The sequence below is a fragment of the Gadus morhua genome, chromosome 11 (assembly GCF_902167405.1).
Source record: "Gadus morhua chromosome 11, gadMor3.0, whole genome shotgun sequence".
Classification (NCBI taxonomy): Eukaryota; Metazoa; Chordata; class Actinopteri; order Gadiformes; family Gadidae; genus Gadus; species Gadus morhua.
Window position 1 is genome coordinate 12,756,483 of NC_044058.1, and position 71,743 is coordinate 12,828,225.

The 71,743-nt window shown below is 41.9% G+C and overlaps 6 protein-coding genes across 9 annotated transcripts in view; 4 read left to right on the plus strand and 2 right to left on the minus strand.

Annotated features, from left to right (window-relative positions):
• Positions 1-10,052: 10,052 nt before the first annotated feature.
• Positions 10,053-15,479, plus strand: spaca6 (sperm acrosome associated 6). The gene is made up of 9 exons (XM_030369459.1): positions 10,053-10,461; positions 10,627-10,713; positions 10,984-11,055; positions 11,312-11,335; positions 11,909-11,986; positions 12,665-12,768; positions 13,120-13,276; positions 13,729-13,909; positions 14,908-15,479. Exons 1-9 carry the CDS (start codon positions 10,218-10,220, stop codon positions 14,960-14,962), a joined length of 1,002 nt encoding a protein of 333 aa, XP_030225319.1. The 5' UTR covers positions 10,053-10,217; the 3' UTR covers positions 14,963-15,479.
• A 3,752-nt stretch (positions 15,480-19,231) lies between these two features.
• has1 (hyaluronan synthase 1) lies at positions 19,232-23,442 on the minus strand. The gene is made up of 5 exons (XM_030371091.1): positions 23,356-23,442; positions 22,326-22,997; positions 21,444-21,669; positions 21,191-21,323; positions 19,232-20,750 (listed from the first exon to the last, which is right to left on the minus strand). The coding sequence occupies exons 2-5, from the start codon at positions 22,983-22,985 to the stop codon at positions 20,075-20,077; spliced, it is 1,695 nt and encodes a 564-aa protein (XP_030226951.1). The 5' UTR covers positions 22,986-22,997; positions 23,356-23,442; the 3' UTR covers positions 19,232-20,074.
• A 2,262-nt stretch (positions 23,443-25,704) lies between these two features.
• Positions 25,705-27,509, minus strand: LOC115554380 (trypsin-3). 2 transcript variants are annotated; one of them, XM_030371087.1, is made up of 5 exons: positions 27,394-27,509; positions 27,042-27,195; positions 26,616-26,878; positions 26,119-26,255; positions 25,705-25,995 (listed from the first exon to the last, which is right to left on the minus strand). In XM_030371087.1, exons 1-5 carry the CDS (start codon positions 27,446-27,448, stop codon positions 25,846-25,848), a joined length of 759 nt encoding a protein of 252 aa, XP_030226947.1. In that variant the 5' UTR covers positions 27,449-27,509; the 3' UTR covers positions 25,705-25,845. The 2 variants fall into 2 exon arrangements, with proteins under 2 accessions (XP_030226947.1, XP_030226948.1); XM_030371088.1 differs by having other exon boundaries at positions 27,409-27,500.
• A 6,686-nt stretch (positions 27,510-34,195) lies between these two features.
• fpr1 (formyl peptide receptor 1) lies at positions 34,196-36,259 on the plus strand. The gene is made up of 2 exons (XM_030371084.1): positions 34,196-34,284; positions 35,015-36,259. The coding sequence occupies exon 2, from the start codon at positions 35,026-35,028 to the stop codon at positions 36,154-36,156; it is 1,131 nt and encodes a 376-aa protein (XP_030226944.1). The 5' UTR covers positions 34,196-34,284; positions 35,015-35,025; the 3' UTR covers positions 36,157-36,259.
• A 5,437-nt stretch (positions 36,260-41,696) lies between these two features.
• si:dkeyp-84f3.5 (C2H2-type zinc finger protein) lies at positions 41,697-51,801 on the plus strand. 2 transcript variants are annotated; one of them, XM_030371074.1, is made up of 3 exons: positions 41,697-42,003; positions 49,484-50,297; positions 50,457-51,801. In XM_030371074.1, the coding sequence occupies exons 2-3, from the start codon at positions 49,673-49,675 to the stop codon at positions 51,395-51,397; spliced, it is 1,566 nt and encodes a 521-aa protein (XP_030226934.1). In that variant the 5' UTR covers positions 41,697-42,003; positions 49,484-49,672; the 3' UTR covers positions 51,398-51,801. The 2 variants fall into 2 exon arrangements, with proteins under 2 accessions (XP_030226934.1, XP_030226933.1); XM_030371073.1 differs by having other exon boundaries at positions 49,484-51,801.
• Positions 51,802-57,122: 5,321 nt separating this feature from the next.
• The window catches only part of znf1035 (zinc finger protein 1035), a 20,455-nt gene continuing 5,834 nt past the window's right edge, over positions 57,123-71,743 (plus strand). Inside the window, exons 1-4 of one of the 2 annotated variants that reach the window (XM_030371041.1) lie at positions 57,123-57,433; positions 66,360-66,444; positions 67,762-67,834; positions 69,067-71,743. The exon at positions 69,067-71,743 is cut by the window's right edge and continues 5,834 nt beyond it. In XM_030371041.1, the coding sequence (XP_030226901.1) occupies positions 69,108-71,743 (2,636 nt within the window). In that variant the 5' untranslated portion in view covers positions 57,123-57,433; positions 66,360-66,444; positions 67,762-67,834; positions 69,067-69,107. The remainder of the gene's footprint in view (positions 57,434-66,359; positions 66,445-67,761; positions 67,835-69,066) is intronic. The other variant, XM_030371042.1, reaches the window with a different exon arrangement.

Below are 71,743 nucleotides of genomic sequence, written 5' to 3' on the forward strand. Positions count from 1 at the left end.
CCTGGCTCTCCTCCCTCCTCCCTCCCTCCCCCCTGGCTCTCCTCCCTCCCCCCTGGCTCTCCTCCCTCCCCCCTGACTCCCCTCCCTCCTCCCTCCCCCCTCCCTCCCCCCTGGCTCTCCTCCCTCCCCCCTGGCTCTCCTCCCTCCCCCTCCCCCCTCCCTCCCCCCTGGCTCTCCTCCCTCCTCCCTCCCTCCCCCCTGGCTCTCCTCCCTCCCCCCTGGCTCTCCTCCCTCCCCCCTGGCTCTCCTCCCTCCCCCTCCCCCCTCCCTCCCCCCTGGTTGCCCTATTGGTCCACAACAAGGCCCCATCATAAATGTGTTTCAGTCCTTAAGGTTTACCAGTCTTTATTTGAAAGCTTTGCGCCTTTGATAGGAGAGATCACGTCAATTATGCCCTTATTCCTCTTGAAGCTATAGAGGGAGAATAGTAATGAGAATAGTGCTGTTTTGATAACAAACAAAGCATGAAACCTTTCAGGCTGATGGGGAGCAAGCAACAGAGAGCTGTATGAAACCAGTAGGACGGGGAAGAAATATCTTTCCCAGTCGCCAGTAGAGGGCAACCATTGTTCGAAAATAGAAATTATTTAAGACTGTCTCTCTCTCTTGATGTCGCTGCCATGCGTCCCATACCGGCCCGCTAGACAGACTTAGACGTGTGTTCTTTGTAGCACTGAGGACGTGTGAAGAGTACGTTTTGAGATGACCTGTGTTATTTTTAACCCTAATTGAGATCTATAGCGTTGTTGTGAAGCAGAGTCTATTCTGCTTTTCCTTTAATGTTTTCTCATCTTGTACACTGCCGTCCCCCTTTGTATGTCCTTCCCCGGCTTAGTTTACCCACTGGATCAAAGTGAATCCCTGTAAACAATTTAATTATAGGTTGCAGTCTCACCCAGCTCGTCAGGGTGCAGATCACAACACAAGCAACGCTGTCTGAACCAAGTGAGCAGAACTCAGCTAAATGAACTGAAATGACAGTGACTGTGAGGCCGAGTGTGGCTTCTTTTCTACTACGCCATATTTTTTAGTCACAGTATACCATAGCCTGTCTATATATATTTATACAGACACATTTCCATCCATGAATTCCTCCATCAAGGTCAGACTAATGGTTTTGCTAGCATGAAATATTAAGCATGCTAAAATGTCTTACTGCTCCCCCTTCAAACGGTAACTCCTTCTCAGTGTTGCCAAGTACTTAAAACATCATATTTCCCCAGTTCATGAGCAATTTTAATTTCAAGGGAAAAACCTTCACCTTGCTGTTCAAAGCAATATTATATAATATCACAAAACACATTTTCTCCTCGTTAGTGAAATCATACCAGCATACAGATTATAATTAGAACAACATGATTTGATTCTCCAGTCTTGAGACCTAGTTAGGAGGCAGAAAATAGTTTACAGTGTTCATGTGTGGGCAATCCCAGATGAGTTATACATCACACAAGTGCAACAACTGTCACACAGAAGTCATACTTCAGAAAAACAATAAAGTAGTGCGGCTCAAAGCTTTGGGATCAGGCGTTCAACCAAGACATTAAGAGACGGACAGGTCTCCCTCAGGAACCTTACAGCAGATGTGCGGTCAGAGAGTCTGACTGGCAGACTGTCTGACCACCAGACTGGCTGTCAGACTGTCAGTCTGGTGGTCAGACAGTAATAGAGCCTCCCCTGCTGGGAGAAGACCCCCCCCCCTTACTGGGAGAAGACCACCAGACAGTCTGTGTGTGGTACGATAGCGAACCCCCCTCGCTGTGAGAAGACCCCCCCCTTGCTGGGAGAAGACCCCCCCTACTGGAGCGCAGCCGGTCCTCTGTGCTCTGCAGAGTGAGGTAGTTGGTTGTATGGTTTGGCGTAATAATCAGCCGGGAGATAACTGTACAGCTCTCTAGCTTCCCCTGCGGAGTCACCTCACGCCACCCCGGCCCCTGCTACCAGGTGAGTATCTCTCGGAGCCTGCTGGAGCAACGCATCGTCGCTAGCAACACGACCTAGCAACCCCTCCCCATTGAGATACCGCCGTTTACCAGTCCTGCACTGAGATCACCTTCACGTTCTGTGAATGCACCGTTTGAACCGGCCAATTTGGTTTGGATGTGTGGGGGACAGTGTGCTTACCAGTTCCTCACTATAACCAGAGGAGATCCTTCACATCTCTATTAGTGTCACGTGACCAACTCAAAGGAGAAGAGCAACATCAATCGGCCATCTGGCGGTCACCCCCTCTCCAACGTCGAGGAGTGCTTTACCTTAGTGGGCCCTTTGCTTCCTGTCATACCTGCTATTACGTTATCTAAACACAGCTCTGGGAAATCTGATTGTGTCCCTTGAAACTATTGACCTCCCTGCCCTGTATGTGCAGCTCCCAGACATGACAGCTGATGCTCTTTATAGTCTCTCACTCACACACACACTCCTCCGGTTCACACACACATGCACGTCCACCTCAGAAACACGCACACACACACACACACACACACATACACACACACACACACACACACACACACACACACACACACACACACACACACACACACACACACACACATTCACACACACACACACACACACACACACACACACACACACACACACACACACACACACACACACACACACACACACACACACACACACACACACACACACACACACAGCCATCATGCAACGTCATTTATCTACCCTCCTATGCCCCGTCCTGCTCCCTCCACCCATCTGCAGTCTACAGCCTCTCTCCTCCCCATCTCTCCCTTTCCCCCTCCCTGCCCCCCCCCCTGCCCAGGGAGAAGGAGCTCTAGATCAGACGTGTGCTGAATCGACACTGTCAGCCGTGCCGTTCTTTATGCCCCAGACACCCCCAGTCCACCGTCAGCACAGACGGCCCACATCTGCCGGGAGGGCAGGGGGCTCTTGCCAAGTCATTTTATCAAAGCCTGGGAAATGACAAAGAGATGCAGCACACACACACACACACACACACACACACACACACACACACACACACACACACACACACACACACACACAGTCACTGACTCACTCAGTCACAATTCACTCAGTCACTCTTACTTACCGACACAGGCCGGTATCAAGGGCATGGTTGCGACGCCCTTTTCTAACTTTGGCTTGTGTGTGTGTGTGTGTGTGTGTGTGTGTGTGTGCGTTTACGTGTGTGTGCGCGCGCCAGCAGCAGTAAGCTAGCAGCAGTAAGCTAGCAGCAGTAAGCTAGCAGCAGCAGCAGCCACCATCCCAGACTGATGATGTCACCCCTGTGGAACACTCCCCGTGCTTTGTCTCATAGTGGCACTGCAGAGTGGAGCTGCAGACACACTCACACACACACACACACACACACACACACACACACACACACACACACACACACACACACACACACACAAACACAGACGCACACACACACAAAGACACAGAAACACACACACACACACACACATACACACACACACTCACAGACGCACACACACACAACGACACACAAACACACACACACACACACACACACACGCACACACACACACACACACACACACACACACACACACACACACACATACAGGGACACACACACACACACACACACACAGACACACACACACACACATAGACACACCCACACACAAACACTCACACATACAGGGACACACAGACACACACACACACACACACACACATATATTAAATTACACAGGGGCACACACACAACACATACACACACCCACACAACAAACCACTAGTCCATGGTTGTGATATCAGAGTGTAGGCCGTAATGATGTCCATCCGAAGTGTGTATTATTATTTTTCTTTTAACTTCGAAGTACCCGCTAGTGATGCAGGGCTATAATGTACTCCAGCTAACCAGGTTTTTCACCCGACGACAGGACACACAATGTGTAAAGCTGCTGCAGTACTGCTTTGATGTATTACCGAACGTCACGTTTAGCGCCAGGGATTAAGGGGCTGCAACATTAAATCCCAAACACTGGCCGTGCTGTGACACAGCGGCTGACATGTACAGTTTGAGGTTGGCAGCGTGGTAGAACAAGGTGTTAACGGACAGAAATCGGTTTCCATTTGCCAGAGCCAAATATTTATCTGTTACTTTAAACATGATGTTATACATAATGTTACATTATGCGTGATGTTACATAATGTTACATTATACATTAGGCTGTTGCATAATGTTACATTATATATTAAACGTAATTTTGGATATAATGTACATTATACATTATGTAATAATGATTCATTATAGATCCATAGGATGTTGCATAACATAAAACATGGGAACATGAACATTAAATATTAGATGAACATATCATCTTTTGATCGCATCGTGATCACAGAGCTGACCAATCAGCTGTCGTCGTTAAACTCAACCCAGAACAGATCCTGATGACTGCGTTAGCATCAGACGTTGTGTTTACACTCAACCCAGAGCAGCCAGCCGGTGGGAGTAGATCCACTATGGTGTCCCACTGGGTCTGGGGTTGTGCCGCTGTGCTGACCTGCCGCACGTTAGAACACATCTCCCAGCTTGGCTCCAGCATCAATTCAACACAAACACAAGCCTTGTTCAGCTAAATCCATAAAAACAAGTGAAGTGGTGTGGCACATAACTGCTCACATGCTTCATAGCCAACCCAAGCCCTTCTTCCATAGCAGACTGAAATGTGTACATTGTTGTTAAAGAAGGATACCTCTTAAAGTGCTCTAAACAACGATGGCCTCTACAGTTCTGCGGGGTCATTCCCCAGGTGTGTTGGAAATAATTAAAGATGATGTTTCCCATCCATCTACTGCATAGGATGCCGGCGCCTGATCCATTGAGCGCTCTTTAGCGGGCGGTGTGAAGGCTGTAAACACCAAGAGAGCCGCTCATCTACTGCTCTCGCTCTCAGGTTCACGAGACTCCCGGGCTTCGCATTTTCTCTCAATTTTCATCCTATTAGTGATGCTGCTGACCCTCCCCCCTCTCCCCGCCAACCCTCCCCCCTCCCCCCTGCGTCTCTGCTTCTCTGCCTCTCTGACTCCCCTACTGGCTCACACACACTTCCTCTGCTTGCCAGACACAAGCATGCACACGTACACGTACACACTCACACGCCAAAAACACGTGCACACACATGTGCCCGCACAGACATATGTGCACTTGCACACACACACTGAAAATCAACCAACACACACCAACAGTCATCGATAAACACACACCTCGGAGAACTGCATTCTTTTTCACAGTTTGTCCCTCTTTTTCTCTCTCTCTCTCTCTCTCTCTCTCTCTCTCTCTCTCTCTCTCTCTCTCTCTCTCTCTCTCTCTCTCTCACACACACATTGTGCACACACACATTGTGTAAACACATGTGCATACGCACAAGAGCGTACGCACGTACCGCCCAGACTGCATGGGGGAGGGGGGCTGGATGGCGGGGACTGGGGGGCGGGGGGGGGAAGCAGAGACGCAACGCTCCGAAAACGTGAGACGAAGAAGAGGGAGATGAAAGGGTGAAGGCAAGAGAGAGGGAGAGGTAGGGGAAGGGGGAGAGAGAGGGACAGAGGGGAGAAGAGTTAGGGAGAAAGGAGGAGACTTTGAGGTACAATGCATGCTTGGAAAAGACGTTCATTACCAAAGAAATAGGCACAGAGAGAGATAGAGAGAGAGAGACTGGGACAGAGAGAGAGAGACAGAGACAGAGAGGGAGCGAGCGGAGGAGGAGCGGAGCAGAAGACGGGGGTAACTGAGGCTGTCAGGTAGGGGGGAGGCATGTGCACCTGCAGGTAAGCGTTTCGCTTTACTCGTCTTTGTGTTTTTACGACCGGCCGCCCCTGCAGGATAAATGGCGGGCTGCGGTGTCGCTGTGAGTGGCAGCTTGCCAGAGAGTAGAACAATGTAATCAATACTATTGTCTGTAATGGATCTGACGCTTTGTGTCTGGCCCTGGCATAGCCCGCCATCTGACAGACAGACACACAGACAGACCGAGAGGGAGAAAGACTGATAGAAAGAGAGAGACCGACAGAGGAAGGAAGCTGGAAGAACACTATAAGCTGGAGGCTCAATTCCTTTCAAATAAAAGATGGGTCGATGAGACGCCATTAATTCTCTCTTTTTATTTAACCGTCCAAAAAGAGTTTTTATTCAATAACGTCTGTGCTTCTTCTTCCTATGATCGTTTTTAACACAAACTTTAGTGTCAAAATGGTTGTAATGGTTCTGTCGTCCAGGTTGATCTATTGATGGGTTCTTACGGAGACGAGGTGCAGTTGTAAATGTTCTGGTTCAACTGTGTTGGAGACATCTGATCTGATTCTTCCAGATAAGATACTTTCCATCCTCTTTTTATTTGTATAATTTTTCTTTATTATTTCTGAATTTTATGTTTGATTTATTAAGATTTGCTAATCTCTTTCTACTAAACACAATGAGTATTTTATACTAATGTTGTGACAGATTGCACAGGCGTCATACAATAATGCTGTATTTCCTCGAGTCGCCCCGAGCTTGTGTTTCTTCAAGAGCAGACATTTGTTTTCATATTATTAACAAATGTTTCTGTTCACTTGTACAGCTTAAATTGATTTACTTTCAAGCACAAATTCTAAACGGATTACGATGGGAAATATTATAATTCCTCTTAATCGCTGTCCAGACACACGACTGGTCAGTGCTGACCAATGATTTAGCCTGATTTGTATTATGTCAATTGGATATTTATTAAGTTTATCAGTTATTTATTAACTGAATGTCATAAAAAAAACATAATTGACCAACAGCCTTATGCAGGTAAATATTAAAACAATATACCCCATGTAAATTGAATGCAGAGATTACAGTGAAAATTGTCTTTCAGAAGTTATTTGAATGGTGTGCAATAGAATAGATTCCCTTCAAGATTTGCCATGCAATGTGTCTACCAGAAGGTGGCAGTAATCTACAAAATGGACCTGCTCCAAGATGCACTTAGATTTACATTACATTCAAGGTTCAACCAAAAAGCCAATTTCGATATTAAGTATTCGTTTTTAGCTGCATTCCTGAACTGGACAAGGTATTTCATGTCTCATGTAGCCATAGTGCTCCAGGTTTTATTAGGCCTGGAGATTAAATGGGGCCGACATTAAAGATTAGCTCCTCTGTTCTTTATTTCGTCTGATCTTTTCCTCTTATCTCCTCCTTCATGTATGCATCCAACTCATATCATCTAGGTCAGTTAAATACTGAGTCATATGATATGACTTAAGTTTCAGCTTAATTTGAAAGTCATATTGTAGGTACGTAGTAAAGCTGCGTCAAATTGCAACAAGGTTTTTGTCTCTTCTTGATCAGTGAATATATGTTAATAAATAACCTTTTTGCCTCATATACACAGCATATATATATATATATATTTATATGTATATATATATATATATATCTACACAGCGTATGTGAGGCAAAACAAAATGCACGTCTGCGTCTGTCACGTCATTGCACACAAATTGTACAAATACGAATGAATGCTGTGAAACACATAATGGTCAGAACATTTAGTCTTAAAACATTAATTATAGCTGCTCTTTATGCCGTATTTGATGCCCCAATAAGTGCTGGTAATGCCGCTCTGTGTTTTTCCCCAGGAACCAGTGAGGAGCTCCTGTGGTGCAGCAGAACCTGGCATTAGGTCATGTCTTTGTCTTGCCGCGGCATCGTAGCGCATCATTGGAAACATTTTCCAACATGTCAGGTTCTTTTATTGTGTTTCTCCAGTATGCCCCTCTGTCCCTGAGACCCTTAACCTGTGAGGTTAAAGGTCACAGGTTAGGTCCTCGGGAACAGAGCTGCATTCAGTTTCAACGCTTAAGGAAGGAAGAAAGAGATGGTGTGGTGGAGTGGAGTGGAGTGTGGTCTCGAGCGTCCTGTTCAGCCTTTTGAATCTAGCTGATCTTAGACTATGATGAAGTCTCATATTATATCCTAGAATGTCCTATAATATAGGATCAACCATAAGATATACTATGAGATATGCTATGAGACTAATAGCATATCTTATAGTAAATCTTATGGTTTATCCTATAGTATATATCTTATTCTGTACATGATAGCAAATCTTATAGCATATATTCCATTTTATACTGTATATAATAGAATATCTTTAAGTATATCTTAAAGATAACCCACATCTTATTGTATAGCTTATAGCTTATCTTATTCCATATATCACGTCTTATAGTGTATCTTATAATATGCAATATATATACATAATATATATATACTATCTCATAGCATATCTTATAGCACGTCGCATGGGGGTTTGGATCTGCAGGGAGAGCGTTGGTGACCCAGACACAGTGCAGGGTTTATCCAGGGCAGCACCCACCCTCAGACCTGTTCCGATCGCCCGGCGATGTCTGGGAACCCCGGTGAAAGCAAGCTGTTCAGAGGTCAGCCAGCCTGTCACTCAGGGGACCGGCCTGGCGGTGTGGCTTCCTGATATAAAGTCCTCAATGAGGACCTGTAGGAAGACAGCCCAGGGTTGTGGCCCCGTCAATTCCGTCATCTCTTCAATCCAATGGATTCACATTTTGTACCTGTCGAGCTGCCTGCCTGCATTGAAAGTGTTTTTTATAGTTTTATATAGCAATGTATGTTACGCATCAGTCATTATGATACTATTAAGAAGACAACCACTGTTAAACCTCATCTTTTGCCATTCAATTATCGTATCTCAAACGGGGAAGATCCAAATACGACTCGAGCAGTGCATATTGAAAATGCGTCTAAAAAATAGACTCCTCTTTGAGACTGTGATGTGTAACCTTGCCGGAGGAATAAAGGACATTGAATAAAGTGGACACACTTTTGTAAAGACCAGGCATGTTGTTTATGTCGGGTTGACACCGTTCGCCTTGCATCACACCATGCATGCTCAAATGCGGCCACATAAAGGGGCCGATGACTGGGACCTCCTTCACTGGCTGGGACTGGTAGCACCGTGGCAGCGCTGAGACTGCGGCCTCGTATTGATCGTCTTGTCTGTGCGGACACAGATGACTGCATTAGTATCCAGCTCACCCCGACACTGGAAATATATTAAGTTCATGTATTAGGCACCCTGTCTGGTTACCATGGAGACCAACAGACTGGGGACTGGGGGGATGGGGGTGAGGGGGGGAGGACAGACCAGTAGACTGGTTCTGCAGTCCCACCACTTTTCTCTCTCTCTCATTTGTCTATGTCGCTCTCTGTCTTGCTCTCTCGTCTATCTCTCTCTGTTCATCTCTCTCTCTCGCTCTCTCTGTCTGTCTGTCTCCCTCTGTCTCTCCCTCCCTCCCCCTTCCTCCCCCCTTCCCCCTCTCTCTCTCTCTCTCTGTCATTCCCATGTCTTCTTCTTGGCTGCCTGGTTACTTTTGTGTCCTACTCCTCCTCTATTCCCCTCCTGGTTCTGTTTGCATTTTATTGTCCAAAACTTTTGATACCACCCTCCCTTTTATATCCTTTCATATTTTTCATCATCATACATATAATAAAATTAATAATATTAATGATAAATAATGATAATAATAATTATTATCATTATTATTATTTATTGAGGCTTTGCACACCAATTTTCCTGATGCCATTGATTGCAGCATCCCTCCCCCTTTTCTCTTGCGCTCCATGTCATCCTCGTCTCCCGCCCCTCTCCCCCCTAGAGGAGAGGAGAGGCTGGCTTCAGCCTCTACATCGCTCAGACTTCCCACTTGATCCCTACACACCAGCATTTAACTCTCTCCTCTACGGCTTTGACTCCCCCCCAACCTCCCCCCCCCCCCCCCCCCCCCCCCCCCATCCCAGCCCTCTATCCCCCCCCCCACCCCATCCCAGCCTCCCCCCCCCCCCCCCCCCCCCTCTCTGAGCGCTGCAGTAAAACTGGTGCAGGGAGGCTCAGGAAACAGGGAGACAATGGGAGCAAATGGGGGGGGGGGGGGGGGGGGGAGCCTTGTCAAAATTCTAGTGTTGTGATGCACGGATGTTGTCCCTAACAAACACAAATCTGATCTATCAAGCTAGGAATGTTCCACTACATTCGGAATATCGGTGACATCATTCATCTGTGACATCACATATATGTGACTGCCCGCGTGCCAATCCGTACGGGTCAGTGGGTGCGAATTAAACCCTCAGTCGAGTCGAGTTCCTGCCCCCGTTTTCACACGTCGCTCGAGTGTCTGCGATGCGGCCGGGCCTGGTTCACGTGTGTGCGATGTGGGTCCGTGTCCTGGTGGTCCTGCACGTCGGCCTACTGGGGGCCCCCGCGCTGGGCTGCTACCAGTGCCTGGTGGAAGTGAGCACCAGCCTGCGGCTCTGCTGGGGCCACTGGCTCACTCAGCACAAAATCAGGAACTTGGACTCCTGCTTTAGGACCCTCGATCGTGTGTTCAATTACAACCAGAAAGTCATCGAGGCCGGCAGAGTGGGTGAGGACGGAAATTAGTGGGTTTTAAAACTTTTCTTCAATACTGTTTTATGCCTTGTGTCTTACCATGACTAACTGTGATTAGGTGTGTGCCTATGTGCGTGTACATGCACTTTGTGTACAACCACATGCTAGAGTTAGCACGGTGTGTGTGTGTCTCACGTAGGGGAAGGCTACAGCGCACAGCTGAAGACTATTCTGGAAGAACAGATCCTGCCCATGGTGGAGGAATTTGACCGCAAGCTGAATGATGGTTGGTCTCTCCCTGCAGTCAAACAAGGCAAACAGTCCAGGAATTAAAACATCCCTAAAACTGAATGTCTCTCTCTCTCTCTCTCTCTCTCTCTCTCTCTCTCTCTCTCTCTCTCTCTCTCTCTCTCTCTCTCTCTCTCTCTCTCTCTCTCTCTCTCTCTCCCTCTCTCTCTCTCTCTCTCTCTCTTTCTCTCTCTCTCTCTCTCTCTCTCTCTCTCTCTCTCTCTCTCTCTCTCTCTCTCTCTCTCTCTCTCTCTCTCTCTCTCTCCAGACACTGTGTATGAGGAACGGTTGCAGAGAGCAGCAGACAGGTTTATTGCGGATGCCTCCAAACTGCCGAGGGGTGAGCTTCCCCCCCATCCCCCTTCCTCTTCGATGACGTAATGCATAAAGCACAGATGTTAACTAGTTAGCCGCTACATACTGTTGGCTCTGCACTGCCACAGTGAATGAACACCTGATCACATTACGACCACTACTGTTGTTAACTCACAGGAGCGGAACATCCCTCTCATCTTCGTCGTCTAATCCAACATGAAATATTTAATACCCTGATGCCCTGACACTTCAGCTAATGTCTTGTTTTCTCTGTTTTGCAGTGTCTGGATGCTTCCCCCCATGTGGTTCGTAGATGTTTTGTTCCTAACAGAGTTTTGATGTTATTTTCACATTGCTGGCATGTTACCATACGACATATACATACATATTTATATAACATGTTAAATATATACATATATGTAGGCAAGGCAAGGCAAGGCAACTTTATTTATATAGCACTTTTCATACAGAAGGCAGACTCAAAGTGCTTCACATATAAACATTGTCATGCAATAAATTAAAATAATAGATAAGTAAAAGAAATGTAGGACATGTTATCTGTCATTCCTCCTGGTTCAGTATTGACCCGTGTAGCACACAGTTGATCCATTTTGGTCTTGATGATTTAAACATGAGTTAGAAAGACTCTGAGGCTCTGGTCAGCACCAACCCTCCATCCCAGGAACAGGACGTCCTGCCTCCTGAAACACCTCACTTGTGTTTTGCGACAGTGGGCACCGGAGAGTAAATAGAATAAATAAATTCAAGGATACATTCTGCTCTAGATTCCTTTGGAAAAAAATAATAAATACTGGTCATTGTAATATGCCATTCAAGACCCATTCATTCATGGAGATTTGAATTCATTTGACTAATAGGTTTTCAAGCATCGGGTGCGGTTTACAACTGTGTCACCTGTCAGTACGATTCGTGTGACCTCCCCCTGGACTGTCCAGGTGAGCAGGGGGTAATGGCAACTGTAGCAGAAGCAAGTCTCGCACATACTCATCTACAGCGGTGTTGTATAATAACATGTTCACAAACGCGAGACAAGAATCATCTGTGCTTTGTTATAGCAGCAAGTTAGGATTTCTAAACGACTCCAAGGATAAGGGGTGTTGCTGTACATCATACACTGAGCTTCCAAGGATCGCTACTGCTCTTTTAATCCTTGCCTGCTGTGTGTAGGCGTAAGGTGACAGTTCACTCCCACACTCTGTGCCCTGTATGCCCCATAAACACAGTTTAACTCAGAAAGCACAACACAGTCTACAGATCCACAATTTAACTCAGGAGCTTAAAACAACTTTAGAGCTCAACACGGTTTCACTCTAAGGCTCAAAACTGTTTAACTCTGGAACTCGACAGAACTGTAGAGAGCCAAGCACATGAACTTCAGAGCTCGACACAGTTCAACTGTCGAGCAAAACACTGCAGAGCGCAACACAGTTCCCTCCACTCCTAAGAGACTGAGCTTAATTTGTATTAAGTGTTTGTGTGTTTGTGTGTGTGTGTGTGTGTGTGTGTGTGTGTGTGTGTGTGTGTGTGTGTGTGTGTGTGTGTGTGTGTGTGTGTGTGTGTGTGTGTGTGTGTCTGTGTCTGTGTCTGTGTCTGTGTGTGTGTTTAATTTCAAGTGGAAACGCTGAACGTCATGGAGTTCAGTGGCACGCGTATGTTGTGCAATGTGCCGTTTCCATTGCCTGACAACACTGAGGTGATCTGGAGGTATGCATCACAGGTAAGCCTGGAACACCTGACCCTAACCTTGACCTCAACCCCAACCTTGACTATAACCCTGAACGTAACACTGACCTCGACCTCAACCCTTACCGTAACCCTAACCTGACCCTAACCCTAACCCTGATCCTAACCCTTACCCTAACACTAACCCTAACACTAACCCTGACCCTAACACTAACACTAAACCTGACCCTAATATTAACCCTAACCCAGACCCTATTACTAATATTACCCTAACGCTGACCCTAACCGTAACCTTGCCCCTGACACGTTTCCACCACTCTAACACTACCGGGAATATAGACGCATTGTAGCAACTCAAGGCCTGCTCTGCCCCCCTACTGTGCAGGTGGAGACCCGGAAGGTGGATCAGTTTGAGGAGGTGACGGCGGGCGAGGACAGGCTCTACTCCATCCCCATGGCCCGGCGGTGGCACCAGGGCACGTACCAGTGTGAGCTGTACGCCGCGCAGCGCTCCGTGGTCAGGCTCTACTACTACCTGACAGGTCAGCACCACCAGCGCTCAACACACACCAGAGGGTCGGCCCAAAGCCACCACACACACACGCAAGCACGCACGCACGCACGCACGCACGCACGCACGCACGCACGCACGCACGCACGCACACACACACACGCATGCACACACACATACACATAAAGTCATAAACACACGGATGCAAACCCACCAACAGAAGCACACTTAACAGGCTCTGTTTCTGCTAATCCCACCCACACACACAAACGCCCTTTTACTTTGCAAGATCATCTATCTTGTCCTTCAGTTGTTCCCAACACTTTTCACCTTATCTCTCTCTCTCTCTCTCTCTCTCTCTCTCTCTCTCTCTCTCTCTCTCTCTCTCTCTCTCTCTCTCTCTCTCTCTCTCTCTCTCTCTCTCTCTCTCTCTCTCTCTCTCTCTCCCTCTCTCTCTCTCTCACACCCCCGTCCCCCCTCCAGTGACCCCCCAGCTTGAGGTGGGCCACACAGAGCTGCAGGAGATCTTTGACCTGTCGGTGCTCCCAGGAGGGCGGATGACCCCGGGGCCTGATGGATCACCCCACTCCCTCCTCCTGCCACCTCCTGCCCTCCTCACCACCTGTCTGGCAGCCATTCTGCTCCTGCTGTTCCTGTCCCTGGGGTAACACTACCTTATCCCTAATGCTACTGCTTCTATATCCCTGACGCCATAGCTACTATATCCCAAATGCTACAGCTGCTATATAACTAACACTGAAGCTTCTATATCCTAGGTAACACTACAGCAACTATATCCTAGGTAACGCTACAGCAACTATATCCTAGGTAGCACTACAGCAACTATATCCTAGGTAGCACTACAGCAACTATATCCTAGGTAACACTACAGCAACTATATCCTCGGTAACACTACAGCTACAATATCCCTAATGCTACAGCTACTATATCCCTAATGCTACTGCTACTATATCCTAGGTAACACTACAGCTACTATATCCCTAATGCTACTGCTACTATATCCTAGGTAACACTACAGCTACTATATCCCTAATGCTACAACTACTATATCCTAGGTAACGCTACAGCTACTATATCCCTAATGCTACAACTACTATATCCTAGGTAACACTACAGCTACTATATCCCTAATGCTACAACTACTATATCCTAGGTAACGCTACAGCTACTATATCCCTAATGCTACAGCTACTATATCCCTAATGCTACTGCTTCTATATCCTAGGTAACACTACAGCAACTATATCCCTAATGCTACAACTACTATATCCCTAACGCTACAGCTACTATATCCCTAATGCTACAACTACTATATCCCTAATGCCACAACTACTATATCATAGGTTACGGTAGGTACTAACCTAAGGTACTATAGCTTGGGTATCGCTGCTACAATAGCCTTGGTAACACTACAGCTACTACAGCTCTGCAAATCCGGAAATGCAAGACTTTGTCTGCCTTTTGAGTTCAAAAGCTATTATCGATGTGTAAAAAATGTTGCAATCTCAACTATATCCTCTCATCTCGAATGAATTTAACACATGACGACTAATTTTTTAATATTCTTAAAATAAATAGAGAAAGGATGCATGGGATTATGAAACTGTACATATCTCTCTGCACTCTTTGTGGTTAACGCAGGCTTTTGTACTGGTGCACAGCTCCATTAAGCATGCATGAGGGAGACGAAGCCTGAGGAAACAGAAGTCCAAGATGCCATGGCAGAGAGTTTTATGTGTGCAATAAATCTGTTATGCCCTCTGTGACGTCATCCATTTCAAACAGCCTGTAATTGTCGCTTTCTGCCACTAGATGGCATGGCGAACAAAGTTCCTCTCAACCATTCAGTGTTGTACTTTCTGTCAGTCCCATCCAAGGTTATTCACTCATTCAACAATATGATGACAAATCGATCACAATGTAGGCCCTCTCTGTTGTTTCTAATGTTTGTGTTAGTGACCTCACTAGCCAATAAACCCTTCGGGCTATACAAACTCTAGTCTCTCACTTTGACCACTTGCAATATAATAGATCTAGATCTAAATATTTTACAAAATCTTTACCAAATATGTAGGCTATTGTAATGTGTGCACTCAGATTGTGTGCACCTAGACACATATTTCTACATTATTGTTCAGTGTGTTTAAATATAAACGTTACTTTATTACTCAATGCAATCAATGGTTGTAAATAGATTTATTTCTGATATTGTGTCAACGGATATTATCTTTCTAAAAATAACGTCCAGCCTGAATGTTAGAAAGCGGTAATAAAAGGGCGAACTCATGTACATGCTCTCCATGATCCCCTGGATCTGTGAGGGAATGTCTTGAACGTACATTCTCAGTTGTTGCCCACAGTGAACTCTAGACACTCTAACCTAGAAGGAGTAATGCCATCTGCACCGGGTGATAAAGACTTGTGAGGGTGAAAGGGTGTTGCATGTCTTATAAAGCCCTCGTACATCATCTAAATATAAACTGGCATGAGTCACCACATTTAAAAGCTTGAAAACGTTTTTCTCTCTCAGTGGTTTGTTTGGTTGCCTAGGAAACAGATGATGCAGGAGAGGAAGCCCGAACCAGAAGCGACATTTGTGCGCCGAACTGCGTGTGTTGGTAGGCGGGAGCCATGCCAGGCTACAGCAGAGACACAGTGATTCATAATAAATACTCCAGCTTCCCCAGGGTCATAGTGCATACCTTTTTTCAAGTAAAGAACATGCGTCAAAGGAATACCGTTTTTAGTGTGAAAAGGTTTTAGTTAGTTTGTTGGTTAATCAGGAGGTTGGTTGGTTAGTCAGTTAGTTACAGTAGTTTAATTGTTGGTTAACCAGTAGGTTCATTGGTTTGTCAGTTAGTTAGTTCGTTTTTGGTTTTCCAGTAGGTTTGTTGGTTAGTCAGTTGGATAGTTTGATTGTTGGTTAATCAGTAGGTAAATGGGCTAGTCAGTTAATCAATCAGTTAGTTAGTGTGTGAGTTTGATGGTGAGACAGTTAGTTAGTTACTTTGTTTGGAAGGAATCATGTTCAACAGTGATCCATGTTTAAGACCATCTCAGCCGACTTCATAGTTTCATCAAACACTTCAGGTGACGAAGTGTCATCACACACACAAGCAGAACCACAGATAAATAAACCTCATCTTGATGGGACAGCCATGCTGTGAGCCTTCTCCCTGACCGGCAACACAGGTTAAACAGCTATTGTCACACGGAGCGTTCACCATATCACATAACAGTGATAATATATATGTATGTATATATACATATATATATATACATATACCTATCTATATATATATAATCTATCTATATATACAAATTTATATGTGTGTGTATGTTAAACCGCTATGGTCATGCATAGCATTCACCATATCACAGAGATCTAGTCCAAACCAGACCACAGTGATCCTTTCCATTGTATTTGTATTTGATTGTTATTGGACATTGTGCCTAAAACAACTCCATTAGTGTAATCCCCCCCCAAAAAAAACACCTATAAAAACTAATAATGAAATGCACCACATCAATTTCCATATCTTTGGTCTTTGATATTTTGGTTCCTGGTCTTGTTTTTGTTTGCTTGTGTCTAAGTGACCAGAGTGAGACGTTTGAATATTGAATGAGATTGTGTCTCAAAGGGAGATGACGATAAAGATTAGAAGATAGAGCAGGCTGGTTGGCTGATTTGTGTCATCATTATATGGCACTATTTGAATCTAAAATGTGATAAAGTTGGAGTTACTGGGATTTTATCTTAGTCATATCTTATCCAGTAAAATGCTAATTATTTGTAAATTAGAGACAGCTGTGACTGAAGAAATGCAGTCATTACTCCTGCGGCGGTCTACTTTCCATATTCAACATTCTCCAGGGTTGCTCTTACTTTCAACAAAAGTTAAAGGAGACATTGAATATGGAATATCCTCTCTAGGATCTGGCCGTGAATAACCAGCCAAGGGCGAAGCATAGGAGGTGCAACATGTGTGCCCTGAAGGCTGATCCTCGGGTGTGTGGAACTGGAACCAGACAGGGTGGGGAGCGCGAGACAATCTCAACCAGATGTAGAGTAGGGGAAGTGATTCTTGGCTTTGTCACTCTAGTTACCAAACTAACATTTGTTCCATCACATCACAAACGTTTCACTATTCATTCAAACAAACTTTCCAGAAAAGCAAAAAGAAAAGGGTTGGCGCAAAGGACAATTTCCATTTCTTATCAATGAGACGTGACTAGGTGGAAAACAATTACATTTGAACAGCGAAACACAGAGTTGAAAGTAGCTGCATGGTGGAAAGTGTCTTGTACACTTTTATCTTGCAGGTGATATGCATAGCTAAATTATTATCTATGGGGATCTATAGATAGTTAGGGTTATCCATTCTTTTAATATCTATAACGATTGATAGTTATGTATCAAATATACACATAAGATAAAAGCATGTTATCAGTCTGACAAATCGGGTGAGTAACGTTGATGCTGCTCTTTACACTAACCAGACATGTGAAATAGTCTGCTTACGTACCGCAGAGTAGGTCAGACCGGATTGAGAAAGATCTTACTCATTCCCATTGTGCGTTTCAGTCATTCCTGAGGTCAGTCTTTTGGCTTGTGGCTCCGGGACCCCATGTTGTTGGGAAACCGGGGATGGGATGGGTTTGACTGAAGACAATGTGCTGTTTTCCTCTTTTGCTATTCTTTTGCTATTCATGTTGTACTACTCATTAATATTAACTATAATTAAATTGAATTGTTTTTATATAGCCCTTAATCACAGGTACAGTCTCAAAGGGCATTCCAGGGATAATCAGGAGTACAATCTGTGCCATAATTAACATACATACATCTACCTTCAACATGTTTAGAGTTCTGTTAGAGTTGGTTGAACTATCATCATTAAGTTCTCACCAAAACACAAATAGAATCTGAATCAAAATAATAAGTAATATGAATATATAATAAATAAATACGTTTTTAACACATAATCTAACGTAACAGGCCCTTTATGTTTCATATTTCAATCAACGAATGCATTCTTTGTGAGAAATTAATAGGAAGAATATATTTATTTGGCATATTTCATAACAATAGACAAATAGATAGAAAAAGGTATATTTTTCTATGCTTATAATTGCTTGATAATCTAAATGAACCTCCAAGAAAAATTCCATACATAATTGGAACTGTAGATTAGTAGAATCTGGAAACCCCTTTAAAAATATCCCTACAAATTTCCAATGTTTCTAAAAAGTTGGTAGTCAAACAGCTCTCTGGAAACCATATGCTGTTTTCTCACATTGAAATAAAACAATGTTAGCTAATCATTCTCAAGCAACCACTTTTCTGTCCACCGAGTTCCCTGAAAACAAAACAAAGTGACATCAAGAAGTTGTCAACAAGTTCAAAGATTTCCTTAATTTGTATTTTTGGAGTTGTAGTCTTGAATTATTTTGTTTTATTTTATGTTCATCAAAACCCTGCTTATAATAATCCATCTGTTCGTTAGGTTCCATCAGAACAGTAATAACTAATTATCCCTCTGCTCGTTAGGTTCCATCAGTACACCATTAACGAAGAACACATCTGATAGACCACTAAAGGCTTCATCAGTACACTCAGTACACAAGTAATTAAAAAATTTTATTCCTCAGTACTTCTCCCTCTGAGGATCTCTTGCTGAGGTTATAACATCCAGACCCTCCCAGCAGATAAAAAAACCCCACCTCCAAGTAGATAAAGCACAGGACCCACCCACCATTACTGTATTTACTTGCTTACAATCAAAAGTACAAATCACACTATCAAGATGCCATCTTAGATTATTCAGATTATTATCAATCTTTAAGATATAAGTTAACTGCTCTTTTTCATCTCAATGTCAGATGTGCTGCACCCATCCCAATGCATGTCCAGGCGTGTCAAGGTTGTTTTATATGACCATTGGGTTTGAGTGATCCTTTAAGCAGAGCACGTATATGGACATGAACATGGATCTCGCTGATTGGGCAAAAATGTATGAAAAATACAGGTCTGTTTATTTAAGAAAATGTATCTGTTTAATTTAAATATCTTTCTGTCCAGAACACATTCACATTGTAATACAATCCCAAGATAACATGATGTGTACTTCATAGAAAACAAATAAACATTTTGACAATTCATGTTTTTTCAGTAACTATATACAATTATTTAAGATGCCTCTTCAGGGGTTAAAGTGTTCTTTATTAACTTGTTTTTGCGATAGCTACAGGCTATTTCTCTATGTGCCTTTTGTAGTATCGTAAAAGTCATTTGACCTGCATGCCTTCAAGTGCATATCTATTGCTTTCCAAAGTGCCGTCGCTCTGCATAGGGATAGTTGTACAGCAAAGTCCAATTCTTCATTGTAGCATCCTTAAAAATCAATCCCAATTTCAACTAAAAATCCTGAACACATCCTAACATCCCACTTCTTTCCAAATAACTCCCCTTCCAATAACATGAAACACAGCACAATAAATAAATAAATGCATCGAAACCCAGAGGATATGTCATCTGTAATCCTGAGGTACATGGGCTACAAAGCCCTAAATACAGTGTAATTCATTTGCAACCCCATCCCCTTGTCAGGCAGTAACCATTTAGTTACATGACATTCAACATCTAGCATTCTATTCTACAGATGTCTTTCAGTAGAATTAATAACAATTTCAATACATTTTACTGGCGAACAAATGAATGAACATAAAGGAAATATATTAGGCATATTTGTTATTGTGATAATAATACGTTAAAAACATTCTCTGTTTTTTCCTTATCTTTAGTGGTTTAAACGTCTATCTTGTAAGACTTGCTGCGTCTCCTGCAAGCCCTGCGAAACCAAACCCAATAGAGAACCACCATGATGATCCAGTAGCATGTGTATGCTGCACAACCAAAGATAAGGAAGCCAGTTTCCATCTTCTTAGCAGGGGTCTGCCAGCTCATCTGGCTCTCCTTGTAGATGGTGTAAAACAGCCCACCTAACAAGATGGCCGCCCACACTGATAATGGGAGGAGGGGGATGTAGTTGCCCACCATCTTACGCCGGCCGGACGTTCCCCAGCTGCTTTTGTTCATAGTTAGAATGGCAAAGTACTTTGCGGGCAGCAGGCTGGTCATGTACAGGGCAGAGTAGAGAGACATGAAGACCATGGCCATGTCCCCACGAAGGATGCAGGCGTAGGACGCCTTCACCAGCCCAATCAGCTGGATACAGCAAAGGACCCAGAGGATGTCCCACAGGCTGCCTGTCCAGAACAGCTGGATGATGGTGGCGGTCACGAAGAAGGGGAAGACCCCGGAGACGATGGACTCGTAGGTCATCCAGAGGTGGTGCTTGTGCCACCACATGGCGTTAAAGAGCCACTCTCGGAAGTAGGACTTGGTCCAGCGAGTTTGTTGGTTGAGCCAGCGTAGGAACTGGGCTGGTGTTTCCGTGTAACACTTTGAGCGAGCCGTGTATCTGAAAGGAGTTAATGGATTGAACATGAGCTCTTTGGATATTTGTAAAAGGTTGAAGTAGTCGTTTTTATGTTTTGTTTTGCTTTACTATTACGCTATATTGTCTTCAGTGAAAATCAAATATATACAAAGAAATGCAATGTGCCGCTGCATGAAGCCTAGTTAGTAAAAATACTTATTATTTGCATAGTTAAACACTCACTTTGAAGCATAGTTATACACTCACTTAGAATACTGTAGTTACACACTCACTTAGTAGCATAGTTACACAATCAATTAGAATACTGTAGTTACACACTCAATTAGTAGCATAGTTACACACTCACTTGGTAGAATACTGTAGTTACAAACTAATTTAGTAGCATAGTTACACACTGATTTAGTAGTATAGTTACACACTCACTTAGTAGCACTGATTTAGTAGTATAGTTACACACTCACTTAGTAGCATAGCCCATGCTTAGCATGCGATTGGTCAAGTGTCTGTCATCCCCAAATGTGCAGTGAGTTCCGAGGAATGTCTGATTATACCAGGACTCCAGAAACTGTTGAAGGAGGTCATTCCGATACAGGCCTATAGAGAGAAAGGTTTCAGTAAAACATCAAACTTCAGAACACGTATTACGGCCTAGGGACAATATGTTTGCATGGCTAGGTATTTTTTAACACAAAACATTTGATAGTGTTTGCTTACCCAGCGGCCCACTGATGCAAGACACACAGTTGAAGAAGGACTGGCAGGACCTCTCGATGTTGAAAGCCATCCAGTAGCGAAGACTGCTCATGAAGCTGATGTAGGAGTCTTTGAGGTTGAGGATCATCACATCCCCCCCCACGGCACCATACTTGTGGTTGCTCTCCAGAACCTTGCATAGCTCCACCGTAGCCAACGAGTCCAGCTTAGTGTCTGAGTCACAAACCTATTTAGAAGTCGACATCAAACAGTTTGGGTGTCACATGGTTTCCTGAATTTTACCTTGTAGTTTAACTGTAGTCTATGTAATATTATAGTTAAAAATATATGTAGAAAACATGATTAACATTGTTATAACATACAGTTATACCTGTCCTTTAAAACAGGCTAATTATTAACACACAGTTATACCTGTACTATATAACATGATTATATTATTGTAACAAAGTAGTACCTATACTATATAACATGATTATTAATGTAATAAAGTTGGATTTATAACTATATTATATGATAACATCATTGTCACACAGTTATACCTGTACTATATAACAGAATTATATGAGAATATTTAACGCAGATTATAGTATTGTAACAGAGTTACACCTTTATTTTATAATATGATAATATAATTGTAATAAATGTTTTATATACATGATTATATTATAGCACAGATATACCTGTACTATGCAACATGACCATCTGATTCTTATGTTTGTAATACACCCGACTATGTTTAATAGTATCAAACCTGTATGTACCTGTATATTAAACACATGATTATATCATTAATACTAATATAACACACCTGTCCTGTATGTACCTGAATATGTAACACCTGACTCTATTCTTCTCATCATTAACAGCATTATTACAACTCACCTGTATGTAGTCCACAGAGTCTCCCAGGGCCTTGAAGGCGGTGTACATGACCTCCCTCTTGCCGCCCCAGCGCTGCATAATGCACACACACCTCCTGCTGCTGATCAACTCCTCCACCTGCTTCCTCCCGGGGTCCTCGTAGCACACCTGGTCCCCCGCGCCCCCCGCCGCCGTGGGGTCCCGGCTGTGGTAGTTGTTCTCCCACACGAAGCAGCCGGGGTCCTGGTCGGAGAACACCTCCCGGAACATGTCCATCATGTAGCGGTCGTCCTCCGAGTTGCCGTCCACCACCATGATGACCCGCAGCAGCTCGGGGGGGTACTGGAGCGCCCGGATGGACTGGAGGCACTCCCGGAGGTAGGCGGGGTCCTCCTGGTAGGCGGACACGGTGAAGCCGATGGTCTTGGTGTAGCTGCAGGGCTGGGTGCGCGCCTTCATCCTCCGGTGCTCGATGAAGGCGAAGAGGCTCTGGACCAGGACGTGGAGGCCGAGCAGCAGGCCGTAGAAGCCGAAGGAGATGATGCCGTAGGGAGAGGTGACGAGCTGGAACCCCTGCACGTAGGCCCAGATCATCACCCCCAGCACGGCCAGGGCGAAGAGGAAGGTGAGGCAGGCCCGCACCAGGGAGCCCAGTCCTCGGAGCAACGGCTTCAGTTCCATGGTCTTCTTCACCTTGAGGACGAGGAGATGTTAGGCTGCTCTGAGACTCTGAGCCTCACCGCACGGGTCGGGGTTTATTACAGTTTTACTGTCTCTCAGTCACTTAATGTGTTATCGAACCACAGCTCTGGAACAGATTCCTGTCATCCAGAATACCCAAGAGATGTGTATAAATTCATAAATAAGCATTTCTGCTTTATTTATAAGAATAAAAATGATAAACTTCTCTAGAAGTTTAACAAAACTCAAGCAAGACGTTAAAACAGTAAGAAATACAGGGGGAAATGTTTAGAAAATTTCTTTACCCTTTGTGTGGAAAAAATAAAGAAACAAAATATAAACAATTGGTTATTATGAATGTTGGGCATACCTGGCTTCAGTCAGTGTTGCATCCACTCGGTGTTTCTGTCGGCTCATGTGTGTGAGGATGTCTTGGCTTTATAGTAGCTGGAATACTCTCATGTGGGGCCCATTTAGTTTTTTCCTTTTTCCAAGCAGTCAATTACGCGCGCGCCCATTGACTCAGTTGTGCGTCAGGACAAAAGGCGGTGGTTTTAGTGATTGTAGACAAATCCGTGTTTCCCAGCCATATGTGCTGTTTTTCTTTTAAACTGTTGTACTACTTGCCAAAATGAAGGGCTGTGAACAAATAAATCGTTTGTTGTGGTTTGGCTGCTTTCAAGGATTCCGTTATTTCAAGCAAAGAGAATTTCCTACTGGGACATAAACTGATTTCCTACCTTTGCCTACTTTTATAATATTCATAATAAAAATAATAACAACAACATTAATGATGATAGCCTACAAAACATATGCAGGCATTGGGGAGACTAACATAATCTGACGCCTCAGAGATCCCCTGCGGTCAATTTATCGATCTTTTAGTCTTTTAGCGTTTTTAGGCTCTTTTGCTGCGCGTTTATGTGCATAAATTCGGTAAACTCTGCCCTCACAGTAGCGCTCCCTCCATATCTGTGTGACAACATTTGTTCATGTACTTATCACACAATTAACTTATTTGGTGACCATTGACTTTATGAAGACATTTCTTAAATGTTACGCTAAACTGCTTAATGTGTATGCATCTGAAGGCCAACGTCTTATTTGCTTGACCAAGGAATTACAATTTATAATACACCTTCGGCCTAATACTTTCATTTCTTTGAAGGTTTGCTTCGTAAACCATCCGTGATTTATTTTAGGATTCCGTCAAAAATCTAACACCTTATTCCTTTTTAGACTGGAAAAAGTGTAGGTAGGCCTACTCATTCTCAACAGACCAACACAATTTGTATGAACCATGATTATGTTTCTTGAAAAATATTATGATGATTACAATGACTTTATTGATGATTCGGCCGTGATTATTAGAAGTTCATATGCTACTTGTCTAATTGTTTATAGGCTAAGTGCTAATCAGTAAACGTCAACATTATGACAAATATGATAAGTAGCCTATAAAGCCTAGTAAAGCCTACGATTAATAATTTAGTAATCGGGATTTGTTTTTTGAACTCTTGTTAATAGCCCACTATTCACAAAACATACAATGCAATTATGTCTGATTTGTCATTGGTGTTATCCTATTCTGATTAATCATTAACAATTTGTTAATGCCTTGTAAATTAAAGTAATTATGAAGCCATCCTGAAACTGTATCTATTGGTTTGAGCAGGCTTTTGTGTCATATAATCAAGTTGACTAATCACAAACAAATAGGCTCAGACTTATCCAAAGTTGCAGCGGAAGAATAAACGAGACTAATAGGCTATATACTGTAGATTGTCGCCCTCTGCTGGTGGTTCTGGTTGTGCTGCCGAAAACTCGACTGTAGGATGTTATCATTTGAGTGACATTTCAAGCAAAATCCGCATGGCTTTCCTTTAAATGTCTAGTCTGAAATAATACTGTGTAGACCCATGTGCACTTAAAATGAATGTCACCGCGGCACACATTGTATTTATTGACCCACCTTCCACCAAAAAAATTAAGAACTCTACAGATAATTTGGATTAATATCACAGTTTTCATTTTGCATTAATGACGACAACGAAACGGGGGACTATTCGTGATTTCGCGCCGCACCCTTCAGCCACAAGACGAGCTGCCAGGGCTGACCAGCGTGCACCGCGTCAGGGACTCAAATAGAGGTCCCCGACTGACCGCTCGGCCTGCATCGTTCTGCATGGGTAGAATGATGTCATAGCCTGTGGTATATATAATAGATAAATAAGTGGAGACTGAAGGTCATGGATAACTACTATGTTCTAAGTACATTAGTACACGTGACCGGGTCAGGCTTTTTGATAGTCCGGTATTAGGCCTACTGCGGTAGGCCTATTCAGTAAACTAACTAAGTTGTTACCAGTTTAGGGATCGCAGTCGCAGTCAACGGCAGGTCAAACTGTTTCTTACCGCGATAATTATGGTAAATAAAAACATCACTTGTTTTTATGCCATTATACACTTTTTGTTAAAATGATGCTTTACGTAGGATAAAAAACGAATAAAAGAAATTCTCCGACGCTATTGGTAAACCAGAGGAGGGAGCCATTCTTCACTTTTATCAACATGGATCACATTGTTTTGCCGCTCTAGGGGCAGTGGTGGCCTACTGAGATGCGGTAATGAATTTCGCATTTTTGCTGTCAAATATTTACGGAAAAAGTAAAAAAGCATTTATGAATGAAATATTATGGAAAATAAATGTAATCAACACTTTCTTTCAAAGTTGAACCTAGATTTTAATTTAGATTCAGGAATGAAGTACAGTGATTTAATGAGAGCACCAAGCGGTTTGAATGCCCAGTTTTCTCCATGGACGTTGCCCATTCATGCGTCCACCACTGGGTCTTGCTGCTCAGCCCGACGCCATGGTCTCCTCAATCCAGGAGACGTAGTTGCAGACCTTGGTGTAAACTCCAGGCTTCTTCCTGAGAGCACAGCCATGCCCCCAAGACACCACGCCCTGGAGCTCTCCGTCACACACCATGGGACCCCCAGAGTCACCCTTGGGGAGGGGGGGGGGGGGGGGGAATCGAAATACGTCCTTATAGGAGACTGAGCCACTTGTTTTCAGTAGTAAAATATCAACTCAATAATGCTGTGTGTCTGTGTTTGGTTGATTTATTACCTGACAGGAGTCTTTGCCTCCTTCCAGGAAACCAGCACAGATCATGTTTTCTGTGATCTGAAAAGGATAGGCGTTGAAGCAGGCATCGTCACTCAGAAGAGGGGCTTCCAAGCACTGCAACTCGTGAGGATACCTTGCTGAACAGAAAAAATATGCTTTTATATTGAGAAAACAGAATATTGTGGTAATATGGTGATACATTGCAATGTATCACCATATTACCAGATTAAATTAGCAGACCCTTTGATTCAATGTGACTCAGTGAATTTGACAGTTATTACATAAAGAGAAGATAGGGTTTAGGTAGCATGATCAAGGGTTCCAGACATTGGGGTTTGAGCCCGGAACATATCTTTGGGCTGGAAGGCATGCCCCCTTACCACACAGACAGACATTCCTCATTCAGATGTTATTACTCAGATCTTTCTCACAGCCTGCCATCCTGTTAGACCCATGCATCAACACCACACAGAAACACATTGCAGGACATAACTCACAGCCCTCATTGCTGGGGCGAAGACTGCCCCACCCAGAGATGTGACACACCGTCCCATCAACGCCACAGGTCTTGGGGAGTGCGGCCGGGTGTACATAGCTGTTGAGGGTAGCCGGCTGGCTCAGCTTGATCAGCATGATATCGCTGTCCTGTGTGCGGGAGCTGTAGTCTGGGTGGCGGATGAACTGGGAAGACATGATGTACTGTTCCGTTCCTTCAGACTCCCAAATGTTGTGCTCTCCCAGGCGGATCTCAACATTCGACCTGAGTGGAGTTGAATAAACAACGTGTATTCATTTTGGAAACGTGAATACACGTTTCCAAAGGCCTTAATTTAGTTAATTGCAGTTATTCACAAGTGATGGATAGCAAACTATGGTAGCATGCAAACGTATTAGTGTTTAATATGCAAGGAGAAACATCCCACTTTGGTTTGCAGTGCGCAGCCGACAGCACCCACTCGCTGGACAACAGCGTCCCGCCGCACGAGTTGTAGCCGGACCAGAGAGACACTTGATAGGGCACAGAGTTCCTTGGGCACTCATATCCTCCGACTATCTTGTCATCATACTCAGAGGCAACTGTGTATGAAAAGGTAACACTGAGGTACGAAAAATTGCATCGTATTCAAGATTTTTTGAAGTTTAGATTCAGTCATTAAGTAGAAGTTAAGGCAAATGAGAGAATGCAATCAATATCAAATCAATCCAAATAATACATCAAAATGATTAAACAAGGCACCATTTCTGAACCAATATTTGATGTGTTTTAGTTCATACCAGTCGTTAGAATACCTGCCCCTCCGAACACCGCCATAAGAAGGAAAAGACTCATGTTTCCTGTCCGTCAGCAGTGTTAGTACTAGAATGCACTGTACTACTGTGTGTTAGGTCTGTATTTCTGATCCCCTTATCTACCCTCTCTCAAGGTCCTTTATCAAAAACATGTGTGGCCTTCCCCAGGACTCAATGTATTCAATGTAAACAAGGTACAACGATCTATTTAGGTTTCTAGGCTGCATAGGTTGTAAAGACAAACCCTTTCATAAATTATTTAGGTAGGTTAGGTTAGAGTCAACTTTATTGTCCCTGTTGGGAAATTTGTCTTGGGCACAGTGCATCATTGCTTTCATAGAAACATACTTCACAGAGGGTACAACAGAACAAAAACAAACAGACAAACCAACATTTTAACATCAAGCTTGATAGGCTGCAAGTTAAATTGCACTTTGCTGTATTGCATAGAAATGTAAACCATAGGGATAAAGTGCAAGTGTTTATATTGTATTTATATTGCAAATTGCCCTATTGCACTAGAACTTGTGGATAAAGTGCTAATTGCTAAAGTGCTTAGTGCTAAAGTGCTATGTGCTAAAGCACTTTCTCCCCAAAAAATATAGCCTCTACTGCAGTCTATTGCACAGGTTGTCGATATGTGTCTTCCAGCAGAGAAGATAATCTATATTATGGACCCCTAAATACCCCTAAATATGAGGATACCTAGGTGATTTCCTGATTTTTGATGACCACTGGCTCATTGTCAGTCACTTGCCTCGGGTCAAAAACCATCTCCTGGATTTTGGTGTCATTTAGAATAAGATAGTTGGTGTCACACCACTTTATAAATAGGTCTAACTCAACCTGGGGTCCATATCTTTGTGTAGAAGGCTCAGGAGCACAGTATCATCCTCAAATGTCATCATTTAATTGTTAGGGGACACAGTCCCTCAATCATTGGTGTACAATGTAAACAGTGTTGGTGATACAACAGAACCCTGTGGCACTCCTGTGTTGCAGTGTTTGCCTTCTGACAGTGTTCTGTTGACCTTCACTTACTGTTTTTCCATTAGTTAAAAATGAATAAAACCATCTGATCACGGTGCTGTTTACACACATGTCTTTAAGCTCTTGCATTATTGTTCAAGTATTATTGTCCAGGAAACTCCCATACTTCCGTATTTTTTAGGTTCACACCTAGTTCACTTGCGTTTGAGATGTTGCCGAAGCATAAGTCGTGTGGTGAAAGATTCTCTCTAATAAACTTTAAAATAAAAAAACTGAAACGCCTGAATTTCACAACGGCAATCTTGCAACAACAAAAAATCCCATGTACTACACAATTACCCTCATAGTTATAATAACCAACGATCTGTCAGGAAATATATATACGTATAGAAATATATATGCAATATAGATATATATATTTCCTGAAGAAGCAAAGTGCTGAAATACATTGTTACAAAAGCTGGAAGCTAAACTGTAATACTGTCAAAGCTGGAAGACAGTAGTAGTGGTACTAGCTGTAGTAGTAGTAGTAGTAGTAGTAGTAGTAGTACTGGACTGGTAGTAGTAGCTGAGGCAGTAGTAGTAGTTGCTGAAGTAGTAGTAGTAGTAGCCGCTGAAGTAGAAGTAGTTGTAGTCGCTGAAGTAATAGCACTAGCTGAGTGTGGTGCTAACTGCACAAATGATATTCCTTATGAATGGTATGGTATTGATTGATGTTTGTAGAGTTTGAGGGTATACACTATTTGAGAAATGTATACAGCCAGGTGTGTGTATGTATACATGACCTAGTTACCTGAGGTTGAAAAAAAATTATGATGCTCATATTCTTCCACTGAAATCCATCAGTTTCTTATTTGCTCTTTCATGATAAAATCAGAGAATTTGAATTGTATCGAGGTCTTTAGAAGGTTTAATAATTTTCTGCCAACACATTGTTTTTCAGGGACAATGTGTGTGTAGCTGAAAACTGTCATGCTGTGTCATGGTTACAAGCACTCAGATGTTCTGAGAGGCTTCCGACGTGAGCCAAGGTGTTTATCAGCACCAGACAGGCAAACATTTAAATAGAAGGTTAAGTTTAACCGAACCCTATGATTATGCACTTAGGGTTAAAATATAACGCATTCCCATCGCGCACAGGCAGGTCCTCAACTGCGTGTTAATGCATTACACATCCCTGGAAAACACTACACCAGAAAACATATCATGCATCACAAAATATGTGATGCTTCTTCTCTCTGTTTTATATCACAACACCAACAGATTAAATATTACATCGGCAACAGATTTGTTCCCTGTTCTCCATTTTACTTTCAGATGAATACGTTTGTTGTTCACATTTGGTACAGAGGAAACATATATCTGATAAGAGATACATAACATATACATAAGAGATGCATAAGAGATACATGAGAGATACATTAGATAAATATGAGATACATAAGAGATACATAAGATATACATGAGAGACACATAAAATACATAAGAGATGCATAAGATATGCATATGAGATACATAAGAGATACGTACGATACATAAGAAATGCATAAGAGATACATAAGAGATACATAAGATACATAATAATTGCATAAGAGACACATTAGATACATTAGATAGATAAGAGATGCATAAGATACGTAAGAGATGCATAAGACATACATATGAGATACATAAGATACATAAGCGATGCAAAATATAGAGATGAAATACATGTGAGATACATTAGAGATATGTAAGAGATACATAAGAGATACATAATATACATAAGAGATACATAAGATACATAAGAGATGCATAAGAGGTACATAAGATACATAAGAGATACTTAAGATACGTAAGAGATACACAAGAGCAACTTAAGGTAAATAAGAGATACAAAACACTTGACACAACTCAAGTTAACGAAGGCAGAAGAGCCCCTGAATGTTGAACTGGGTTAGTGGAGGGCCGTTACGGCGATTATGATTGGGATAATCTCTTTTTGTTTGATTGATGGTTGGAAGATAACATATGATGCATTTATTAATCCCAAACATTGAAACAATATGGGTGAGGTAGCAAAGGTATTCAAAACGGATCAAATGTAAGATATGAATATGCAAATACTTATTAGTCAAACACGTATTTGACGTTTAATACATATAAAACGTCATGTTAGGGTTAGGGTTAACCCTAGCATACGTATGCTAAAGCTTCCAAAAGAGATTTAAAAAATAAACAACATATTTCAGGGCAGCTGGAAGTGAGATCCAGTGGTCATTTCTTCAAGACCACGAGACAACCAGATGTTGTCGGTCTATGACATCAATGTATAAAATGAACATCTTTGATTATACTGACGCAGTCGAGGATTTTTCATCCACAGTACACAGCGAAGACAGTATAGATTACATACAATATCAATTCCTCGTTTATTTTACCAGCTGTGCCCCCTTCCCACCCGCTTCCTGTTCTCCACATCCATTTCCAGCACTTCTCAAAATATACAGGGGGATAGACAGAGAGGGCACTGTGTCATTGTGTGTGTGTGTGTGTGTGTGTGTGTGTGTGTGTGTGTGTGTGTGTGTGTGTGTGTGTGTGTGTGTGTGTGTGTGTGTGTGTGTGTGTGTGTGTGTGTGTGTGTGTGTGTGTGTGTGTGTGTGTGTGCATGAGCATTAGCATCTGGTGTGTGTGTGAGTGTGTGTGTGTGTGTGAAGGTTTGTGTGTGTGCGCGTGCATACAATGGTGAAGTGGTTGGAAGTAGGGACAAATATAAGGAAGTGGTTTGAGGTGAATGAGTGTATAGCATTTCCTTCGCGTGTGGTGTAATCCAGAGGAAACAAGAAAAGCCCCAGAGCGCTGGGGCAGAAGGGGGAAGCAGTTGGATACTTTCTTTACTCAAAAAATAAAATTCCTGACCCCTCAAGACACCTCTCCACACCCCTCCTTAACCCTGCATCCCCTATGACACAGGAGCCCCACTTCCAGTCGGCACCACAGCAAGATCAACAAACCTCAGAGGACATGAAACAAACACATGTGGTTCCGCAGCGCGTCAGCTCTTTCTCTTATTGACAATGTTCATTATTAACACACTTCTTTTATTTTGGGAATTGAAGAAAGATGTTGTGAATGCAACAAAAAAGTTTGAGCTCATGGTTTTCTTTTCACTTAAGAGCTTTAAAAATGACGGAGTAAATTACTATGTCCCTGTATACCATGTCATTACTTTTTCACTGCCCTAGATTTAGGCATACATTTTACTGAAGTCTTTTGGGCCCTTGCCCCACCCCACCAACAAATGTATTGAATAATAAAATACACCCCCAACTCTTTCAATCAAGAGCTTCCAACAAAACCAGCCACCCCTAAAAAACTTAAATTCCCCTTAACCACACCAGTTGCTCAACACACCTAAATTGGTATTTGTGCTGCACACACATAATTACATGTTTGGTTGGCATATCAAGAACTATGCCAAACCTTGGTCTGTAAAGGCTTCCCTCAAACTATAGCCTTGGGATAACTATTAATATCCATTCCAGACACAAGCAACACACTTTGATTGAACGTTTTGGTGAAAACATTTTTTCAAAGACAACATTTTATAAAACTGGGAACAGCAAGATCAAATTCTAACAAGAAAAATAGAGCAAAAGCAAACAGAATGCTAATTGTTTAGCTAGTCTTAAGACAGAACAAAGTCTGAAAGCCAGCTCAAACACACCACAGAAGGAGATGTTAGCTTCTTTTGTCATATGGTTCGATTCAAGTTTGCATAGCTGAGCTAAATCCATTCAACATTTTAATATTTCTGCACTCAGGAGGCAATGCAAGCAATCATACATCCTCCCACTCACATGGATAAGGGTGTTGTTGGATGAGAGGCTACAGATGTGCTACACACACATACTCTCTTCCCCCGTACTATCGTTTTTGTAAATCACACACTCAAATGTACACACAATCATGCAAACACACACAAACATGCATGCATGTACACACGCACACACTCACAAACACACACCCACGCAAGCAATCACCCACACGCACAAACACGCATGAATGCACACACTTACACACACACACACACACACACACACACACACACACACACACACACACACACACACACACACACACACACACACACTCTCTCTCTCACACACACACACACACACACACACACACACACACACACACACACACACACACACACACACACACACACACACACACAGACTTGCCTCCCCCTCACATCTGGCCTATTGGCAGGGTACAGGAGTCCCTGAGTGCATTGCATATTAGTTTTGGACCGACTTTAGGGAAGGGCAGATTCTAACAGTTTAGAGAGTGAGGACCTGATCAGGTTACGCTATTGTGTCTTGGTATGCAAGCACAAGATCCTATGGTCTGATTCTATGGTTATAAGAAATTTCGAGTACATTCATTTTTGGGGAAAGTCTCAAATGGTTTTGATGTTAGTCAACTTTGAATTGGGATTCCGTTTTGAGATGAATGATTCATGTCTCTGCGTACGGTCAGAGTCTTACAAGATATATCCGATACAATCTTGTCAGCTTTAACCAGATATTTCCACAGAGCACTTGGAGGCCCACTGCGGTCTTCTGCAGATGTAAGCAGATGTGTTATGAAGGAATGAGAAACACGTGGGAGGTACATGGATTCGATCGGTTGGGGTAGGGCTTCCTTTCCCTTCTCTCTACATCATGTCAGGTTGATGTTCAGTCCCTTGAGGAAACATCCCCCCACCTTCGTGACTAGTTCTTGATCATATTATATTCTCATGTTCTCTTACTATTGTGTTCACCAACCGTTCACATATTTCTGAAATCTTTCTAAAGCATCTCGGACATTCAAGCTTTAACACTGAATACATGCACTGGATTGGTTGTAAACCTGCCAGGGAAATTAGGGAAAGAACATTGATTCCAAAAAGCCATAGTCTGAGTGTTTATAGATAAATTTTTATTATTCCTAATAAAATAATGATATCCTGATTAGACAATGATTGCAGCGCAATAATATAGAAAATAATATTTTATTATCCAGTTGAATCCAATTACACTCTTTTGCATTTGCAAACATTTGCAAAGTTTTGTTTTTCTGAAATGTCTGTTTATTAAAAAACTATTCTCTGCAGGGCAAAAGAAATCAAAAATTCTGACTAGTGTTAGACAGATGTCACCGCTATAATAACTTGCATTAGTACTTCTGGAGGAAACCTGATTGCCTTTGTGTTCAGGTCTGCGTTAGAGACAACAGCTCAGTGGACAGTGTCAGCAAGGGAGTGGCCCTCCCTGTTGGCAGCCCTAAATTAGTGACAGATGTTGTGACTCTCACTTACTTTGAATTACAGTGGAGCCAGGGGATGTTAAAATGCGTATGGCCCAAGGTTGAGTCAAAACAGTCAACCCAAAACCATCTCGTACAACCTCAACACGGGCTCAAGCCACCCACAGGGGACCCGCTGGCTTCTAGGACACTACAGTTGTCCTCTAGTCTTTTCAGCCTGCATCTCCTTAATCCCTCGTTATTTTCATGGGTAACCTATAAACTGTTTTAAAAAAACGTATAAGTTAAGTATATCTAAGGTTTAGTTTATAGTAGTTTTTATATCTTCAAATTACTATTTTTCATAATGAATGCTTGATTCCTTAAGAATGGTATAGGCCTTAATGTGGCTCGTTTTGAAGATTTGGGGCTACAAATGAAATTATTTGTAATTGTTCGTATTATACATTGATGTAGGAGGTTAGTAACGCCCCGGCGAGAAGGGTTGACGTCACAAAGTTTCTAAGAGCAAGAAGAAGTCGGTGCCTCGCAGCATTCAGTTGGACTCAGACAGTTGTCCTGCTGGTCACTACTTCACACCAGAAACAATAGGTAAGTGAGACAACAACGATATACAGTGTGCATCATACAATAGTAACAGAAGGGTATCCGTCATCCGTCAAGGAAAATAGTTTGACAACTATTACAAATAGACAAAGCAAAGCATCGGCTATATTTTATGTTCATGGCAGCCGGTTTCTCCAGCCATATAATTAACATTTTTGTTTTGCTCGTTAGTCAATAATTGAATGTAAGTAAACGTAAATATATTTACTATAGATCTAGGCCTACTTGAAAAGTGTTTTCTAAAAATTCGCATGATCAAATTAAGATTTAGATCTAGGCTATAGAAAAAGACTATGATGTTGACTAATTGGCAAGTTTAACATTACATTTAAATGTACCTTTTCTCAAAAGATCCATTCTCAAATCTATATGCAGGCTTCTATTTAAACAAGACCTCAATGTAATATTTTATTTTGACTGAAAAATAACCCCCCGTTTCATAAAGATCTAACAGTAAAAATGTGTTTGTAGGCTAAAATCCGAATGTTTTCATATCGTAGGTATGTTTGTAAGAACCATAATTGTATTAATTAACAAAAGTGTCATCGTCCTGTAGCCTACATTTTTCGTCAATTGTCCCAACATTTCGCACGCTCCTTTGAAAGTTCTTGAACTTGAAGACCGTCACAGCCATCTGGTGGTCAATGTTAAAACATGACGAATGGATAAATTGACCAAATGAGAAATTATTATTTTTGTTTAATTTGCTATTCAGGTCTGAAGACAATGATGGACATCATAAGCACTACACCCTACTATCACAGCAATGTCACAGACCTGTCTGGGGGAAATGGTTCTTTTGAAGAAGAGTATGAAGACGAGGATGAACATGCTGAGCTCAGGCAATCCCTTAACATCATGTCGATTATTGTTTACTGCCTGGCCTTTGTTCTTGGGGTGCTGGGAAATGGAGTGGTCATCTGGGTCACTGGATTTAAAATGAAGAAAACGGTCAACACAATCTGGTTCCTAAACCTGGCTGTGGCTGACTTCCTCTTCACAGCATTTTTACCGCTGAGCGTGACTTACACAGCAATGGATTTCCACTGGCCGTTTGGCAAATTCATGTGCAAACTCAACAGCACTGTCGGCTTCCTCAACATGTTTGCCAGTGTATACATTCTGGTGGTGATCAGCATCGACCGATGCGTGTCTGTGGTGTGGCCCGTTTGGGCTCAGAACCACCGGAGCGTTCGCAAGGCTTCCTGCGTGAGCCTGGGCGTCTGGGTGCTGGCATTGTTCCTCAGCTCTCCGTACTTCATCTTCAGAGACACCGGAGCATCTTTCAACGATGAGGATATTATCAACTGCTTCAGTAACTTTGCTCTCTCAGATGATTACGAAACCCCTGCCGTGAACCAGCTCCGCCAGTTTCGCCACCAGGCGATGACCATCACTCGGTTCCTCCTCGGGTTCGTGGTTCCCTTCACCATTGTTGTGTCCTGCTATGCGGTCATAATCCATCGCCTTCGGAGGAACCGCTCCCTGGCAAGGTCAGGGCGACCTTTCAAAATAATAGCGGCTGTCATCACAGCATTCTTCCTGTGCTGGGCTCCATACCACATCATGGCTCTGATAGAGCTGGTTAACCACGTAGCTGCAGAGTTCAGTGAAACTTTGGACCATGTGACCACTATCGGGGTCCCAATCGCCACCAGTCTGGCATTCTTAAACAGCTGTCTGAACCCCTTGCTGTATGTGTTTATGGGCCAGGACTTTAAGGAGAAGATCCGCAGGTCCATCTTGAAGGTGCTAGAAAGTGCCTTCCAGGAAGAGCAGTCCCGATCCAACACATACACAAACTCAGGCTTCACGAGTCGCAGCAAAGATAGGTCCTTCTCTGATGCTGAAGTATAGGATGGTTGACATTTACAAACCATTTCAGATTATAATATCAAGACTTTGCTTCAGAAAAAAACCTGTAAGTAACTATAAATTATTAACATGAACCAGCCGCAGAGAAGATAAACAAATAGTGCTGTTATGAATAGATCATGCTGTTTATGTATCTATATGCCATATGAATTTTCATTTACCATACCAACATGTTTATACACACATGCATACACATACATACATTATGTATGTATGTATGTATGTATGCATGTATGCATGTATGTATGTATGTATGTATGTATGTATGTATGTATGTATGTATGTATGTATGTATGTATGTATGTATGTATGTATATATGTATGTATGTATGTATGTATTACATACATACATACATACATACATACATACATACATACATACATACATACATACATACATACATACATACATACATACATACATACATGCATGCAGAAGTATTTTGATATGCATACATTGGTTTACATACACCTATTGTGTTTGTTACTGTTATTGACAGAAACGTTATTCATTGTGTTATAAAGCTTTCACTATAATTGTTGATCTTTTTATGTTTTCCATTTTTTTGATGATTGTGAATATTTGCCCACATTTGTATTATTGTTGATTTTGTTGATTTTAGAAAAAATAGTGTATACATATGAATGTCATTGCATGCCATTCAGAACAGCCCCCTTACAGAATATATGTATATACTTCACATTTATTCTTTGAAAAATGTTTTATGTTTACTTTTGTTTAATTAGGTCCGTTTTAATCGTTGATCAGTAATAAATCATAAATATATTTCTGAAATATTTGTGTGTGTGTGTGTGTGTGTGTGTGTGTGTGTGTGTGTGTGTGTGTGTGTGTGTGTGTGTGTGTGTGTGTGTGTGTGTGTGTGTGTGTGTGTGTGTGTGTGTGTGTGTGTGTGTTTGTGATGGAAGAGTTGTTTATGTTGGGGGCTGGAATTATGGAAAGCCAACAGGGTCATACCTTCCCCACCATTTGGTATTTGAAAGCATTATTCCGGTAAAACACGTCTATAAACGATGCCAAGAAATGTTCAGTAGGCCTACATTAAATTGAACTGCTGTGTCTGTGGGACTGGCTAAAAGAAACCTAACTCTAGAAACGAAGTATTGGGATAATGCTTAGTGTTTTTTTTCTCCCGGCTTGAGAGAAAGTGATATGGAAAAGCATTGGCCGACATTCCATACGACACAGAAACTGGAACCTGAGCTCTTGAGGCAATGTTTTTATTCCCTTAACCGTGTACCCGGTTTCACCAGAAAATTATATGAAACGGTCTAGTGGTAAAAAAAGTAGAAAGAAAAGAAGCTGCGGAAGACTGAGGAAAAATTACACTGGAAAGGGAAAATCAGCATTTTAAAGTGTGCCTCGGTGAGCACCTTCAGGACCCGAGCACTGGCAGAGAGTAGTGACGCTTGCACAGAAGCATACGGCCGACATCTTTCTTTATTCTGGGTGGAAATAGTAACATAGTTACGCCATTAAATGAGTTTATGTAAACATTTTTAGCAATAAATGTGCATTTTACTTTCATAATGTTCGCTCGGTGAATGTGAAGGATGTTTGGTTTGATAGTTAGGACGATGAAGAGGGAACGCACCATTCACTTGCATGTACAGCGTCTCTGGTTGCTAAGCAACCTCAACGTCTTGGGGGACTATCTCTGCTGATCAACACTACGAAGGCTGGAAACACACCAGACACACCATGTGAAGTTATTTAACCCGATTATTGTTATTTATATCCGAGATTATTTAATCTAACACGATCTAAACTCTATCATGCACCCAAACACGGCGGCGTTTGGGTTTCCTACCTCGGACTCCTTGAAGGCCTAAATACACCGGCGCCGCAGCCGCGCGTAAAAAAGTCTGCCCCCATTATTCCGGGTGTATTAGCCCACACCGTCGCCTACTAGCTGCGCGGCAGCGTTCCGCGCCGCGCCGTACAACTGATAATAATAATAACAATACATTTAATTTAGAGGCGCCTTTCAAGACACCCAAGGTCACCTTACAGAGCATATAGTCATCATAAATCGTTTAAAAAAAACAAGACATTGTGGAAAAAATAAATAAATAAACATAAGAAATAAGAAATAAATAAAACAAAAACAAGACAAAACAAAACAAACAAACAATCAAAACAGTGATCAGTTAGACGTTGTGTGCGAGTTTGAACAGGTGAGTTTTGAGTTGTGACTTGAAGGTTGTAATGGTGTCTGACTGTTTTATGTGTGGGGGGAGGGAGTTCCAGAGCCTGGATGCTGAACAGCTGAATGACCGGGCACCCATTGTAGTGAGTCGAACTAGTCTTCGAGCCAATGTTCTATTCCCTAGCGTCGCCGTCCCTGAAAAAGCGCTTTGTAAAAGCTGTTTTGTACATCCCGGGTCCCGTAGGCACCTCAATATCTACCCCTCACCACTGGATGAGAAAGGAATGGAGAAACAATTCCGAGAATGGACGATGAGAGACTGGTCGTCGAGGTGGAAAAATATGTCGAATTGTATGACCAAAGTTCCCGTCATTACAAAGACAACTCCAAAAAGGACATTGCCTGGTGAGCCATAGCTCTGGAGATTGGCTCTTCAGGTGAGAAATCAACAATGGTGGACTAAGTACCCAAACCAATAACCATAATGGGAAATAGACGAAATCAAGTCACATATAATCACACCATGGGTAGAAACCAGATTACTTGTAACATATATATTTTTATTTAAGGCAAGGCAACTAAATTTGTATAGCACTTTTCATGCATGAAGCAGACTCAAAGTGCTTCACATTCTCATACAATAAAATAGATAAGTAAAAGAAAACACAGGCAAAGCTCAAAAATGCATTGTCATGTATTAACTGTCTCTCTGGTATCAGATCATGTATTAACTGTCTCTCTGGATTTAAGGAAAAATAACATTAAGTGTCTCGAGCACTCAAATAAAATACACTGGCTACTGAATCCAGCACAGCAATAACATGACTGTATTTATCCCGAGGGATAAAAAAAAAGTATATATATATATATATATATGCAAAAGAGTATACCAGAGAGGGATAATAACTATTATAGGTCATCATGACTAGGCTACTCCGTCAGCCACGCCTTCCCACGTCCGTTGACTGACGGTGCAGTTGGCATATAGGGTTACACCGGGATTCCACCGGACGCGTACGCGCCGTGGAACGGCTGCGTCCTCTGCCCTGCGTCCATTCCTACCGGGCGCTACGCTACATGCCCACTGCACCGTCAGTCAACGGACGTGGGAAGGCGTGGCTGACGGATGGGGGAGTAGTCTTTGCAGAGGCATCCGTCAGCCAATAAAATCGCTTCGCCGGGTTCTTCCCGCTTCTTCCTGCTTGTTGCGATGCAAGATGACCCGCTTTCCCGCTTTCCAGTATCGTCAGAGCCTGTGTCGCGTCACAGTGCTTAAATTTGCATACGCGATCTGATTGGATGACGGATCCGTCGCTGCCGAAAAAGTTGAAAAATTTTCAACTTTTTGACGGAGCCGAAGGCTCCAACGGAACGGACAGATCCACAATGCATTGCGCGTCCGTCCCCATTCAAAGTCAATGGGGATCAGTCAACGGACGGAGGTAGTGGGCACGAGGCGTAACGGCAGCGTAGCGCTGCCTTGCGAGCCAGCCGTATTCACGCGAGATCACGAGATCACGCGTATTCCTAAACCTAATGTACTCACCTTCCACTCCCAAAACTATTGCAATTAAATGCCACGCTTTGTCCTTTCTGACATTTTCCTTATAAAAAGGATGATTTGGTACATAAATGACTTCATGTTGCTGAACTTCGACAATGAGTCTGTCGTCTTCCATGTTGCCGACCCTTTGATTGATTGACTGCTGACCTGGTGCCACCGGTCATGACGTAATAATGTTGATGTGAAGTTACATGAGCTGAGTATTGTGTTTTATTTTGAAGGCCTGATTCCACCGGAGGCGTACGCGCCGCGGGACGGCTGCGCCGCGGTCAAAGCTGCTGATCGCTTCCACTCTAATCAATGAGACCATTTCCACCGGGCAAGCCGCGGAACGTTTCAGCAGCGTCCCAGGTGCGGCGTGCTGCGCCGCGGCGCCATCTTTCCGTCCAATTCTATTTTTGCCGCGAGCCGCTGCTAAACCGCGTCAATTTCGACAGAGCAGGTCGAGCCGGGCAGGAAGTGAAAAGTAAAAGCCATAGAGCATCCGGTCAATTTTCAAAATAAAACACAATACTCAGCTCATGTAACTTCACATCAACATTATTACGTCATGACCGATGGCACCAGGTCAGCAGTCAATCAATCAAAGGGTCGGCAACATGGAAGACGACAGACTTATTGTCGAAGTTCAGCAACATGAAGTCATTTATGTACCAAATCATCCTTTTTATAAGGAAAATGTCAGAAAGGACAAAGCGTGGCATTTAATTGCAATAGTTTTGGGAGTGGAAGGTGAGTACATTAGGTTTAGGATTATCGCGTGATCTCGCGTGAATACGGCTCAAGGATCAGTCACAAGTTTGCATGCCTTTCCTTGGCGCATTTATCACCTACTATCCTTGCTTTTATTTATGAGAAGCAGATAGTTTTGCCACTGTATGGAAAGCCATTCACCTTATCTAGAGCTGGTTTACCATTAGGCTACACAATGTTAAAACTGAGCAAAGTCATACCAACAGACGTTACAACGTCAATCAATTGTAAAGTATGTGATATGATGGTTGATTTTATTATATTGCACGCACAGCAAGACCATGCAATGTATAAATTGGTGACCGGAATAAAGTATGTATAGAACTAAGTGGGAGAGCATTTAAAATCGACATTTAAAGACCAACGTGGTACAAATACAAATGAAAAAAAAATTCTCTTCACGGGCGCTACTCTCAGATTTCCGAAAGATTAATCGTGCGTTTTAATATCCATCCGTCTCGGAGGTCCGAGGACGTTGCCTAGCGACACGCACAAACACGCCCCTTTTCCTCGGACGGCGATCTCGCCATCTCTGTTGAACTCAGTGGTGACCGAGCGAAATTCCGAGACAGAATTCAAGATGGCTGCGCCCATTGTGACGTGAAGTATGAACTGTTTTCATTGTGCTTGGACCACTTTGGTGGTTTAAATGGTAATTTCAATCACTCGTATTACTGCAATACCTTACTGCGTCCGTATCTCTGCCTATGTACACAAATATATTGTATTTGTGTACAGCACTTTGGTCAACTACTGTTGTTTTAAACGTGCTATATAAATAAACTTGACTTGACTTGACTATGGCCTATAGCCTACTTATATTGGATCGCCTGGTCCTCTGCCAATGCTACCGCGACAACAGCTTTCCGGGTGGCGTCCATGTTTTCCTCCAACGACCGAGCGAAATAATAAAACGCTTGAAGTGTGGGCGTGGCATCAGATCCGAGATCCGAGTCGGTTCGCAGAGAATACTCGAACGCAACAAGGGGGCGTGCCTCCGAGAAAGCCGCAAGAAAGCTGGGAGATCTTAGACTTTCGACTCGGAAGTCTGGCGTCCGAGGATTGAGGAACACACCATTACGTATGTTAACGACCTGATGGGTGCGCAAGCGCACTTCCAGCCATGTCCGTGAAGTCCGTTCTTAATGGTTCAACCCAAGTTTGCTTTTAGTTTATCCCGTTTGTGTTGACTTTCCACGATCCCTTTTACCACCATCTTGGATTATGCTCATAACAGAACCAAACGTCTCGGCCACAGTGGATAGTCTACAAAAGTGGATTACCGCCTAACATATTTATGACGATCTGGACGACTTCAGGAAAAGTTGTTCAGCCCTCTGCCGGGTAAGTCATGTTTTCACATAACGAGGTGTTGCACGATCGATTAAACGACTTAAAGTATAACTGGTTTTCAATTTGTTAGCATGCAAATCCTTGTAGTTCTGTATCTTTGTCTGCTACCGGGGGCATTAAATCCTCCCGTTTGAAGAGCTATTTGATGAATACCATGGTAGAGCTAACCCTAGCACAGTCAATTGCGTATACACAATTCAGTAGTGGTTCGTGGTAGAAGACACCCATGGTGGTTTTCCGTTTCGGACATATTTGCGTTTATTTACGAGACACTGCATGTTGTTGTCTCAAGATGAAGTCAAATGTTTAAAACCTAATGGATGTAATGAACCTGCAATTAATATTTTATGACCCGGGACTTCTGCAAGAAAGTATAACGTGTACAAAAAAATAGTTAAATAGTAAATATGAATCTCATGTTCCTCCGATAATCGCTTCTTGGATACCATAAATGTAGTGAATAACTAATGTCCTTCAGCGTCTGCTTACTGCAGAATTCGCATTGACAAGAGATCCAGCGCCCTAAGGTTACACTAGTAAACGATGTATTAATACTGATTAAAGTTGAACAGCTATTATGACAATCACGGTATTGAACAAATGAATTTCCCTGAACGGGTCATTGTAATGCCCAAATGATGCGTAAATCCTTGTGCGAGGCTGCCTGGGTCATTCGTTTCTCTTTTGAATTCGGTGGCATGGCTGGTGATGGCAATGGTTGTGTAGAACACATGGATGTGATATAACATGGACGTATACGGGATGCCCTGACCAAAATGGCAGCACATCAGCATGTCGACAATTTAAAGGCTGCGTCCGAAATTGCATCTAGCACACCGAATACTAGTCGAGACTAGCAGGATATGTCCAATATCGTATTTAAAGAAGCAATGTGTTACATTTAAACTAGGTTATCAATTACAATTACCTGGACATCTGTATTCACTTCGGTTACATAGTGATTTCAGTAAATATCCTATATGTATTTATTACACGGGTCTCCTCAATGCCGTGGAATGCTCGTTCGACTGCATGGTCCCTTCACAACTTCCGCATAATTCCGGTGAATAATTCACCGTTGCTAAGCAATTGACGTTCATTACATCCAAACTGTACGTTCACACCAAAAGCTGTAAAATATGAAAAATCGCCGAATAGCTAAAAACGCAACGCTGTCCAAAATATTTACAGCTCATATCGCTCTTGCGATTTTTCTTTTCCATTTAAAGGAGCCGCGCTTTTTGCCTGCACGCTCGTAGTTGAGGCAAGTGCTGCTGCTGATGCCGAGCCACAAGAACACAAGATAGTCATACATTTGGTCAATAGAAAAATAATAAAAAAGCATAAATACATGAAACACTGAATAACTAATTAATGGAGCGATTGCTTATGTGCTAGATTATAGCTTAGTTGATCGCGTGTGTGTGTAGTAGTGTGTGGTGTTGCTTATTATGGAAAAGATCCGCTCAACGGGAGCATTTGTGGCAGGCAGACACACGGCAAACTGACAAATCAAAAATCGATTTTTGTGCGGTATCTCCCTGCTTCTGAAATGCGCGCACATCTCCACCCACCGCTCGTCCGCTGGATTCCATCAGCACTGTGCGACCATCGAGTGTTGCGTAATGCGGATTGCGTATGCCGTCATACATTGTTGAAATCATATGCTGGAAGCCTGGATGCTTAATTCTTTCTTAGTTTTTTAGTTAATGATCGGGCTATAATAAGACCACGTTGGCTATGCAATCGCGGACAAAGGGGTATAGTGGTTGGTGGAGCTCGGGACACGCCACTCAAAATCTCACGCACCATGATGAAGGAACAAATGTGTGGTAGGAACTAGGCACTAAAGTTCTTGTGTATGTTTACTTAATCTACATTCCGATTGGCTGAACGACGCTCTTATGATTCTACTTCCGTTCGGCAACTGGGGCCAGATTTTGATAAGAGATGCCCATTTGGTGACGTATGGTTTACTAGTGACGCTTATGAACATGGCGGAACATGAACGTTTTACTCAATATAAAAGGATCAACCATCATATCACATACTTGACTATTGTTTGACATTGTAACCGTCTGTTGGCATCGACTTTGCTTAGTTTTAGCTGGTAAGCTCTAGATAAGGGCAAGTGCAACTTCCATGCAGTGGCAATACAATGTGCTTCTCATAAATACAAGCAAAAGTATAGTAGGTGATAAGCTGCAAGGGAATAAAGGCGTTCGAACTTGAAACTGATCATACTAAGTTCTGTTTAGTCCAGACTTTTTTTTATCGAATTAAAAAAACCCTGCTGTGAAGAACTTTTAGGCCACGTTTATACGTAGCAGCAGGGTATTTATAGAAACAAATATTTCCCCCCCCTCCGGTCTCAAAAATAACATTGTGCACACAACAGCATTTTCAAAAAGTTGTAGTTTACAAAACGCATAAATACGCCGTCGAGCGCCATTATAACTATGCCAAACCTATGGGCCGCAGTGTAGGGAGAAGGATAAAGCCATGAAAGCCAATCAGAATCCTCAGAATCAACAACAACGAATAACACAAGCGTCTTCCTGTTCCTTTCATAGGGCACTCATATGACGTTAAGCATTTCCTGGCGCATAATGTGACGCTTCAGAACCTAAAACCCAGTTTTTCCCCGTTGACACGTCAACACATAACCGGCGTTTTCAGAAATCTCCACTTTGGCCGGAGTTTTTAGGAATGATCGTTTTCTGTGATTAAAAACGGCGTTTTCGTTTAAATAAGAGGCCAAACCGCGTGGTTCCCTTTGTGTAAACGGGGCCTTAGATTACCAACACAGCGCACATGAAGCTGTCGGGAACACGCGTAAGCGTGAGCCATCACTGGCGAGCCGTCTCGTTATCACCAGGACCGTGAACGTGCGTCTACTTGCTGCTGACTGAGCACAGCGTTATGAAATAGTAGATCAATACGCCTTGTATTCTTTTCTATCACAGAAATATCAACCATGGCAAAAAATAAACCGTGTTTAAAAAAGTTTCTAAAATGTGTCGGAAATCTATGGAGGATCAGTCTATACAAAGTTTCGCAAGCGAGATACAATGTAGCAACTATGTTGTTCAACTAGTGATCAGACGCAGCCTTGTGTGGTTGCTATATAAACTAATTAGCTACAGCTGAGCTTTATCTTATTCACCGTAGTTCTAAACATTTCAACATGTAAAATAGACCATGTAATGGCTGAATAATTTTGTTAACCATTTATTACAAAAATATATTTGGAATAAGGAATGCATGTTTGATCGATCGTAATTAAAGGGGACTACTTTTTGAGGGAGATGAAGTCGAACAGAGTATACATTTAATAAGCATGCAATACGAATAAGAAAAAGCATAATTATCAGTATAAGTATTTGAATTGTTTCATTATGTTCGCAAGCAAGAAGTAGAATGAATGGGATAATCACCTCAAGGCACGGCAATAAACAGTTGGATATGCCCGGCTCAGGGAAGGTTACCTACCGCCCGAGACGAAGTCGAGAGCGGTAAGCCGTCCACGAGCAGGGCGATATCCAACTGTTTATTGCCCTGCCTTGAGCTGACTATCCCATACTAATTCATAGTTAAGTATAATTGACCGCTGTCAAGGAAAGTTGATTTATTTATATTTTTTTGGCTGACTATTTCTCTGCTGATCAAAACTACGAATGTTGATAACAAATAAATTGCAAAAAGACACAGCGTTTGAAGATAGTTTTTGGTTTGACAAGTAGCCGTGTAATAAGTGGCATAATGTACGGAAAGCCGCTGCGCGTCGGTGTCCTGTTCGGCCTGTCTGGGCTTATTTTCCCCATAATGACCGGCGTTCTATACATTATGCCACTTATTTCACGGCTACTTGTCAAACCAAATTGGGCCTTCAACTTCGCTCTGAATTGATATTCGATTTAGTTCTCAAAAATGACTGACTATCATAAGTTACGCATCGTAAAATGCGAACGTACATCTTATTCAAATGACATACTCCATTTTGTGTGAGTTAAAACATTTCAACCAATTTACTTCCGTTCAAGGTATTACATTTGTGCTCTACAAGTTGGTAGTCATTGTGGAATTGAAAATTCCTTGCACTTTCAGGCCCCGTCCACACAGGCGAAAACGATCAGTTTTCCTTTGATGCGGTTCAGGAATATCTCCGTAAAGACGGATTCATTGCGAAACCGCGTCGAGCTGTAGAAACACAGTAGTACACATTCCAGGCCCATAAGGGGAGCTGCTTCTGCTACAGAACTCCAGCAAAAAAAGAAGAAGAGGCGAGCATGCGCATAAAGCCTGCATGCTGTTTACAAACATACAGTCCGAGAAGAAGTAGTAACAAGAACAGCTCTTTCAGCTTCTTCTCTTCTAAATAGATTTGGTGTATGTGTCTGTCCATAATCCCTTTTTGCTTATTTTGGTAGCCGAGCAACATTAAATATTGCCCTAGAAACCCAACAAGGGACATTATCTGCGGCAGAATCATCTCGGGGGACAACGGATGTAAACTAGCCTCTTAGGCTAACTGGCTCTCTTATAGTTTGACTGTTGATTAGTGTGCAATGTCCCTGAAATAAACCATACACGCACACATGGAAACCGTTGGGATAGATGAGAACTGTTGATCTTTTTTTAAGTATCCCTTTTTTTCTTCTTTTTTTTTGGACACATTAGACGGACCGCCGGGTAATTACACTATCTGGTGTTTGGCGTGGTGCTTTAGATTGCTGGGCAAAAAAAGCACATCATCCACTGTTGACGCTGTTCAGGCGTCCAAAACGGCACTCACCTGTGTCCGACACAGTAATCAACCCTTTTTTATTTCGTTCGTTGGGGAGCCAAAAAACGCCGATGCGATGCATTCTTAAGTTGGCTGTTTTTATCAGATTCTACCAAAATTCTATACGTTGGAATTAGGGATGTGCATTTCAGGCATAAATGAATACGTTTTCGATAATCCGTCAATCAAGAACCACCCCACGCACGCACACATGCACCTCGTATACACGCACACACAATGACACTGGGAGAGGCTTTTATATGAAATCAATCTGTTTATTTCAACAACTGCGCCATCAACATTCAACATTAAAATTATTTCAACGTGGGCTTTCAGCCTATTCGACTATTCGAAGATCGTTTCCCATCCCTAGTTGAAATTTTAATGCATCTCTCATGGTAAAAAAAAAATGCTATTTTAAACCACTTACAAGGCTAGAAGTAGCCCGACACTTCTTTGGTAGTATAATGTGGGTCTTATCATATAAAACGAGGCATTGCTAACTTTGTAAGTGTATAGATCGTTTATAAAAAAAAGGACATTTAATGCACACAATACCTTCAGTAGTTCACCCGTCGACGCCATCTTGTTTTTAAGTCTATTGACGAACAGAGAGCATGTGTGTTGTTGACGGATGTAGGGTTAGCTTCGACGGGTGAACTACTGAAGGTATTGTGTGTGCATAAAATGTCCTTTATAATAAACTATCTGTTCCATTACAAAGTTAATAATGCCTTCTTTTATGTGTTAAGACCCTCATTATACTACCAAAGAAGTGTTGGGCTACTTCTAGCCTTGTAAGTGGTTTAAAATAGCGATGAGAGTGGCTCTCTCACCATAAGAGATGCCCTAAGCATTCCAATATATATCAATTTGGTAGAATCGGCTAAAAACAGCCAGCATAAAATGCGTTGCATAAGCGTTTCTTTGCTCCCCAACGAACGTTTGAACTTGCTATCATTCAAAACGTATCCCAGATCCATCTTACACCAGATTTCCCCTTTAACTATTGTTTTTAACTGTGAAATGACCGAAAGGTTACTAAGCACTTTTTTTTTCTGAATGTATTGTATATATTTTTTTATATTTTACTGTCATGACAGCGATGGGGCTGTTGGCTTATTTTCTATGTTGCATCTTCAAAAGTTTGCATTAAAATGAGACACAGAATTTGAAACAGCAAATTTTAATTTCTGCATCTATTATCAAAATATTTATTAGTAATACAGTGAAAATTAGTAGAAATGTGAATATTTGGTTAGCATGTTGATTCACGGTGTGTGTGCCCCTAAAATTTCCGGTTGCGCCCCCAACATGTTCTGTTAGGTGCCAAAGTGCTCCTAGTGAAAAAGTTAGACTGTCCTACAATATTGGGGTGTTTCCAGCAGTAAAAAGGCTGAGGCAGCCCCCCTAATGATTTTTTTTTTACTCCGCCCAAGCCTTCTAGGAGAAATGGCAAAAAAATAATTTGCATTTATCGCTGCATTTATCGCTACCTGCTGGTCATACAACCAGCAGGTAGCCATGGAAGACACAGAAGACTGCAGCGCTACCTTTTGAGAACTGGTTCTGGCTCGTGCCAAAAAGTGGTGCGGCAATGCTGTGGAGATTAAGCATGTATACCAATCCAGTATTGTTAAATAACACAGCCTAACTGAATATTGCTGCAGAACACGTGCATCCCTTCGTGGCCACAGTAGGGCTGCTTGATTATGGGAAAATCATAATCACGATTATTTTGGTCAATATTGTTTTTTTGAGTTTGAAAACATGTTGCATTTATTCAGCATGTCTCTCCGAATCTTTTTAAATCGAATCAAAATTCGATTAATCGCCCAGGCCTGGGCCACAGTATACCAATTCTTGAAGGTTACTTCCAGCAGGATAATGTACAATGTCACAATAACTTGGCATCCTATGTTTTATAAAGGAATGCAGCACTTGTTCCTGAGTAAAAAGCCTGACTGTGATACTTTGATGCTGCAGCTCAACGGGATTATGTCCCATTTAATTCATTATTATTCATTTTATTCTTAAGAAGATTTGGCAACCCTAACCAATGTGCAGCTACAAATCTTCTACTGTGTGATGGAATCATGTAAACTCCAAAAATCGGTGTTGTCTTGTTCCAGCATCATGACACAAATAATGAATGCAGTTCTGGGGGCAAAGTGGGTTCTACTTTCTACCAAGTATAAGAACAGTTTGCCTAATGATATACTGGCAACATAGTGTAGGGCTGACATTTTTTCCCAGGTTTCTGGAGCAAGTCCCCGCTCTAGATTTTCAATGGAGAGCACTGAAGAAAGCGTAAGGACTGGAGCTGGATGCCAACGTAGCAATGTTTTCAACGCATGAATATGCTGTTGAAACTCGATATTTGGGGCCAATGATGCTAAGCCATAACCCAGGAAGTCCCAACAAGTGAAAGTAGAAAAAGAGGGAAAATCATAGACGGTAATAAGGAACAACCGTTTTTGGGAGAGGGAGGCTCACTGCTTTATCTTGAATCTGTGGAGTCAATTCTAGACGGTTTGGCTCAAGGAGAAAAAAAGGATTAGACGATGGGTCAGGCCTGAAAAATCGGATTTGACTTGGAAAAATCTTAGTGGAGGACACACCTAACATGTATTTTATTAAATTGGTTAGTAGAATCCTAATATTGTGCTCTTTTTTTCCTCTCAGATCCTGTCCTATCACGATGAAATGGAGGGCCAAACATGAAGATTGGAATTAAATTGTTCGACCTTCCATTTTTCATTCTAGTCACTGATGACTCGTTCCAAAATATTGAACCACTGCATTGTAATTTCCTCATTCAAACAAAAGTATGTTTGACCTTGAAGTATCCATTTTACTCATGGATTGACAAATATGCCATCAGCACATGGACAACATGATAATGTCATGATGGAGGATAAATCATTGGAGAGAGCTGCCATTACACAGACGGAAGAATCAAATGCCTTCATCTGTACCGAGTGTGGTGGAGTTTTCACGAAATACTATATGATCTTGGCCCATATGTCCCGTCATGTTTCTTATGTTCCCTCCTCCGGCTCATCAAAAGTAACTGAATTCCCTAAAGAGTATGTGCTCCAGGAAAATGGTACACTGACAATGATAAATGGCAGCCAATCAGCAAATGTACCCTCCCCTACCCTATCTTTAGCTTCACCCTTGCATCCCTCGGATTGTAATGATGCAGCTGGAGCCAAGCATACAGTAGCATCTTTGCATCTCTCTTCTTGTAATGATGCAGCTGGAGCCAAGCCTACAGCAGCATCTTTGCGTCCCTCTCTTTGCAACGATGTTGTTGGATCCAAGCCTTCAACAGCATCTTTGCATCTCTCTTCTTGTAAAGATGCTGGACCAGTCCAGAACACAGGAAGAGGCTTTGAGTGTACCTTGTGCTTTCAGATCTTTTGGAGTAGAGAGGAATTGAGGAAACACTTGCCTAACCATTCACAAGAACGATTTTACTGCTGTGGGCTTTGCGGTAAGCGTTTCCTTACACTTGATTCATTAAATATGCATCGCAAAGAAAATCACATTCCTCCCAAAGCTAAATTATTCTGTAAAGTTGAGAATCAAGGGCATAAAAATGAGAAAACCTACCCTTGTAAAAAGTGTGGTTCCGTTTTTTTCTGGTTCACAGATTTTCAGACACACTCTCTCTACCATTGCAACGGTCTTAAAGAAGTAAAAAAGCACTGTAAGAAACTTGAAGAGTCCCATGAAATGGGTAAACTAAATGGGACATCTTCTGATTTCAAAACATTGGCTAGTTCTCCGGAAGTTACTGATAATGCCAGTGATTGTCAGTCATACCAATGTGGTTTATGTGGGGACCGTTTCAATAAATTGGTAGCTCTGAAGGAGCATCATCTCATCCATCAAACCCAGGAAGAAATTGATCAGTTGAACCAAGAAGCTCGGATAACTTTCAGTAGGTCAACGCATATGACTAATACAATGCAAGAAAGAGGTGCACCTGTTGGATCTAGCAACAGGAGTAGCAGTGTCCCAGCCAGACTTTATCCGTGTAAACAATGCAATAGGGTTTTCAATCACTCTAGTAGTTTATCACGCCACATGAGGTCCCATAAAAAGACAATGCATAAATGTCCTTTTTGCAAAAAACTGTTTCCTCAGCACTGTGATGTGGCAAAGCATGTAGACATGTATCATCAACCTAATTTGGAAAAGCAATCTGGATTGAAACCAATGACTCATGGTTCTAGGCAGACTGCAAAAAAATCTAGGTGTATTGGAAAATACAAATGTGAGGACTGCGGGAAGAAATTTGGTCTTATTAGTGTCTACCAAAGGCACCTACGATACCACAAGAAAGAACCAACTGTAAACCCTAACATAAGTTTCAATAATTCCCCTTCCTTGGAGCTGCACATTAAAAGTAGAATAATGGCTGGTATGCCGCAAACAGTCCAGGAAAAGGATAATGCAGACATTGTAAACATGGATTCAAGTCATACTAAAAATGATCTTTATGAATGTAATGAATGCCAACAGACATTTTCAAACTTGAAAATATTCCTTACGCACCAGAATTCCCACAACTTTAAGAACTCTGAGTAGCTGCTGTCTGGAACGACTCCTTTTCGGGTTTTGATATCCCAATAATACAAATGTGATACTGCCAAAAATGTAATCCTCAGGGCCTTTGGTCGAAATGCTTTATGCAAGACTTCAATGAGTCTAGAATGGTTTATGGGGTGACCCTGTTTATGGTCTGAATCAAATATATTGTCATGTTCATGATATGTATTAAAACAATTGGGAGCGCAATTTGGAAATATGTATTCAATATTTAATCATATCCATTGTCTACCATTGTTTGAAGCAACTGATCCTCTAATGATGTGTGATTTTTAATTGAATTCATGTTTGACCCTTATGTAATAATTGTTTCATTAAATGTATCTTAACCATTTATAAAAGTTCCATTTTTTTTGTAATGATAAAAATGAATTTCATACATATTTCATTCCATCACATTTATTCTTACTTAATCATTTACAATTATAAGATGTTCACCAATTTACTTGACGACTATTTTTGCTGCAGCTATTCACCCCATCTGAATATCTGGCCCCCGCAAAATATCCTTGTTGGGTGTCAAATGCATCGAATGCGGCTCAGAATTTTGGGGCTTGAACATTGACGATTTGGCGGGTTCTTTATACAAAGTGCCGTCTCATACTGTGGGGCATACATTTTTGCATTGGTGGCACCAGTGGTGATTAGACCCTTAACCCATGCTGTGTTAATGCCTTGCTACAAATTGTCCTAGCCAGGACCACACTTGTGCTCTTACTTAATATTTGTGTCTTGCTCTATTCCACTGCCTACTAATGATGCCAAATTACCCATGCTGATTTTAGCTTCTTGCTTATTGCAGTCAGCTGAATTATTGGGCAACAAACATTGAAATCAAATATGCACCTTTTGGTTTTGAGCAGAAACCATAATAATTTTTACACTGCCAAGCTGGTACGGTCAGGGATTGGCACACCCTGCAATTTCTTGCCTTTGTTAAACCGAGGGGGTGTATGTTCGTCAAGGAGCTGGCTCTCTTTGTTCATCAGAGTAGGCGGCGCTACGCATGGAGCGCAGACCTCTTTAGAATATATATTAGTGCTGTCGAGCGATTAAAATATTTAATCGCATTAATGTCATAGTTAACTCACGATTATTCGCAAATCTTTTTTCGATGCTAAATATCCCTTGATTTCTTTGTCCCATTAATTGTTCTCATTGTAATGCTCTTATCAACATGGAGAAATGCATCGGCTTGCCTTGTGCAAATGTTTTTTTATTGATAACAACATTGACATATACTGATCAAAACAGGACGATACAAAAAAAAAACCTATAGTGAAATTAAACGATGAACATACAAACATACTGCCATAGCAGTATATTGAACATAGCAGTCAGGCTACTGCTTCTTTGTTTTGAGCCAAAGAAAAAAAAAAAGGTTTATTTTTTTTAAATGATAAATTGCGTTAATCGCGCGATAAAAAAATTAACAACGTTAAAATTGGTTTGCGTTAACGACGTTAATAACGCGTTAAACTGACAGCACTAATATATATATTTTTTATTGTTCAAGCCACTCGCATGGAAAAAAGAGTAGTCTACATCTGAGAGTAGGCTACAAACGCGATAAACTATTTACAAGTGCAAAAACACCAACATATTTCTTATTTTGCTGACCACTTGTTATTTATCCCGAAAAAAGCCTAGTAAGGAAAGTTTCTCTGCTGCTTTCTCGTAGATTGTACCATCTTTCCCCGTCTTTGTTAAATAAGACTGCATCACCTTCTCTCCCATGATGGTCAGCAGCTCGCAGATTTTACCTCTCCAGTTAGAGCGACACATGTTTATCGCTGCGTTGTCTCTGTTGTAGCGACAAGGCAGCAACACCTCTTCCAAAATCCTGCAATGCCGTCTAATTGCATTTAAATGACAATGAAAGCCCAAATATGTGTAGGGTTCGAGAGGGTAAATTTGGGGTATGGAATCAAGCGGTCTCCTCAACAGTAACTTTTTCGATGAAATGGGTTTTGAACATTCCAATTATTTTGCCAAAAAAAAAAGATATCCCCAATTAAAGCTGAAACTCTGGCTTCCTCTCCTGTTAAATGTGTATGCACTTATCTTAGGTTGCTTTGGATAAAGGCGTCAGCTAAATGCCCTCAATGTAAATGTTAAAGCTGGGCTATGTGGCTTTTGCCGAGACAGATACTCTGCGCACTTCAAGTTTCGAAAAACTGTTCCTATGAATCTTTCCGCACTACCAACAACGCCTCCCTCACCTTGTTCTACAACAAAGAGCACAAGGAGGCACCACTTTGACGAGTTTAATTCTGCACAACTGACTCACAATCAGCTCACTGATGAAAATAACCACTTCTCTGTATGCCTTTAATTGTAATCTATGTCCTTACAGTATAAATTGCAGTGTTTTAGCATAATCCTCAACAAGAAGTGGTTCAATAATGCTGCACAAGGAACTCTGAACATAGTGGTACGACACTGAAATGCTGCATAAATGACGTACACCTTATTCTCATTTGTGAAACGTTCAGATGCCTTATCCACTTCTTTACACACAGATTTGGCATGTGCTTCTAAGGGCTGTTGCTCTTTGGTTGCTGCTCATAGCCCCATGAGTGGTCTTTAACAAGCCAGACCACATTAATTGGAATAAGAAGGATTTAGTCAGATAACTAAATTAAAATAATCCTGTACTTGCTCACCGGGACACGGTATTCAATATTTAACATTGCAATGAGAATTTAACCAAATTTTGAGAAGCTTACATTGCTCCAGCTTTGAATGTCTTCCGTTGTGGACATTTTTAAAACTGAAGAGAAGGACCACCTTGTTTGTTTTTTTCAATTTTAAAATGTCAATTTTAAATGCCATGCAATATGTACTGCATGGGGAGTGTTAATTTAGCTAAATGTGACCGAATGTTTCTTGTGAACCTAGCTTGTAATGCAGAGAAATCGCAGGGTAAGATTTGTAAATTTGGTTGCCTGGGTTCCCTAACCGGGATTAAGAATTCAATCTAGGTCCTTTTATTCTGAAGTGGGTACCTGCTAGTTGGCCCTGGACCTGAGACAACTTCTTAAAAGTAGAAATTACCCATCCAGCGTTGACATTTATCCTGAAATCAACCTTAATTTCCAATGACTATAACTGTAGGACCAAGGGAATTGGTCAATGGCATTGCCTGCATGCTGTGGACCTTGACATAATAGGCGGTGTCTGGATGTTTGCTAAATTGTAAAGGTTTAATGTGAGTGGTCTTATTATTCCGGGCATTTAGCTGACGCTTTTTTCCAAAGGCACTTACAACCATTCAAACACAGACGGAGGGTGCCACACACGGCGATTACTAGCTCATCGGGAGCAGTTACTTTTAGGTGTCTTGCTCAGGGACACCTCGACACTAATGCGCGTTTCCGACGGCGGGTGCGGGTCGATTCGGTATGCAAAGGTGCACTGATGGTTCACGCCAAAAGTGTCCGGGTCCGGACTGAGTCCTGATGAGCCGTACTCATCTCAAAGTGGGGTACTGTGACGTTTGAAAGGGGGCCACCAAGTTCACAAGCCGTCTGTTGATTGATCAACAGAGTCGTCACTTCCGTTCGACGGGGATGTTACAAACGAACACAATACCCGCAAGGTATTTCTGGACAACAGCGAAACCTTCGCTTATTGAAGAAAATGTGGGGCAAAAGTTTGACATCCTTCTTAGACATTCTAAATTGTTGCTCTTTGTTCATTGTGTCGCATTCTTCTTATTCCTTGGATTTATTAGCAGGCTACACTGTGTCGGGCTGCTATTAAACCCTAGCTGCTGCGTCTATCGCCATCCGGCTTAAACCCCGCCCTACCATAAGTGTACTGTCGGTGTTGGAAAACGCGAGCCGTAACTGAGCTGGGCCAAACCGCACCTTCAATACTGGGCCAAGGCGTGCTGGGCCAAAGCTCACCCGCCGGAGGAAACGCGCAATAAGCTAGGAGGAGCTAGGGATCGAACTAGAAGCTGAGCTATTGACAACTTATTTTGCCAACCCAGACTTGAAAACATTGGCTTCAAAACAATGATTTTTTTCCTCACTGATGTTGTCCCAGAAGAACCTGAAGCAGCTTGAGTTGCCGGTACAGTGCCTTCGATGTCAATGGGAACATGGCATTCACTCGGCTGCCACCTGCAGTACACAATGCAATGTTAGTGTTTCTGGGGTGGAAGTAGTAGTACTTGCACTATGATGTCAGAAATGTCATCTCCACTCTGTTGGCAGTCTCATTGGTCACATTAAAAGGGCAGTGATGTCAGTAAATCAATTGTTGGAGCTGTGTGGAGATATATATAATATGTGACCCAGTACAGGAAAGAGCTGCCCATCTGGATCTCCTTGGGTCTTTCAGGAAGTCTTGGATCTAACTGTAAAGGGTGATGTGCGGCCCAGACCTCTGAGATTTGGGATGAGCTGGAAGTGCATGAGTTTGAGTAGCGGTTGACCTATGGTATCCATAATCCAGGAGCACACTTCATATTTAGGCAGTTGAACAAATGGTCAAGCAGGTGTGACCAATCAGTTGGGTACTGCCCTTTGACAAAAGTCTCATACCATCACTGAAACTCAAGCACTGGGTTGCTTGCAAGTTGCAAGGGGGGGAAACAACATATTTCTGAAGTTATTTTGACAACAAACACCGAAACAAATAACATTTTGGCAATGACTGCAGTGATGCAAGAGTAAAAGAAGGACTAATAAACAGGTGTTAAGTCTATTCCAAACTGACTACAAGGTGTTAGCCTGTCAACACAACTCTTGATACTTGGATGGGATATAATGTACATTTCAGGGACTGAAATAAAAGGCAGTGAAATGAATCGTATTATGTTTGGTATGGATTAATGTCCTTTACATGCACACCACTAGAACTGAATCTAGCAGGCTTCTGGCAGCTAGACACATTATGGTTGCCTTATAGCAAAACGAAACACAAAACAGCTAAATTTGAACAAATACACAAACACAATGCTAGCATGCTGCATATTCATACTTACGCCGCAAGGTAGTACCACAAATGCACCAATAGTGCAATCGTTGTACTCCATGAACCAGATTTATATAAACGACCCAATATATACTATAAATATCTTACTGCACTCCTGCAGCCAAACACTCAACCCTTTAGGCCAGGCAGGCATGCTCAATAGCTAATACTTTGTATAGTGAGAACGGGCAGCATTACCTTACCAACGTATTAGCTATAACAATTGAGACCTTTACACTGGTGTGGACTACATGATGAGGTGAAGTGGCCATGGAGGCACTTTTAAGAAGGGAGGAATTTAATGTTCAGCTGGGGCATTTTTCCTTACACATTAGCTTATTCCATTACAACCTACAACTATATTGAAAACATATTTGGATATATCCCTCTTTATTGATAGGTCGATGTAACTGGTTAATAACTGCAGTATAGTGGAACCCCAGAGAACCCGCACAGAAGTAAAAGCGCCATTTTGTGGCAGGTTCTCTCCTCAAAATGGTAGGTTGCTCGTGTCGTTTTTAACCCTTGGATGCCACACAGGACACCGATGGTCTTGCAGGCAGTGATGCACCAAGTATGATTTGACCATTCATTTCACAATCCTGAGTGTCCCATTTCGCACAATCCCCTAGTACTTTTTATTCCGGGGACCAAAATTGACAATGCAGGTAGCATAAATTAACGGTCCTCGCAAAAAAAACAAGGGGGGGGGGGGGGGGAGTAGCAGCAGTTGGAGTCCGCCGCAGCCCATAGGACTTGGCCGGATGAAGTCCAGGAGGGATCCGTCTGTTACGGCAACAGCACCCATAGAACTCGGAGGGGAGGGACCTTTGAATGTTATCGCATGTTGTTATTGGTTGTAAGGTTCCATTCCTGAAATGCATACAGTCAGATACATTGTCTGAAGCCATACAAATACTGTGGACCGGATCATCACATCGGATACTGAATTGTAAGACAATCCATTGTCTTGACATTATTGAAGAATTGGACTTGCATTGCACCATCGCTCTAAGGACGAGCCAGAACGTGAGTTTTTGGTTAAGAACTCAAGTTATGTCGATTCCAGCTGCAGTGAAGCCATCATTATTCGCTGCTAGCTATATAGGTATTAGCCATGTAACTGTCAAGGGTTACATTGATGTCATAAATAGCGTCAGCAAATATTAGCCGTGTGCTAAAGCGGACACGTTTCCTTTATCAAGGCAAAAACAATAGTATATTTTCCTTTTATTGTGTGCGTTGTAACCGGCATGGCCCACGCTTTGTGTGCTAAACAGTTAGCTCCCTTAGGCTAATTTATACCACGTTAAGAAGCCCCGTTATACTCTCCCGTCATCAATTCCACCGTTTATTCATCAGCTAAACGTTAAAGATTACAAATACGAAGCTGATTTTGATCGTGGGCGCGGGTGTTTATTCCTTTTAATAAAGCAGTGTACTGCCATTTCGCTAGGTCTGGGAGTCTGCAGGATGAGGGATCAGTCTGGCCCTCTGCAAAAACGTCAGTGTCCACTAATGCATACATTGAGCATTACCATTTATTATCTATATATAATCCATTCTGAGGATTCAAGTAGGCTTATGAGATATGCTAAACCTGTCTCTAAATGTCTCAATAAAATGTTCCTCCTCAGATTATATTCATGGGACAGGCTTGCAACTTTGTACAATGTATGATGTCTCCCTCATTTAGGTTAATTCATAACTTAAACCACAACACTTTGTTTTTGTTGCTATAGCATACACATTTCTTTAAAATAAACATAGTTGCATACTAGAATACCACATTGTGCTGGATTGCATGTCACGCAGTTTTATCATTCATAAATAGTTTTTGATTAATACACAGGGCTCAACATTAAGCCTTACTTACTTTAACAACGACTTAGGTGTTTGTGTGAGCGTGTGTGTGTGTGTGTGTGTGTGTGTGTGTGTGTGTGTGTGTACATTAACACAGGGCTCTCAATTTTTGAACTGAGTTCAGAGTGAGATTTTAACCTGCAAAAACATAAGTATATATTAATGTGGCATTCAGTAGGCCAATCCTGTGGTAAAGTGTGTAAAGTATGACCAAGTGTTTCTTTCTTTTCAATAGATAGAACTTTATCAATCCCCTGTAGGAGAAATTTGTAAATGTTTGTCCCTATAAAACAATAATGGTAAAAATAATAATTACAAATTAATTAAGTAAGTCAAACCGTCCAATCTGAAGGCTCTTCTTAACCACTCCCCCTTTCTCACTTCCAGCAATGCAAAGCGAACAGAACTGAGTAGGGGAGGGCGTAGCCTAATTCAATGTGAACATGTATGAGGCTTTAATAAAATCCCCTACGATTTTTTTAGAGTGTTTCCAAAATAGGGCATGTCCGGGCAAAAGAGGACGTCTGGTTACCCTACGTACGGGAAACCCATTTGATTCCTACCTGTTCCACTGTTAAATAGCGGCCCAAATTGTTGGGCGCTATCCTGGTAATTTCTCTGAGTGAGAAATACGAAGTGTGGCGTGAGAGCGTGTGCATGGGTTGAATTGCGTGTGTCTCACGCCGAATGCGTGAGACTTGAGAGCCCTGTTAACATGCCACATCCTCTAGCTTTGTCTTCAGCACGACTCTCGGGGGTCGTCCCTTTGACTATAGAAGATGAGCTGGAATGTTATAAAGAGGCCTGCAGGTAATGGTTGAGAAATGAAGCAGAGGAGATAAGTGCAGAAAAGAGCAAGATCAACAAAAATGCCCCTTCTCTCACTCCCTTCCATTGAGAAGAACTGCATTTCCCACACCTGTTGATCACAGGCAAGATGGATTCCCTCAATCACTGAAAATAAGTTTGATTGGTCAGAATGACCTGGGAACAGTCTGGAATCGAAATGGTCTAATACAGAAGTTTGTTTCGACCAATGATGTAGCTGGAGTTATTTTTTCTCTCGTTTGATGTAACATCAAAGAAGCCTACGCCTCTTTGTAAAGCACTATTTCTTCTGTAGAGAATTGGAACCGACTCAGGCTCTATGAGTCAACTTTTAGGGTACAGCCCTCGCCGCCCCTTCCCAGAATCTCTACTGTAACATAGTATAAACAGTAGGGGTGTAACGATGTAGCGATTTCCGTGTTGCAGTAAAGTCGACATTAATTGTATTCGCACAAAGGTAGATTCTTAACGGCTCTCACCAGCAAATATATATGTTTAACCAGTCACATTCAGGTATATTTGTCATGTCACCAATCACCATGGAGACTGTACAAGTTGTGGGAAATGGCAGAGTTAACAGCCTATTTACGTTTCTCAACACTGTCTTCTTATTGCAGCTATAGTGGTCAATTCTAATCAGACCTTTAATTATCCCTATCTGTTACATATATTGATGATTCCATTGTGGTAAACTACAATCATAGACCTATACTTGTGATTTTTAACATTTATTGATCATCCATAGTGGTCAACTAATCATAGACCTATATCCTATCTGTTACATGGATTGATCATTCATTTTGATAGCAGTCGGCGCTGCCTTTTCCGTTTGGACGCTTGTGTACTTTCACTTTCATAACGCTCTGAGAATGACTTGAAGTGCTGGGATCAAAAGCTTCCATCACATTGTGGCCCCCATGGCTCCAGTTGTCCCTGACCCCTGAGAACCAAACAAGTCACACCGCTTATTATTCAAAGAATCGAATGACATGATGATAGGATTGAACGATATAACGATATATATCGGGGGACGGGAGAAATGTCTATCAATGTCTATTGTTCCTATCACTCTTTACCTCACGGTTGTATTTTAAGTCATTCCGACCATGACTCACAATCAATACATGTTCTCGCTTATACGAAAATCTAACCTGGAGGAGTGGAAACAGAACGAACGTTCCCAACAGTCCAAGACAAAACGAGAGGCAAAAGATATCTTGCAATAAAAAAGCAAATCTCGGGGTCTTTATTTTGCGGATAATTGAAGCTTGTTTTGGACAGCCGTTGTTTTGATGATCCAGTGGAGAGAGAGTTGGGATTCCCAGTTTAACACTAGGTTGTATGTTAATTTGTGGGGCTCAGTCTAAGCAGTAGTTTATTATGACGTCCGTGTTACAGTTAAGCTCAGTCTAGCCCCACTGTGTGTGACACATTTTATAGATAACATCGCTCATAAGACGTGAAGAAGATTGTTTAAGCATTGTTTTTTGCATATAGTTTCTACAGGGAGCAAACCGCATATGTAGAAAGCAGTTAGCCCCTCTAGCCATGTAAAGGGGGGTCCCTACACATCCCGAACAATTTTATTTCAAAGTCGATAATCCAGTGTTTCCCCTAGTTTTTTTGTAGCAGGGGTACTGTGAGTTGTTAATCTAGCAACGCTAGGGGGGTCCGGGAGCATGCCTACCCGGATTTCTTTTTAAAAATAAAAAACCTCTGGTGAGTTTTTTTGGGGAAAAATGTACAGATCGAGCTTCCAAATATGAAATTGCATTAGGGTTGCCGCGGTATACGGTGTTACCGGTGTTGAGGCCAACACCGATTACTCTGTGTTGCACACCGGCAACACGAGTTTTTTTTAAAAGTTTTTTTTCAGTAATAAAAAAAAAAATCAGTAAAAATGAATAGTATAATTATAATTAAGAAAATGTGTAGAATAGGCCACAGTTCTGCTCTGTGCGGGAGAATTGTCGCGCCAAGAATTGACGTGCTTCCTTACAAGACCGGTAACCATAGCAACGCCGGTAAATAAACCCCGCGAAGCCCAATCCCTACGTGAGCTCCCCGCGCTACGGCCATCCGGAGGCGCACAGAGCTTTTGGCCGTGATATTATGATATATAAAATTATATTATACTATTATATATAGAACGTTATAAGACGCTGAGAATTGGCGCGCTGCCAGCCGCTTTCACCGAGTGTGAAAGGAGAGTTGACGGAGAAGATGGCGGTTGACCTATAGTTTCAAAGTTAATACCGTTTATACCGGTAATACCGGTGTTGACACGAGCGTATTAATCGTGTGAAAATGTCCACACCGCGGCAACCCTACATTGCATCAATCAGAGTCAAGGTATCTGCTGAGACCAGATCAATGTGCCTTGAACTTGGCAGAATCTTTTTTTTTCCTTTTTTTTTTTTTAAGTGGCGCTGACAATCCAGCAGCGGTGGTGTGCCGCTGCTGAATGCATACAGGGAAATACCGGATAATCATTTTAATCAATTGGACGTTTGCGACGTCTGAAATGGTTAGCTCTTGTGATCGCCACAAGCGTGGCAGTCACAAGAGCTTTGATTCGCTCTGACCCAAGCTTGAGCAACTGGCAGAGTGATCGCGCTCGGCAACAGCTGAATTTTGCATTCGGCTGTTGCACTTCTTTTTTTGGTTGAAATACTGCCACACCGCTGACATGACCAACACATAGCTCTCATGTGTTAGCTCCGTTGCGCATGCGCCTCATTGGCATATTGCTCTGCTTTGACGAGTTTCTAACACTCTAATGTACAACAAAAAGGAGGTGTAGGGGATGACTGTTGATTAGTGATCTATCATCCACACTCCACAGATGTGCACATCTGATTGTTTGTTTGATATATCGACATCTACACATTTGGTGTAATGATACCATATTACATTTAAGCAGAGGGGAACCGTCAGGGGGCCTAAAATATTCTAGAAATTCTAAAATTATTTTATAAATTCATTGAAACAAAAATGTTTCAGAGGAATTTAACCCTTCAAAGCGGTCTATTGGTCAGCCTATCAGAATGCTCCTGACCCGCTATCATTTCACAGAGGTCGAGTAATAGTAATTCTATGAGACTTATTTCAAATGACAAATTGACCAAACAAATCTTCCTTCTAAATGGGTGGGCTGTGTCATCAAGTTATCGATAACTTGATGAGTTCCGCCTGCTATGAGGGACATGAATCCAATAAACCAGTTAGCTAGATTATGGCCTTGACTTTGCTTAATTCACGACGGCAGCTGCTGCGAGTAACAAGACAGCTTGGATAGAAGGTTATTGTTTCTGATTTGGTATCTACAACGTTTTCTAGTTAATCTTTTAATAAAAGTGGAATTAAAAATAGGTAGACCCACACAAGATCTAAAATTGGTTCAGAAAACCAAAGCTTTTCAAAGGCATTTCAACTCCACATATGGCAATACCCGTGGATGACGAGATGAGCAAGGAGCAAAAGCTTTACCGTTGGGATTTAAAAAATGTGCTGCCGTCATGAGTTTCGCATCATGGTCGTTGTCTATACATGTATAGGGCCCTATGATTTCCGCGATAACGAAAACGAGGACGGAATCACGGAATCGGACAATAAAAACGGAATCTACTGATTTTTTTTTTTTTTTTTTTTTTCTTTATTATACAGGAAAGTATTAAAAGTAACAAAGTTACAATTAAAACGGGCCTGTCTCAGTAAAATAACTGATTTCCACCAGGTTCCTGTTCTGCAGCACATATAACATGTAACAGGGACAAGGCACATCACACGTCACATTTACAATATGCAGCGGAATTCGCCATTATTTTGGTGAAATTCAGTTTCGAGGGAAAAGGGAAACAACACAGGTGACGTTAACATCACTGAATGTTTAGCAGTCACTCCCACAAAAATGTAAAAAAAAATCCCCGGTCCACCACTCCTGCCTAGGTGGCGGGAATGCAAACAATAGGTCCAGCTCCCGCTCCTAACAAATAGCCGAAGAAGAAGTTGAAGCGCCCGTAATTCGGTTCTAACTAGGGCTGTCAACGAATATTCGAAGTTCGAATATTCGTTCGAAATGTATCCAAAAACGCGAATTCGAACGTGAAAATTAATATTCGAATGTGAAAAAACACTCCCGCGGTACAAGCGCCTCTATCTGCTTTGTGAATGAGCCTCTGTCTGTTCGCGATGTCCCTCATAATATTCGAATGTGAAAAAACACTCCCGCGGTACAAGTGTAACAGACTAGTATTGTGAAGAGCGAATGTATTTTATCCCCTCTGGGTTTCCGTACTTGGATATAGGTATTCCAGCTCGGCTATGCCATTCAATAAGCATCCGAAGTAGAGCTCAGGGAGCTAGTAGTCTGGCTGGTGAAAGCTGCTATGACGCAATGTTCTCGGCAAAGTCCAAGACAGCTTTTTTTTCATGAATCCGAACGGTGCGTAGTGCTGGCCCTTTCGCTGGCATGGTGGAAGACGTAGGCGACATGCATTTTTTTCTTTATCGATTTTAATAGGCCTTCTCGATAAATGGTAAGCAAAGCAAGGAACGTTACCACTAGCATACTTTGTAACATTCAGAAGCGGGCGTCTTCTTCAGATTACTATAGTTTGCGCGCTTGCAGGTGTGGTGGTGAAATGCAAGCGATACAAAGTTGTGGCTTTTCATGATTAGGCCTCCACGTTACTGGGCTGTTTATATGATATATATATATCCCACTAATTTGAACCATGGTTTTGTCGCATTATTGACATATTGACGGCAACTGCGTAAAATAGGCAACCAGATATTCGAATAGTTCGAATTCGTGATTTTTTTCCAAACGAACATTCGAATGTCATTTTTGAGCAATTTTGACAGCCCTAGTTCTAACCCCCAAATTCAGAGCCGAACAATATCCAAAACACTTCTATCACTCAGGTGATCAGCTGTTTTGTAGAATATGTCAATATACTATCGATTGGAAACGCAAAGATACGTGCGATGACCACTTGAAGTCCAAAATCCATATAAAAAACACTGAACGCCGTAGCCAGGGCACGCCCCTTCAAACCACAATTTGAGTATATAAAAAAATAGTTTATAAGCACTTTATTATTTATGTCATGTTGTTTTTATTTGAAGCACTAAAAACAGTGCAATGTTGGGATGTTTTAATAAATGTAGTCTTCTATCTGATTAAATTGTAAGAATTGTATTCGTTCGCACTTATTTGACATTCGTTTTGATGATTTCAATTGCTTAAAGTGTAAAAACGGAATTCATGAAAATTAAAACGGAAAAAACGGAATTTAGAAAAAAATAAAACGGAATTTGGAAAAAAATAAAACGGATTTCATAGGGCCCTACATGTATATTCTACTGAAGTTCACACAAAGCTTGTGTGATGATGCGATTATGTGTCATTTTGCTAAAGAGATTTTTGTGATCACTCACTCTCTCCGTGCGGTTTGCTCGATGCATTGCTAAGACTGGACTCGCGTATTGATGTTGTTTCAGAGCTGGAATTGTCATAGGTAACTATTGCAGTACTATAGAGAGATGGTAGGGATGGGCATGATTAATCGACGATCGACTAATTGATCGTTAAGAATTTCGTCGATTACGTAAACTTTTCATCGATTAAACGAATGCAGTGTGCAATTAAACATTTTACCACACGGGGGGCCAATATTTAAATTTGCGGCTCCTCCCCCGCAATAAACATCCCGCTTTGAACGGTGAACTCTTTACGCCTAGCAGCTATAAAAAGCTATAAAAACTACAAAATGACTATTAATGCAGGCTATGTGGAAAATACGCCGCCTTTGGCTCAGCCTGGCTCCGCCCTCTTCCGCTACGTAGCTAAGGTGGCTGCCGACGAAAAGTGTACATGCTTTTTTTTTTTTTCTGTTGCATTTGAACACATCAATCATATTGCTGAGCCGACCTGAACACATCACATTTGACACTGTTTGCGACTTTTTTTTTAAGCTAACTAGCTCTATATCCTGCCGATTTTAACATGGATTTAAAAACGGCATTACTATTTTTAACTGACGGGACTTTCTACACCGTCCGGTTGTGAGATTACTATTGTGCTTTGAATGACAGTTGCCAACGCTTTTAGTAATAGATTTTTATTGATTTTATCGATTCGTTGTTGCAGCCCCTAGCAAATATTGTATCTTTCTCCAATGAATTGATTTAATATCGTATTGTGATGAAACCAGAGAGTTACACCCCTAAGATGCATGTCAAGACCTTTAACGGAATACTGGTGTCATTTTGAATTTTGTCTATGATGTGTATGGTTCACATTTATACCGGTACCTGGAAGTTGGTACCGGTACCCAACGGTACATTATTTTCTTTACTTAACCCTCGGTAATAGGAAAAGATCAATTTCATTTATAAAAATAAGACGACTTCTCAATTTCAACATTGTTATTTATTTTGAATATACTTGAATAAACCACTCCTTCTCCCCTCCCAAACACATCTCTACAACCCCCAGCCCACAACAATAGCGTAAGAATACTGTTGTCTGTGTCTCGGAGGAAACACTGTTATCCTTCCTAAAATCTTGTAGTCGTAGCACTGAGGGACTCGGGCAGGGTAACAACGTCTTCTGCACCAGGGTGAAGGGTGTAACCTCTGGGGCTCGGATGTGATGATATCCTTGATGATGAATTCAGTTTGACATTCAATGTTCCCCAATTTTTGCTTCCTAATTTGAATAGCTCATTGATAGTCTATTTATTATGACCAGTCCTCAATTCCTCAGCTTTTTATTCTGGGTAAAACTTCTTCGGCACTAGTTTCAGTTTCAGTTTTTTCTGGAAGAGTTGGTTGCAGGGCAAACAAACACGGTACATTCCAGGGCTTTTGGACATGTTGTGTTTGACCAGATGTTTTATTCAGGTTAGACAGGATTTCCCTGTAAAAAGTGTAAACATCTATACTTTCGACAACCTTTGGCTCTCCATTGGACTGACTGTGTTTAAACGTACCACATGAACGAGTTGTGACGTAGTGGTGCCCCTCTCTCTGTACTACAGTATGTCGAAGCACACTCTCTCACCCACTGTGTCTTTCAGGTCCAGATATTTGGTACAATTTGATTTAACTTGAATAGGTACCGACAGCTTCAATGTGTGGTCCATCATTTGAAGATAATGTTTTTCCCTGGGGTTGGGTCCCAACAAGTATAGCCTCTGTTTATTTGCTGCTCAGCTGTATTAACTTATATTTCATCCAACCATCTTATCTGCTCAAGGCAGGTGTGATGCTGACCAAGACAAGGGACACCACATGCAAGTAGGAGTTTCCAGGAGGATAAGATGCTCATTTCTGCCAGAGCGGTATGTCTGAAACTAGAACAGGACAATGTTCAAGTTTGTCCAAAAGCTATTCCTACCGCTTTAATTGCAATCCTCTTCCCCTCCCCCTTGCCTTCAAACCCTCTCCAGTGGCTCTGCAACACTTAAACTGCATTCAGTAAACTCTTAACATAATGCTTTAGTAATGGTAATACTTACATGGATCATAATACATTATGAAACCCTTTTTATTATTTTCATCATTGGTTTTTCCAGCCTTGCACCTGACTTGTCCATCAGGATGATTTTTATTCAACATTGAAATAACCGTTTCTATGAATTTTAACAAAAATCCTGCCAAACTTGAAAATCCTACCTTCAAGTATCCAATTATATTTTGGTATTTTATGGAGCTTTTTCGAATTACTCAAAAACAAAGTGAAATACAGTGATGTTGCTAGGTACGCGTCCTGCGTCCCTGACGCATTAAAATCTGAAAGGACGCACTAAACTCACTATCCATGCGTCCCGGGGACGCATCTCATTTTCCCCATGAAAAACGATACATTGTGAACATTAAACAACTCGTGTTTAATCACAGTAACTGGCCAAAGAAACCTTCTTGTGAGCAGATCGGACAAGCGCTGTTTCAACCCTCTGCGCATCTACTTGGCGCAGACGTGATCCCCTGTACAAAGTATCGCGACATGCTAATTTAGCCGCTACCAAAACAACTAGCTCGTCACCGCTGATTTCATTTCAACAATTAAAAATACGAACTTCATAGTAAATAAACCCACGTTTCCACTGCTCGATGCTGTGCTCATTCGTGTCGAATGAGCAAATCAAACAGGATTTTTTTGCAATCCTTCTGATTGAATATATGTACATTTATGACAAAATCGTGAGGACTAGGCTTGTGACACACACACACACACGAATGTGGCGCTCGCGCGGTAATAGCTCATTGGCGCCACCTAGTGACCATTATGTGCAAATGCACAGCCTCATTAAAATGACTAAGGGGGTCATTTGACCCCTCTTGCGGCGCTAGGAGTAAGTAAAAATGGCCCGGCGTTTCTAGTGTTAAACATGAACGGTTGAGTACTCCAGCTCTAACCATATCATACCACCATCAAGGAGTTTAACACTATTAATTTAATTTAAGAAATAGAATAATAATAAAAAAGAAACACATTTTTTAAACTGGGGAGTCGACTCGGGACCCATTGAATTTCTCAGGGACCCACCCAACTCGCCACCTGTGGGTCCCGGGGACTCACTACATTGAAAACCTATCAACATCACTGGAAATATGTATTTTGACATAAATATTACTAATCATGGTTTCTTTTTAAGGTTGGTGATATATAGGTATATACATAACCGATCACCATGAGTCGAGTCGGTGTATGACCTGAAGAAACATGAGGTAAGACGGCTCTATAAACATGCAAAAACATAGCCAACTTCCAGTTATTTGATGTTGTGCTTATTCATTGCATATTTAGGTGAGTGCTGCATGCAGCGCTCAACTATTGTTCTTCACAAGTTTTATTCTTTCTTTCTTTCCTCTTTATTACTCTCTACAAACTTTGGGACCTATCTTCCTAAATTTTTCACCAAGAGACTATTCAAATGTTTTAATTTTTTTTTCAGAATAGCTTGGAATCGCGCGCTTCTTTTCAGATTTTTTATATATTTTATACTTTTTAAGATATTCTACTTTTAAAATACTATCTTTTTTTTAACATGGGAGTCAATGGGAGGTACTCCAACCTCTGGTACTTCAACTGTTTAAGACGTAACTAAATACATTTTCAACCGTTTATCTTCGTTCAAACCATTTAACAAATCGACACACTTGTATCTTCAATAATATCTAAACGGAATTTCGATATCAATTAAACTTTACTCAGAATCACAGTTTTAGTTTCATACCGGCTTCGTTTTCAGCTGTTTTCATTGAAGACTCCTCAATACATCGTAACTCGATCATTTTAAACCGTTTACCTTCGTTCAAACCATTCAACAAATCTACACACCTGTATCGGCAATAATATCCAAACAAAATTTCGATATTATTTAAGCTTTATTCAGAATCACAATTCTAGTTTCATACCGGCTTCGTTTTCAGTTGGTCTCATTGATTTACGTTGACGCTGGAGCGTGAGGACGTTCAGCAGTGTTGCTAGATTGGGTGGTTTTTCCCACTGGATGGGGCTACTTTTCGAGGACGTTCAGGCAGTGTTGCCAGATTGGGCTGTTTTTCCCGCTCTATTGGGTTACTTTTAATCACGCACCGGCTCGGCAGACAGACAGACAGAAAGACAGACAGCACCAGATACTTCAGTTCAATTCATTTTACATGTCTGCATTTTTAGCATTGTTTAGCGCTTTTCATTCAGCTGTCACTTTATTTGTTTCCAACCATTTACTTTTTCTTAAATGGTGTGCATGTTTACATAGTTTATGCCATTTAGACTTTTGAACTTTTGTTCAAATCCCTTCACTTTATTTAAGCCATTTAAGGTTTCTTTGTCTTAATCTATGTGGCTTTATTAAAAAATATTTTCAACCTCACTTAGTACTACAGCACTCCACGCATTTTCTGCAGGAAATGCATTTTCTAGTTATAATGATGTTTTTTCTTTTTTTTTTAAGGGTCAACGGAAAGTAAATCTTTCCTTCAAGTCTTCAAAAGAATGTCTCATGGCTGGGATTCCTACCTTCCCAACCTTCAACCTCCGCCCTCTATTCCGAGGCCTTGTGAACTGTCGTCTGGACCAGAAGGGGATTTAACTCAACCTATAGAGAACTTCAATGCACATCATGACTTGTCCAACATGGAGGCTTCAGAAGAGGCTGTTTCAACCAACTCTGACTTTGGCTCCAACCTTTACCCAAACTCTGGCACAAATTCAGACTGTGCATTTAGTTACTATAGTGACACACCATGGCAAGCTGATCAACATCAGTCAGTTGAAGATGGGTCATCAAAATGTGAAAATGGAGATTTCTCAAATTTGACTGCAGATGGATTAACCACATCAAGCCATTTTCCCTCTTTTGCAGCAGATTTGCGAGAAATTAAGGAAGACTGTGAAATTCTGGCACCATCCTTCCTTGAGGACTACTCGGATGTCAGTAGTTGCTCAGATTCAAATATAAACGAAACAGAAATAAGACCTTCTTGTAAGTATATGAAAAGCTTGGATAAAAAAAAGGCAAGTTGTGACAATTTAATAACTACAAAACACAGTCCCTCAGAATGGCCATTCACCCCGACCGGCAATATGTCAATTTCTGCTGATTTTCCAACCGCTCAAATCTCAGAAACACCTTTAATCTTGCCAATCCCATCTGAATTACACGATAAGGCAAGAAAAATGGCAGATTGTGCAGAACAAAATATGGAAACAAAAGAAGATAATTCTGAATGTTGTGTCCCAAAACATTCAACATCAGCTTCGGCAAAATCCTTGGAAACAGAGAATGATAAACAGGAAAATGCAGGGACAGAGCAGAAACTGAAATATGACATGGAGGAAAAGACAGTTCCTATACAAGCAAAAGAGCTGAACGTCACCATTGGTATTCACAAGGACATGGCAGAGGATACAACGAACGGCTCCTCAGAGTATGAAAAAGAGCTCACATGTCCTAAAGTGGACAAATGGCAAGAGAAGGAGCCACTTGTATATAATAAATTAACTTCGGTCCTTAGTTCTGCAAAAGATTTGGATGTTAAAATCCAGGAAACTGCTACAAAATTATCAGACCTGATACAAGATAACAGGGAAGTATGGGATGGTGAGGAAACCATTGACCAAAATCACGTTTCTTCACCTAGCCTGCATGAAAATGGAATGGATGACACAAGTAACTCCTTGTTATCTTCCACCACTGAATGTGATGTTGATGCCAACGTTTCCCATTCTCAAGATACAATTCATGAACTGGACAATGACAACTCGGAGACTTTGAAGGAAGTAAAGATGACAAATGGTCTGAAAAGAACAATTCAAGGCATATCACAGTTCCAGTGTCCTGCACAGCTATCTTCTGAAAGTTGCATGGACATAATTGGTAGTGATAATGTTGAGGACAGCAAATGCGACACCATGGATGCTTCTTACAACCAGACACTCTCTGGCTCTAGGAGGCTTTTAGAGCAACCTCCAGAAAGTGAATCAACAGATCAATTGCGCCAGCCAAAGTTATACTCCATTATGGATGAGGAAAAAACATTGAAGAGCATTGTTTCTGCCACACAACGGCATGAAGAGAATGGATCTGAATCTTTGAAAGAATCCTTCCCGGAGACAAGGCCATCCTTTGAACAGCCTGATCTTGGCATGTATGATGGTGAAGCCTTACCTAGAGTGAATACCCCCTGTGCAGACAATGAAACATCTCAATCAGAACAAAAAAGTCCTGTGGCATGTTTGGAAAACTCCAATCCAACTGATTTAAAAGTGGAGTTACCTGAACTCAAAAGCTCTTTACAATTGCAAAAAAGGCTGCAGCCCATTATAATTCTGAAAACCTTAGAACCAGTAAATGGCATAAAAGAATATCAATGCACGGAATGCCAACACTCAACACAAAATGTTGATGATATAATTGAACACCATCATACCCATTCACAGCATGAATTCAAATTTTGCCCAACGTCTAATATCTATTTGCTGCATGATGATCCACAAAGCAAACTTGTTTGTGATGTCACTGGCTACGACCTACCAGCGAAGGTGGTACTTAAGACCACAAGGAAAAAAAATAAAATATACCCGTGCAACTCATGCAGTCATGTATCTCATAGGTTTTATCAACATGTGCAGCATATAAGAACTCATACAGGAAGAACACCATTTAAATGCAATGGATGTAATCTATACTTCTCGCAGAGTAGCTGCTTGTACAGACACGTGCGCATTGCTGGGCGATGTCAAGGCTCAAAACATAAGTCAAATACAAATTTGAATATCCCAAAAAGTAAAACAACCAAACCAGAACAAGTAACAGAGAAAGTTATGGAATTCAAAGGTCTAACGGACTGCTACGTGAAGCTTGTGGATATCTCCGTGGCACATGTTTGTCCATTTTGTTCAAAAACCTTTGCAAGTTCCAAGAAGATGAACAAGCATGTATCGAATGTACACAAGGTGAAGGGAGTCATAAAGGGAATGGCAAAAAGTGGGGTTGATGAATTCGGCAAATATAAATGCCCACTCTGTCCTCGTGTTTTCAAGTACTCTTACAACAGAGCTCGCCACCTGCGGCGCTGTATCAAAGAACAAACAAATGGTGCCAATTGGAAAATAGGTAGTAAATATCA

Excerpts from the sequence above, each read along its gene's own strand:
- spaca6 (XM_030369459.1), top strand. The coding sequence starts at position 10,218 with ATGCGGCCGGGCCTGGTTCACGTGTGTGCGATGTGGGTCCGTGTCCTG. Across the intron at positions 10,462-10,626 it reads CATCGAGGCCGGCAGAGTGG|GGGAAGGCTACAGCGCACAG; the intron begins GTGAGGACGGAA and ends TGTCTCACGTAG. Across the intron at positions 11,987-12,664 it reads CCTCCCCCTGGACTGTCCAG|TGGAAACGCTGAACGTCATG; the intron begins GTGAGCAGGGGG and ends TTTAATTTCAAG.
- has1 (XM_030371091.1), bottom strand. The coding sequence starts at position 22,985 with ATGGAACTGAAGCCGTTGCTCCGAGGACTGGGCTCCCTGGTGCGGGCC. Across the intron at positions 21,670-22,325 it reads ACTCTGTGGACTACATACAG|GTTTGTGACTCAGACACTAA; the intron begins GTGAGTTGTAAT and ends ACTTCTAAATAG. Across the intron at positions 21,324-21,443 it reads TTGCATCAGTGGGCCGCTGG|GCCTGTATCGGAATGACCTC; the intron begins GTAAGCAAACAC and ends TTCTCTCTATAG.
- LOC115554380 (XM_030371087.1), bottom strand. The coding sequence starts at position 27,448 with ATGAGTCTTTTCCTTCTTATGGCGGTGTTCGGAGGGGCAGGTATTCTA. Across the intron at positions 26,256-26,615 it reads TCGCCCCAGCAATGAGGGCT|CAAGGTATCCTCACGAGTTG; the intron begins GTGAGTTATGTC and ends TTTTCTGTTCAG. Across the intron at positions 25,996-26,118 it reads GAGGCAAAGACTCCTGTCAG|GGTGACTCTGGGGGTCCCAT; the intron begins GTAATAAATCAA and ends CCCCTCCCCAAG.
- fpr1 (XM_030371084.1), top strand. The coding sequence starts at position 35,026 with ATGATGGACATCATAAGCACTACACCCTACTATCACAGCAATGTCACA.
- si:dkeyp-84f3.5 (XM_030371073.1), top strand. The coding sequence starts at position 49,673 with ATGCCATCAGCACATGGACAACATGATAATGTCATGATGGAGGATAAA.